The sequence below is a fragment of the Pleurodeles waltl genome, chromosome 2_1 (genome assembly GCF_031143425.1).
Source record: "Pleurodeles waltl isolate 20211129_DDA chromosome 2_1, aPleWal1.hap1.20221129, whole genome shotgun sequence".
NCBI classification, from domain to species: domain Eukaryota; kingdom Metazoa; phylum Chordata; class Amphibia; order Caudata; family Salamandridae; genus Pleurodeles; species Pleurodeles waltl.
The window spans coordinates 150,248,574-150,320,662 of NC_090438.1; positions in this window are offsets into that span (position 1 = coordinate 150,248,574).

Sequence of the window (72,089 nt, forward strand, 5' to 3'; positions counted from 1 at the left end):
ACGCTGCCGTTGGGGGGGGGTTCAAATTTAGGAGCTTTGGCGATGAATGTGATCTAGCGGAGAATAAGGTTGGGATGTACATTTTGGAACTCTTTTTGCCAACTTGTGCTGACTCCAATGATATCGAGGATAAGATATCTATTGGGAGGTTAGGCCAGGGCCCGACCAGCGATACTGGGCGTGCAACATTGAAGGGGGAGAAATTGAGTGGAGCCCTCCATCTCCACCAAGTAAGGAACAACAGAGTAAATTGATTCATCTAGAATCAGCTGGGAATAAGGATACAAGCAAAACTAAGCAAACACCACTCAATCAGAGATCAAAGACTCCTCTACCCCTTATAGAACAACACACCACACACCAGCCGGGGAAATGCAAATGCAAAAGCAAACACTATAACTAACTACAACTATATCAATCCAAGTGCTGTTTGGTTGCAGTCGCAATATTCCACGACTAGTGATGCCAGTGCAGTCACTGGGGGAAAAAGGTGATACTAAGGTGATGGGGGCTGAATTGGAGCAGTTAGAGGTCTGGCAGCTGAAAATACTTCCACTGCAATCATTTCAACCAATGCATAATTCCTCAAAGGATGGTGAATTTAAAACAATCATGCCACTACAAGGGGCTCATTCCCCAGGAGAGCAAACAAAGGGATTGTTCCCAAGGCCAACAAGGATTACAAAATCCCTCGAATTCCCGGAAAATAATTTTAACAACTTTAACAGAAAGTGTTCAAGTGGGGACAATAGTTTATCAGAATACAAATAAGAAGGGAAATTAAATGGGACAATCATCAATTAAGCAGATCTTTAAGCCCTCAGTTCCACAGTCCTTTTTTCACAGGCCAAGTAGGAAAAAACAATTCCACACTTTGTAGACATGATATTAGCTCATATAGTCTAGAGCTCTACTCACTTGACGACTTTGCAATCAGAAATATAGAACCCCAATTAGACAGTATACCATCGGATTACCTGCATTTTTGGGATGGCAACTTAACAAAAGGCCTCAGGGATAAGGGGGATAAGCAATTGGAAGGACAAGCAATCAATAAGCAATGTGGGCAAAGTCAGAAAAACAGAAACGACCTCTCATTAGATCAGCCAATTCTTAGCATTTTGAAAATCATATGCAAAACATTGGACTCAATTGCAAGTGCGATTATGGCCCAGTCTCTTAAACTTGACAGTCAACTTGAGCTGACCAGACAATTTACAGCTACAACAAAGACCATAGACTACAGGATGGCCCTGGTTGAGGGTGCTGTAAGGGAAAATCTGCACCAACAGTCTGTTGCCGATACGGCAGATAGGCAAATGTGGACCACTGCTGGAGAAATTACTGGAAGTCCCAAAGGTAATTAACAATATAATTAAAGACTGTAAACTGAGCCCTAAAAAAAGTACCTACATATTACCGCGAGCCCACAGAAATAGCGTCAAAATTGCCAAAAACCCCAACGGACAGAATAGGCCCACTAAGCATAGGACGAGCAGGTGGCCTAGATGTGAGCGTTTGCATAGAAAAGATAGAGGGAAAGAGTGGAATCTTAGCATTAGTAATTGAAGCTCCAAGGGCCTTATTTATACTTTTTGGTGCAAAACTGCACTAAGGCAGTTTTGCCCCAAAAAGTTTTGCACCAGCTTGCACCATTTTTTAGCACCAGCTGGGCACCATATTTATGGAATGGTGCAAGCCGGTGCAAAGGGTAGGCTAGCTTTAAAAAAAATGACGTTAGGCAGTTTAGAGTCAAAATAAATGAATCTGACCAGATTAGCATCATTTTTTGATGCTAAGGGGCATATTTATACTCTGTTTGCACTGAATTAGCGTCCGTTTTTTTTTACTCTAATTCAGTGCAAAACTAACTCCATATTTATACTTTGGTGCTAGACCTGTCTAGCGCCAAATTTATGGAGTTAAAGTCATTTTTTGGAAGTGGAAACCTACCTTGCCTTAATAAGATGCAAGGTAGGCGTTCCCGTGCAAATAATTGACTCTATGGCCTTAACACCATATTTATACTCCCATGTAAAAATGGTGCAAGGGAGGGAGGAGGGGTCAAAAAATGGGGCAAAGCAAGCTTTGCCCCATTTTTTAAGACCTGGGTCAGGGCAGGGGTTAGGGGACCTGTGGGCCTATTTCCATGGTGGAACACCATGGAATAAGCCCAGAGGTGCCCTCCCCAGGCCCCAGGTGCACCTCCACCCACACCATAGGGACTGCGGAGGATGGAGGAACCTATCCCAGGTAAGTACAGGTAAGATTGTATTTAATTTTTTTTTTTTTGTTTAGGTGCCATAGGGGGCCCTGAAATGGGCATGGTAGGTTTAGCACCATAAAATGACGCTAATCTGGTTAGAGTCATTTTTTTTACTCTAACCTGCCTAAAGTCATTTTTTGGTGCTAAACCCTCTTCTTCTATACTGCCAGCCCCACCCGACTAAAGTCATTTTTTTTTACTCTAGCCTACCCTTTGCACCGACTTGCACAATTCCATAAATATGGTGCCCGGCTGGTGCACAGAAATGGTGCAAGCCGGTGCTAAACATTTTGGTGCAAAACTGAGTTAGTGCAGTTTTGCAGCAAAAAGTATAAATAAGGGCCAATATTTTGTAAGTTTGCGCCACTTTTGCGTCATAAAATGACTTTAATGCGGTGCAAAAAAAGTTTAAATCAGGGCCTTGGTGCTAGATGGGTCTAGCACCAAAGTATAAATATGGAGTTAGATTTGCACCGAATTAGAGTAAAAAAAAATGACGCTAATTCGGTGCAAACAGAGTATAAATATGCCGGAGAGTATAAATATGCCCCTAAATATGGCGTTAAGGCCATAGAGTCATTTTTTGCATGGGAACGCCTACCTTGCATCTCATTAAGGCAAAGTAGGTCTCCACTTTCAAAAAATGACTTTAACTCCATAAATTTGGTGCTAGAGGGGTCTAGCACCAAAGTATAAATATGGAGTTAGTTTTGCACCGAATTAGAATTAAAAAAAATTACACTAATTCGGTGCAAACAGAGTATAAATATGCCCCCAAGTGCTCTAGGAAAGAGGGTTCAGAATAAAAGGTCTCAACCAAAAGGGAGATGGAAAAGTAAGTTGAAAAAAGCAAAGGGAATTCAACAGTCATAGCAAAAAAGGCACAAAACACGATGTGGCAGTCAAGACCAGTGGGGCAAATCCCAAAAATTGTACAGCCCATTGAACAACATAGTGTAGATCAAAACATCATGATAGAGAGCCTTGGAAAAACAATGGATAAAGACAGCAACTTCATGAATAAAAATGAAGGTTTGCTGTGTGATAAAAGCTGCACCTATCACTCTCACATAAATCATATACCCACTGGATACAGGGAAAGTGAAGCACCTAGCCTAGGCATTAGAAACAAAAAGAGGTTGGAAAAAGATCTAACAACGATTCCAGAGACAAACGAGGCAAGCGAGGATTCAGCTAATAAAATGTGCAAACAGAGCCCAGACACATTAAAATCTAAGTTAAGCCTTAACAAAGACAAGCATCCCGTGGTCATGAAAATAGAACCATCTGAATGCAGTGGAAAATTATAATGAAAATTGTCAACAAAAGTTAAATACCATCATTGAGAGTACACCACAAGTAAATGGCAAAAATACAATTAGGAAGCTGAAGTGTACTGAGGCCGCAAAAAGTGAACAAAGTACAAAAATAACCACTTATGTGGAAATTAATGACAATTGAAGAGCTCTGGCTCCTGCACCCATGAAAAAAATAGAATATTGTCAAGAGGCCTGGCCAGAAAAATACAGTAGCCATATGGGGTGTGAGAATGCCTTGCCCACACTACCACGGCCCACACTCACCTGGAAAAATAAAGCAAAAATGGAACTCTGGCCCTTAAAAAATCAAATACATGAAGGATGCAAGAACACTGAGACGTATCACGGAAGGAGAAAAGAACAGGAAGAGCTAGCATCCAAACGACCTGTAGCTAATGCTAATAGCAAAGAGAAAGATGAAAGTCGACATCTCAGGAAGACAGTTACAGGAAGCATACTGAGACCCATTCTGAAAGAAATAAAGATCATGGAGATACAATTTACCCTTGAGTATTCCTCAAGAGGGAGCCAAGTTATTATAAACAGAAGCAATATTTTATACCTTTTTAACTCCTTGCCAGGCCTGCATAATGTAACGACTTAAGATTTACTTTCAGTAAGATTCATACTAAGAAAAGGGTCAAATAGTGGGGAATTATCAGAGACAGTCTGGATTTCATCGTGGATAGTAAATCAGATCCTAAATCATTTCAGTCTGATGAAGACCTGGGGAATAACAATTGACATTCTGCAAAAGGAACTCTATCCATCAATATTTATTGAAAAAGCTCAAACACAAAACGTGTCAATCAAAGACGAGCCTAAAGATAACTTTAGCTCTATACTGCAGGGAGCAATTAGCTCAAAACAACAACTACCTGAACAAATAAACCTGACCAACATGAGGTTCCGTCTGTTAGTCAATACCCCAAGAAACATCACTGGTATTATTTCACAGCCACACCTGCATGAAGAGCAGTCAAACAGAAGCTTGTAGTAAAAAATGTACCACCTAAATATAAAAGAAGGAATTAGACCATCACTAAAAATCCTAAGCTGAAATAACGCAGGCCTAAAAACCAAAACCGAGGATAACGACTGGATAAAATTTATCAAACAACAAGATATCAGCTGCTTCCAGGAAACTTGGTCTATCAATCCCATCGACTTAGATGAGTTTTCCACTTTCTACCTACCCACAATTAAACAAAATAAAGGTAGACCAATAGGGGGCTTGACCATTCGGATTAGATCTTCACTACTGGAAAACTCTGTAGTAACGCACGTCATATTAAGTAAGGACATCCATACATTCGTAGTAAAACCCGAGGCGTTGTCACTTGAAATAGTGAATGTGTACATCAATTGGGTTCAAGTTAAGCCAGGAGTGAGGCTGCTTAAGGAGCACATCCTAAATAAAAGATCTGGAGACCAGTGGGATTCTATGACTGGTGACGTGAATGATTGCCCTTTATAGTTTTGTAACAAGTTCCTACTAATATGTGGCGACTTTAACACCAAACCGCATTCTATCCTTGGGGATGAACAAATATTGGAAGAAGGCCACGCTTGGAATTTCCAATCCTCTCCATTGAACATTGTCAAGACTCAAAGAAAGGATAATTAACTTTTGAAGCCCAAATAGAAGGAGGGATTCACATTTTAAATGGAAGAACTAAGTCAGCCAAAGCATTGAAATCCACCTTCCGAGTTGGAAAAAGGCAAAGTATTATTGACTATATGGCAATAAACATTGAAGCCTGGCATTACATCATAGATATGGAACCAGGGGACAGGATTGAGAGTGACCATGACCCGCTGTTAATGGAGATGGTCCATCCCTATATGAGCTCCTGGAAACCTGTTCCTCCAGATAAAGAAAACTGCCCAACAATAGCTCTGAGACTAGATAGGAAAAACATTGAAAGGAAATACGCGGGTGAACCTTATACGGGTGTCCCCTGTAATACCTGGATGTCATCACTCTCCATGTTTCTTAATTAGCCAGGTAATAAGGTCTCTCTCCTCCTGCCTCAGTTTAATACTCTTTTAGCACAAACATCGAATAAAAGAACTAGGGATTTTAAAAATACCCCAATGGAGGGTTGGTTCGATGATGAGTGCTTAAAATTTAAAAAGTCACTATCACAAGCATTAAAGAACCGGCATTTGAATAATTTCACTGAGCAACAATTCTTCGATTGTAGGCAACAATACAAGAAACTGCTGAGACACAAGAAGAAGACTTTTCCACATAAGCTCATGGGAGAGCTTTTGCATCAAATCTCGGCTGGAAATTCAAAAAGGTTTTGGGAACTAATCAGGTGGGAAAGTGAAGGCCCTCAGGAGTTTAATATCACTCCACAGTTCTGAGTAAAGCATTTTACTGCTTTATACCAAGAAGAGGATAAGATTGCACTTGGAAGTATTAATAATCCAATAGGTCACAATAAAGGGTCGGATGGTAGCGACTGTAAATTAACCCCTTGGGTGCCCCGGACAAGGTGGTCTCGTCCTCGTCACTGGTTGGCCGCGCACCCCCCTCCCCTGGGCAGAGATGGAAGGGGAATCGCTTCCCATTCCACCCCCGCCCCCGGGACCCCCTGCATGCTGACCTCATCAGAGGCCTTTGCTCAGCTTCCAGCTTTGCATTTCTCCTCAGATCACGTGGAGGGGGCAGAGAGGAATGAAAGGAGAGGAAAGGCCTTTCTTCTCCTTTCATGTCTCTCTGAGCATTTCTGCTTGCCGATCGCGATGCGTTCACGCAGCAGAAATGCCACTAGACACCAGGGATTTTTATTATTTTTACGTTTATTGATAAGGGGAGCGGCCCCTTGGGCAAGGGCTGCTCTTCAGGGGGCCAATTTATTTCTAGGCTATTTCTGCCCCCTCTGGGGGCAGAAATCCACTAGACACCAGGGATCATTTAATTTATTGTTTTCATTTTTAATGTTTGGAGAGTGACCCCTTGGGCAAGAGTCGCTCCCAGGGGGGACAAAATATTGTTAGGCCATTTCCGCCCCCGGGGGCAGATCGGCCTTGCGATCTGCCCCCATGGGGGGGCAGAAACCACTAGCCACCAGGGATTTTTTTGGGGGGCTATTTCAAGTAAGGTGAGCGGCCCCTTGGGCAAGGGCTGCTCCTCGGGGAGGGCAAATTATTTCTAGGCCATTTCTGCCCCCCCCCTGGGAGCACATTGGCATAATATTATTAGGCCGATCTGCTCCCGGGGGGGCAGAAATCCACTAGACACCAGGGATAATTTTATTTATTGTTTATTTTATTTTTTTTGTGTTTGGGGAGAGACCCCTTGGGCAAGGGTCGCTCTGGGGGGGAGGTAAATTATTATTATGCCATTTCTGCCCCCCCTTGGGCAGTTCGGCCTTGCGATCTGCCCCCGGGGGGCAGAAACCACAAGACACCAGGGATTTTTTTTTTGTACTTGTGCATAAGGGGAGTGGCCCCTTGGGCAAGGGCCACTTCCCAGGGTGGCAAATGACTTTTAGGCCATTTCTGCCCCCCTGGGGGCAGATCGACCTAAAATTATTAGGCCAATCTGCCCCCAGGGGGAGCAGAAAACCACTAGACACCAGGGATAATTTTCTTTTTTGTTTATTTTTATTTGTTAATGATTGGGGAGCGACCCCATGGGCAAGGGTCGCCCCCGGGGTGGACAAATTATTATTAGGCCATTTCAGCCCCCCCCGGGGGCAGATCGGCCCTGCGATCTGTCCCTAGGTGGGATAGAAACCACTAGACACCAGGATATATATATTTGTTTTGTAATTGCTTATAAGGAGAGCGTCCCCTTGGACAAGGGCCGCTGCCCAGGGAGGGAAATTATTTATAGGCCATTTCTGCCCTCCGGGGGTAGATCGGCCTAAGCTATTAGGCCGATCTGCCCCCAGAGGGGGCAGAAAACCACTAGACACCAGTGATAAAAAAAATGATGTTTATTTTTATTTGTTTATGTTTGGGGAGCGACCCCGTGGGCAAGGGTTATTCTGGGGGAGGAAAATTATTACTAGGTCTTTTCTGCCCCCCCGGGGGAAGATCGCCCATTTTTGTTAGTCCAATCTGCCCCCAAAAGGGGCAGAAACCTCTAGACACCAAAGATTGGTATGTGTGTATGTGTGTGTTTTGTTTTGGGGGGGAAGCCTCTTGGGCAAGGGTCGCTCCCCATGGGGGCACATTACTTTTGGCCATAACTGCCCCCCCTTGGGGGCAGATTGGCCTATTTTTGGAAGGCCCATCTGCCCCCAAGGGGGGCAGAAAGCCCACCAGAGACCATGGAAGATTTTTTTTTTCAAAATAAGAGGTTGGGGGTATGGCCATACCCCCACCCCAAATAAATGGGGCCAAAGTTGTTCTGCCAACCAGTGGGCAGATTGAGCAGTTACCCCCGATCCACACCCCAGGGGGACGGAAAGTCTAGTAGATGCCAGGGAATGAAAACAATAAAAGAAAATAGTGGGGTGGTGGCAACCAACCAGTATAGGCCTGGTTATGCCCCCACCCGAACCGAAGGGGCTAACAGTCATTCAGCTCTCCCCTGCACACTAAACATCTTATCCCATGGCAAGCAAGAGGACATTTGTTTTTTTTTAATTTTTTTGTTTTACATTTGGGCCATGAGAGCTTGGTAATTCTCAAAATCGTCCCACTTGGAATGGTGAGTCAGGCTGCATTTTTTTTTTACTTTGGGAAGCTGCCATGTAGAAAAATCCACAAGACCTAGACACATCTGAAAACTAAACATCTAGTTGATTCCAGTGTGGTGTGCTTCACATGCACCCCGCACCATTTCCTTACCCACAATGCCCTGCAAACCTGCAACTTTGCTGGAAAGCACACATTTTTCCCACATTTTTGTGATGGAACCTTCCAGAATCTGTACGAATCCCAATTTTTTTTACCACCCAGCATTGTCTGATCTATACCGATAAAATTTCTGCTGCACTTGTCCGCCTAAAAATGTTTTTTTCAAACTGCCCTTTTGGACCCACTTTGGTTCCCCCCCAATTTCGACATGTTTTAGGCTCTTCTCTGTCACAAACACTTGGCCCACCCACACAAGTGAGGTACCATTTTTATCGGGAGACTTGGCGGAATGCTGGGTGGAAGGAAATTTGTGGCTCCTCTCAGATTCGAGAACTTTCTGTCACCGAAATGTGAGGAAAAAGTGTTTTTTTAGCCACATTTTGAGGTTTGCAAAGGATTTTGGGTAAGAGAACCTGGTGAGAGCCCGACAAGTCACCCCGTTTTGGATTCCCCTTGGTCTCTAGTTTTCAAAAAGGCACAGGTTTGGTAGTTTTCCCTAGGTGGCGGCTGAGCTAGAGGCCAAAATCCACAGGTAGGCACTTTGCAAAAAACACCTCTGTTTTCTTTGAGAAAATGTGATGTGTCCACTTTGTGTTTTGGGGCATTTCCTGTCGCGGGCACTAGGCCTACTCACACAAGTGAGGTACCATTTTTATCGGTAGACTTGGAGGAACGGTGGGTGGAAGGAAATTTGTGGTCTTCTCAGATTCCAGAACTTTTTGTCACCGAAATTTGAGGAAAAAGTGTTTTTTTAGCCACATTTTGAGGTTTGCAAAGGATTCTGGGTAACAGAACCTGCTGAGAGCCCCACAAGTCACCCTATCTTGGATTTCCCTAGGTTTATAGTTTTAAAAAATGCAAAGGTTTGGTAGGTTTCCCTAGGTGGCGGCTGAGCTAGAGGCCAAAATCCACAGGTGGGCACTTTGCAAAAAACACCTCTGTTTTCTTTGAGAAAATGTGATGTGTCCACTTTGTGTTTTGGGGCATTTCCTGTCGCGGGCACTAGTCCTACCCACACAAGTGAGGTACCATTTTTATCGGGAGACTTAGGGGAACATAGAATAGCAAAACAAGTGTTATTGCCCCTTATCTTTCTTTACATTTTTTCCTTCCAAATATAAGACAGTGTGTAAAAACAACGTCTATTTGAGAAATGCCCTGTAATTCACATGCTAGTATGGGCACCCCAGAATTCAGAGATGTGCAAATAACCACTGCTCCTCAACACCTTATCTTATGCCCATTTTGGAAATACAAAGGTTTTCTTGATACCTATTTTTGACTCTTTGGGGCATTCTTATACTCTGTTTGCGCCGAATGTGTGTCAAAAATTGTGACGCACATTCGGCGCAAACCTTGCCCCATATTTAAACTCTGACGCCCGACCCCCCCGGACGTCAAAATTCCACTGTGTGCGTCATTTTTTGGATGTGGGAAACTGCCTTGCGTTAATGATATGCAAGGTAGGTGTTCCTGCCGAAAAAATGACTTTAAGGCCTGTGCTCCTTATTTATACCCCAGCGTCATTTTGACGCACAGGAGGGGGTGGGCCTTAAAAAACGGTGCAGAGCCTGATGTGCGCTGTTTTTTGACAACACCTGGGTCAGGGCAGGCGTTAAGGGACCTGTGGGCTCGGAAGGAGTCCAGAGGTGCCCTTCCCTGCCCCCAGGGGCACCCCCTGCCACCCTCGCCCACCCCTGGAGGACACCCATGGATGGGGGGACCCATCCCAGGTAAGTACAGGTAGTTTGAGGAAAGTATTATTTTTTTTTTAAATGGTATAGGGGGGCCTAATTTGCCCCCCCCCCCCACATGCCACTGTGCCCAATGACCATGCCCAGGGGGCAGAAGTCCCCAGGGCATGGCCATTGGGCATGGGGGCATGACTCATGTCTTTGCTAAGACAGGAGTCATTTCAATGGGGGTTGTGCGCCAAAAAATGTCGCAAGTCCGGTTTGAGGCATGATTTTTGCCTCAAACCTAACTTGCACTATTTTTTGACGCACAACCCCCATTTTCCCCTACGCCGGCGAAGCCTGGTTTGAGTCATTTTTTTTTACTCAGACCAGTCCGCAGCGCTGGCTAACGTCATTCCTTAAATAAGGCGCCCGCATGGCCCGTAGGAATGGTGTTAGCCGGCGGTAAAAATGTTGACGCACAACTGCGTCGGCGCAGTTGTGCATCAAAAAGTATAAGTATGGCCCTTTATATTTCAGCTGATGAGTTGCTGGATATCCAGTCTAGAATGAAAACCCACTGCAAGGTGCAGCTCATTTATTGGCTTTGGGTACCTAGGGTTCTTGATGAACCTACAAGCCCTATATATCTCGCAACCAGAAGAGTCTAGCAGACGTAACGGTATATTCTTTAAAAAAATCTGACATTGTAGGAAAAAGTTACAGAGTAAAACGTAGAGAAAAATGCTGTTTATTTCACCTCAATTTCAATATTTTTTTATTTCAGTTGTTATTTTCTGTAGGAAACCCTTGTAGGATGTACAAATTACCCACTGCTGAATTCATAATTTTGTCTACTTTTCAGAAATGTTTAGGTTTCTAGGATCCAGCATTGGTTTCACCCCCCTTTTATGTCACTGACTGGAAGGAGGCTGAAAGCACAGCAAATCGTAAAAATGGGGTATGTCCCAGTAAAATTCCAAAATTGTGTTGAAAAATTGGGATTCCTAATTAAGGTCTGCTTGTTCTTGAAAGCTGGGAAGCTGGTGATTTTAGCACTGCAAACCCTTTGTTGATGCCAATTTCAGGGAAAAACCACAAGCCTTCTTCTGCAGCCCTTTTTTCCAATTTATTTTACAAGAATTACATTTTCACTGTATTTTGGCTAATTTTTTGGTCTCCTTCAGGGGAACTCACAAAGTCTGGGTACCTCTAGAATCCCTAGGATGTTGGAAAAAAGGGACGCACATTTGGCGTTGGTAGGTGGTGTGGACAAAAAGTTATGAGGGCCTAAGCGCACCCTGCCCCAAATAGCCAAAAAAGGCCTGGCACCTGAAGGGGAAAAGGCCTGGCAGCGAAGGGGTTAAGCAAGATAACCCCACTTCCTGAGAATCGTGTAGTAGCAACTAAAAGACCCAAGGTGCCTGAACATGAAACAATGGACGAATCAGTTCCTAATAATCCACTCCGTATAAACCTTATGCAAACAACCTATGCTATACCCTGGACCATGGAAATAGTGCTTGAATTCAGTGAGAAAGAAATTGCGAAAGCCATCCTCGTTCAAAAACCACACAAGGCTGCAGGCCCAGATGGTATTCCCTCAGATGTTTATCGTAATCAACTATCCTTATGGTTACCAGCTTTAACTCGCCTATATATTAGCGTTTGGTTTTTCGCGGAAATCCCACCCTCATGGAGAAAATCAATAATAGTTCCAGTTCATAAAAAGGAGCCACGGACATGGTGTGTAATTGCAGGCCAATTTCATTGCTTGACAGTGTTGGGAAAATGTTTGCCAAATTGATTCAGTCTTGCCTAGACCAGTGGATAGAGGAAAGGAGATCTGTTATTGTTACATCAATCTGGTTTTAGGAGGGGCCAAAGTACAAAAGATCAACACTTTAAGCTGAACATGATTTGCTCCAAATATGTCTCCCTAAAGGATTCCCTGCTGTATTGGGTATTTGTCAACCTTCAAACAGCATTTGACAGCATGGATCGCCAAATATTATGACAACTACTGTTGAAATGGGAATTCCAGGAAAGACCTTAAGGCTATTAATCCTATTACACACCGGAAACACTGCCAGGGTCAGATACAGCTCAAGAAATTACTATACAGCAGAGATCCCAATCCAGCGAGGTGTCAAACAAGGGTGTGTTTTCGCCCCAACCCTATTTAATTGCTATATAAATGAAGTGGGCCAAAAGCTGAGGAATTTAAATTTGGATGTGCCGAAATTAGCTAATGAAAGCATACCTATTTTGCTTTTTGTAGATGATGCTGTGCTATTGGCAAGAATGGAGATATCAATGCATCGTCTGCCAAATAGCTTCGAATCATTCTGCGCATCAAGGAATTTGACAATTAACAAAAGTAAAACAAAGTTTATGATTTTCAACCAAAAACAGAAGATGCAAGTGACTTTCAAGGATAATCAAAAGCCTTTGGACCAAGTGGTGACCTATGATTATTTGGGCAGCCGGGTGGAAGATAAACTGACCTTGAATCCGCAAGTTTATAAAAGCAACATCTCCATGGCCCAACAAGCTGAAGCTGTACTCAGATTTGCAAAAGCCACGGGGAATGACTCGGTGAGCTCTGCAGTGCTTGGGTACAAAATGAAAGCAAGGGTTGCTGTACTTTATGGTGCGGAGAGCTAGGGATTTAAAAGACCCCATCAACACAAGTAACTGAAAATAAATTCATACCAGGATTACTTTGTCTAGGTAATAGTACACCAATGAAAGCGATAAGGATAGACTTAAAAATGAGAAAAATTGAGGATTATATTGCATTGGCTCCTATGAGATACTGGATTCGCATTTGGACAAAGGAGTAACTTAAATCACATAAATATGTAATGATTGATATCTTGAATCTACAAAATCATCGGAAATTGCCCTGGTTCAAGCATATTTCAACTATTTTGGCTGCAATAGGTTTTGAAGAACTCTGGCGCCACCCAGAAACAATTACAAAGCTTAGCTCTGTTGCTATAAAAAAGGCATATTGGGATCACAAGATACGAAATGGTTGTGACTCACCTAGTCCTTTATTAAAGCGTTGTATTTTATTTAATCAAGAGCTTAAACCAGCTATCTTCATGGATAGTATTTACCCAGAGGAAAAAAGATCTTTTCATTTTTAATTTCTCATGGGTATGCTACCGGTGATCTCAGTGATTAATAAGTGGTAGCCTGCTCCCTTGGGAATACCTGATTGCTGCCTCTATGGTGGTCAAGAAACATTATCTCACTTCCTTTTAATATGTCACTACACGCTTCAACTTCGAAAACTGTACTTATGACCACTTTTTAAAAAGTACAGTGTTAGGAAATTTAAGGAACTGAAGTGTTGTGTATGCGTTTGGATGAAAAATTATTTGTGATGATTGTCTCAACATATATCTTGGAGGCATGGAAGTTAAGATCATCAATGCACTTACAGTTTTTAGCATACTAATAACTGTTCCGTGGGGTCCTATAGGTCCTTATTGTTTGGGGAAAATGGTGTAGGACGAGGCATAATATGGAAAGCATTCTGGGACGTTATTAAGCTGGAGGGTTACATCAAACAGTCCCATAGGATTAAATCGAGGATAACTTCATCTAACCTTAAGCTTTAACATTCCTCTACTGAGTTGATTACTGTGTTATGTAAACAAACAGCAGTGTGACTGGTTAGCCCCTGTCGCAAAGCATTCACGTGATAATTTTGGATACTCTTGGCTTTGTGTGGCGGAGTATGCAAATGGATTGACTGTCAAGTAAAGCTTTTATCGATAAATTTGCATTTTAATATGTGATTTTTAACACTTTATGTGGTGTTTCTAATTGTATGTGAGAAATTGTTTTGGCCGGATAGGCTGATAATAAAAATGGTAATGATTTGAACAACAAACTCCATGAAGTAGTCAGGTGCCTTAAGCACAGGCGCTCTGCACATGGCAAGCGTCAGGGCATCAAAAGCAGTCTGACAAGCCTCGGTCCAGATCACGTTCTTTGTTCTCTTCTTGGAAGTGAACTCAGTCAAGGGGTTAATAATGGTGCCATGCCCCTTGACAAACCTCCTGTAATAGCCAGTGAGGCCTAAAAAGGCTCTCACCTCAGTCTTGGTCTTGGGAGGTTGCCAAGCCAGAATGGTATCAATCTTTTGCTGTAGGGGTGCCACCTGGCTACTCCCCACCTGGTGTCCCAAATACACCTCAGAACCCTGCCATATTTGGCACTTGCTTGCCTTAATAGTGAGGCCTGCCTTTTGCAGGACCTTCAACACTTTGCAGAGGTGTTACAAATGTTCCTCCATTGTGGAACTAAAGACAGCAATGTCATTCAGGTAGGGGGCACTGAACATATCCAGTCCAGTCAACACTTGGTTGACCAACCCCCGAAAGGTGGCAGGAGCATTCTTCATTCCAAAGGGCATCACCTTAAACTGGTAGTGCCCCTCTGGGGTGGAGAATGCTGGCCTCTCCTGAGCCCCCTCAGTCAGGGCGATCTGCCAATACCCAGAGGTAAGATCAAATGTACTTAGGTATTTGGCAGCTCCCAACTAGCCAATGAGCTCATCAGCTCGGGGGATGGGGTGCGCATCAGTCCTGGTGACCGCATTGAATACCTGGTAATCCACACAGAACCTGAGTTCTGGAGTGAGTGGCACCAGGAGCAGCAGGCTTTGGGACCAACACCACAGGGCTGGCCAAAGGGCTGCTGGAAAACTCAATCACCCCCATGCTAACATTTTGGAGAATTCTGCCCTCATTACGAACTCGGCAGGAAATCCCCCTGAGTTCGGTGCTGGTGGTCGAAACAACGACCGCCAGCACGATGAGGACCCTGCTGGCCCAATAAACAACATTCCGCTGGGCCGGCTGGCGGCAACTGTGTTTCCACCTGCCGGCCCAGTGGAATGCTGGGCCTGTACATTGCCGACGGCTCCACATGGAGCCGTTAGCAATGTAGCAGTGCGGAGGGTGCAGCAGCACCTGCTGCGCATATCACTGTGTGTAAATCGGGCAGTGACATGCACGATGGGGTTGTGCATGGGGGCCGCCTCACTGCCCACCCCAAGTGCATGGGCTGTGCAGGGGCCCCCAATGGGGCCCCGTGGCACCCATTCCTCCAGCCTTTCCCTGGTGCACTAAACCTCCAGGGAAAGGCTGGGGGAAAATAGGTTTATTATCCAGCGGGCAGCACTGCCCTTTCGGAAAAGGAACTCTGCCATCGACAGGCTGCCTGGCGGCAGAAGCCTGGCACAGGCGGAGTTCTGCCTGTGCCAGTCTCCATTTGTATATTATATGGCGACCCATACCACCATGCCGGTGGCGGTAATTTCCACCACTGCCGGCATGGCGGTCCGGACCGCCATGTTCATAATGAGGGCCTTCGTCTTTAATGTTAACCCATACTCTATCAGTCACTCTGTGTTTAACAGGAGGACTGTCCCCAGTGTCCATATCATGTGCACACAAGTGTGAACCCTGGGATCGGAGAGAACAGTGAGGCAAACTGGCCCAATACGTGGCAACAGTCCGTCTGTTACTCTGGGATCAGGGAGGGGGAGAGGATCACTCCCTCCACAGACCCATCTTTTTCTCCACAGACAGGAGGTCAGCAAAAGGCTCACTCTCTTCCTCCATCCCATCATCTGTTGCTAGGAGCATGGACAATTCAGTCCACTCAAAGTGTGGCTTGAGCCAGTTCACATGCAGGACCCTTAAAGCGTTCCTGGGAGTCCGCAAGTTGATCAGGTAGGTGACTTCACTCTTGCGTTCCACCACCTCGAATGGGCCAGTCCACTTGTCCTGGAGCACCCTAGGCTCCACTGGCACCATTACCCACACTTTTTGTACAGGCTGAAACTCAACCAGAGTGGCATTCTGGTCATACCAGCGTTTCATGTCTTCCTGGCTTGCTTCTAGGTTCTCCTGTGTGAGACCCCTGAAGTGGGCAGTCTGGTTTCTCTGAGCCAGCATGTGACTGAATACATCCTGGGGGGGGTTTCCAAAGCCTCCTTGACCAGACTCAAAGGTCCCCTTAGAGGGTGGCCATACAACAGCTCAAAAGGACTAAATCCAAGCCCTTTTTGAGGCACCTTAATGTAGGCGAATAGAAGGCATGGCAAGATTATGCCTCAAGGGCTCTGACAGGCCCATGATCATGCCTTTCAAGGTGCGGTTGAATCTTTCAACCAGACCATTGCTTTAGGGGTGGTAAGGAGTGATGAACTTGTACATTACCCCACACTCATGCCACAGAGACTTCATATAAGTAGATGTGAAGTTGGTACCCCTATCAGATACCACTTCCTTGGGGAGCCCCATGTGGGTAAAAAAACCCATCAGTGCATGACCCACCACATGGGAAGTGATTGACCTCAGAGGAATGGCTTCTGGGTCCCGGGTGGCATGGTCCACCAAGACCAGGATGAACCTGTTGCCTCTGGCTGTCTTGGGATCCAGCGGCCCCACATTGTCAATACCAACCCATTCAAAGGGGATACTAACTACAGGAAAAGGTTGGAGGGGAGCCTTACATTTCCCCCAACTCTTACCACTTGACTGACAGGTTTGGCAAGACTTATAATGAGCATCTGAGTGCCTGCGCATTAGGGGCCAGTAGAAGTGGGTGACAAACCATTCAAAGGTCTTGTCCTGCCCCAAATGTCCTGCTAAAGGCTCATCATGAGCCAACCCCAGTGGGAAGGCCCTGAAGGACTGGGGTACCACCAGCACACAGGCTGACCCAGGCTCAGGAACTTCAGGCTCACTATACAGGAGAATGTTCTCCCAGTAAATCAGGTGAGATCCTGGCTCCTTGCAAGCTGCCTGGTCTGCAGCCTGCTGCTGCAAACTCGCTAGAGTAGGACATGTCTTCTGTGCCTCACAAGATGCCTCCCTGTTGGGTCCCCCATTCCTGCTGCCACTGTGACAGCCCAGGGACCTCCCCAGTTCAGCCACCTGTTCCCCTGTAGGCTCTGGGATTTCACCCTAAGGTTCAGCCACCTCACAGACAGTGGGAACTTCTGGGGCTGGTTTCCCATGCCCACTGCCCTTCCTACTTTTGGCGGTCCACTGGCCCACTGTTTCAGGCTCCAGGGGCTCCTGACCACCCTGACGGGCTGCCATTGACCTGATGGATACACAAACCTACCCAGGCAGACCCAACACTCCAAGTTTGACCTGTGTTCCACCTCCTTGTAAGGGGACTCCTCCAGGTCATTGCCAAGCAAACTATCCACAGGCATGGTTGGACTACCAGCTACCTCTAAGGAACCCGAGACCCCCTCATTCAAAGGGAACCTGCTCCACTTTGCACAGGCGCTCTGAGTTGTCCACTACAACTACTTGGTGAAGTACCCGGGGATCTTCAGACACCAGGTGACTTCTCACTGTAGTCACACTGGCTCCTATGTCTCTCAGAGCCTCCACCCTCTGTCCATTGCTGGCCACCCACTGCTTGTACTTTTTAGCGTTCTCAGGCACTAGGGGCCTCTGGAGCATCTCACTGTCCCCTAGTGAGACAAGGGTTATCTCAGCTGGCTCCCATCGACAAGAAACCAACTCCCCCCTCAAGCGCTAAACTAGCTAAACCCTGGGACCGCGCACCAGTGGGTGCCGGTTTACTCTTGAGGCATTTGAGGTCCCCCTCACTTCAACCAGCTGGCCACATACATAACACTTATTCGGGGGACCCCCCTCCACAGTTTCCCTTTGGAGAACCATGGCTTCTTTTCACATGGGGGCTGGGAATCCTTTCCCTGGGAAATAGGTTGGGACCCTTTAGAGAACTCCCACTATTAACTCTTACCCCCGCTTTCTTCTGAGAGGGACCCTGCCCACCCTTGGCGTGGTCTCCCCCATACCTCTTCTGGACCCTGGTGCTGTCGCAGCGGTATGCTTCCTGCGCTAGCTTCTTGGGGTCAGTCAGCTTGCTGTCAATTAGGTGCTGGTGCAGCTCTGGAAAACATAAACTGTACAAGTGTTCCCAAGGAATCAAATTGTAAAGCCCCTCATACGTTGTCATCTTACTGCCCTTCACACAACCATCCAGTGACCTGCATGAAACATGATGAAGAGTTAAAAGTGCAAAGTTCCAAAGGCAGAAAAACAAGTTCCCAAGGTAGTTTTAAAAAGTCAATCAGGAGATCAGCAAAATATGGAAGTAGAACAAAAAGAGTACCAAAAAAGAAAAAGAAAATATCACAAGACAAGTAGCATGTTGTCATGTCGTGGTCTGCACTGAAAACAGTAGTGTACAATTAATCACTTCATGTCAGGTACAAATACAAGTCCAATCCCAACCTCTGATCACCAATGTAAGAAATGGGGTATTTGGTTGGTAGTCAGGTTACCCCCTGTTCAAGCAAGGACCCTCACTCTAGTCAGGGTAAAGGAAAATCACCATCAGTTAAACCCCGCTCATAATCTTGGTAGCTTGGCACGAGCAGGCAGGCTTAGCTTCAGAAGCAAGGTGTAAAGTATTTGATCCAACGCGCCCAGTAACTTAGTGAAAACACTACAAAATGATACAACATAGGTTTAGAAATAGATAATATTTACCTAAACAAAACAAGTCCAAAATGACAAAAGTCGAACATACCCAAGTTAAGTTATGATTTTTTAAAGAATACGAGTGTTAAATCATTTAGGAAACAGTAAGAACACTGTTAGCGCATAAAAGTACCTGGGTATGGTCAAAATAACACTGCATGTGCGAGTGTGCATCGGAAAAGGCCAGCGATGGATCTATTTCTAACTCGCAAGCGAGACCGCGTATCCTTCCTCCTCCGGTCGGGTCAGCATTCATCGTTTCTGGGCAGGCTTTACGTTATTTTTCCGCGCCTAGCGATGTTGCATTGAAAACACAGTTGCGTGGTATCAAAAAACCACGCTGCATGGGGTTTGCGTTGTTATAAGCCTCCGTTAGCTTGTGTTGTGCGTCTTTTCTGCAGCCACGTTGCATCGCTCTTCCAGCCGTGATATAGGTGGAGTGTTGATTTCAGCAGCGAAGCCAGCAGCATGTCATTTCTCAGCCACGGCATGGAAGGTGCATCAAACGTTTCCCCGCACGGCGGACTGTGCATGGATTTTCAGTCTTGGTCTGCCAGCTTCACCTTTCAAGGGCCAAGGAAGTGGATAGGGCACCACTTGGCAGTGCCGGAGTCCCAGCAGAGAGTCTAGGTACTGGCAGGGGAAGTCTTTGATGGCCCTGAGACTTCAACAACAGGAAGCCAGCTCAGTTCAAGCCCTTGGAGATTCTTCACAAGGAGGAGTGCACAACAAAGACCAGTCTTTGTCCCCTTTCACAGGCAGAAGCAGCAACTGTAGGATAGCTCCACAAAGCACAGTCACAGGCAGGGCAGCACTTCTTCTCAGCTCTTCAGCTCTTCTCCAAGGCAGAGGTTCCTCTTGATTCTACAAGTGATCTAATTTTCTGAGGTATGGGTGCTCTTCTTATTCCCCTTTTTGACTTTGAAGTAGGCCTACTTCAAAGGAAAGTCTCTTTCATTTGCGAGATCCTGCCTTGTTCAGGCCAGGCCCCAGACACACACCAGGGGGTTGGAGACTGCATTGTGTGAGGGCAGGCACAGCCCTTTCAGGTGTGAGTGACAACTCCCTCCCTCCCTCCTAGCACAGATGGCTATGAGGATATGCAGGCTACACCCCAGCTCCCTTTGTGTCACTGTCTAGAGAGAGGTGCAAACAGCCCAACTGTCAAACTGACCGAAACAGGGAATCCACAAACAGGCAGAGTGGTTTAACTAGAAAATGCCTACTTTCTAAAAGTGGTATTTTCAAACACACAATCTCAAAACCAACTTTACTAAAAGATGTATTTGTAAATTGTGAGTTCAGAGATCCCAAACTCCCCATGTCTATCTGCTCCCAAAGGGAATCTACGCATTATTCATTTTTAAAGGCAGCCCCCATGTTAACCTATGAGAGAGAGATAGGCCTGGCAACAGTGAAATTCAAATTTGTCAGTATTTCACTGTCAGGACATATACAGCACATTAGTATATGTCCTACCTTAGACAAACCCTGCACCCTACCCATGGGGGTACCTAGGGCCTACCTTAGGGGTGTCATGTAAGAAAAGGGAAAGTTTAGGCCTGGCAAGTGGGTACACTTGCCAAGTCGAATTGGCAGTTTAAAACTGCACGCACAGACCCTGCAGTGGCAGGTCTGAGACATGTTTACAGAACTACTAATGTGGGTGGCACAACCAGTGCTGCAGGCCCACTAGTAGCATTTGATTTAAAAGCCCTGGGCACCTCTGGGGCACTGTACTAGGGACTTACCAGTAAATCAAATATGCCAATCATGGAAATCCAATTACACATGCATTTTACATAGTAACACTTGCACATTAGCACTGGATAGCATTGGTAAAGTGCCCAGAGTAACAAAAACAGCAAAAACAGAGACCATCACACATCACCAACCTGGGAAACAGAGGCAAAAAGTTAGGAGAGACCACGCCAAGGATGCCAAGTCTAACAAATATCAAGGCAGCAAATGTTAGGTTTTCACAAATAAATGCATTTCAAGCGCTTGCAGCGCATTACCGCTTTTTTAGTAGTTACATTTCTCGAACTCTTCCTCTTCCTAGAAGCGGTACCCAAGATACAGTACTTAACGTGAAGATCAAATGTGGAGAAGCAGAGACTTCTTCTCTGCAACCGGTGACCATTACAGCAAGCAATTCACTCAGGGAAGTGTGGTTTTGTTTAAATACTTGCTGCATCCGGCCGCACCCAGTCTGAGTCATAAGATGCTTGAGACTTGAGCAACATGTTTCCTAAACAAGTATTGGTCCCAACAAGCATTGGTCCTTGTAAAAGTTTCTCATGGAGCTACAACAAACGTTGGTGCCTGCAAAGGCAGATGATTGGTTTAAGAGTTCTTTACTAAAGCACATGCAGGTTTTCAGGCCCGATATAAAATTGTGTCTCCACGCATATCCCAGAACTTTCCATCACAAAAAAGTGAGGAAAATGTGCCTGCTTTAGCCAAAATTTGTGGTTTGTAAGGGCTTCTGGATAAAACAAGAAAGAGTCACATAAGTCATAACATCCTGGACTCCCATAGGTGTTTACTTTACATTGGTATGTTTCCCTGGGTGCTGGCATATCTAGAGCCTGAATTCCACAGCCACCGGCACTGAAGAAAAGGATTTTTTTTGGGGTGGAAAGGTTTGATCTGTCCATGTTGCATTTTGGACCTTTTCTTATTGTGGACAATTACTGCCTTGTGTTCAACAGCCCAGGTGCTATTCTAAATGAGTAAATGCTGTATCTGTAAACCCTAATTCCACTGTGTGACAAATTGGGTTGTGGTGTGCACCCTGGTCAAGCAACAGCCACAATCCCTTGCAGGGTGAACCACAAAAAGTCACTAAAGTTGCTTAACCCTTGGTAGCTAGGGACAAAAAGCAGTCAGGCCATACCTAGAGGCAACATGTTAAATATTTATGCAGTACACAAACATCAATTCAGTTCAAACACAACGCAATAAAAATCCCAAACCAATTTGAAACATCAAGAACATTTTAATACATTAATTGGCACTAAAACCATAAAAATCCAATTAGTAAAACCAGTGTTAAGATTTTTTAAAGTTTAAGCTTCAAAATAGCAAGCCCTCAGTTTTATAAAATAACCTTCTAGGTACAGTTAGCGCCAGAGCAAAGGGTCCAGGAGTAGAGGGAGACCTTTTGGGGTGCAAGACTCACTCAGAGTGAGTTCAGGTGCAGGGATAAAATGGCGGTAGCCTGTTATGTCCCAGTGGCTCAAAACAGGAGACCACCTGAACTGGCCCTTGGAGCCACTTATGGAGTCCTGGGTGTTGGTGGTAATTCAGGGCTCTGCAGCAGTGTTGGTCTCTGAAGGTCCCAATCAGGCTCCAGGCAGCAAAGAACTCCATCCAGGTACAGCAGCAGTCTGGCAGAATGTGCAGCAGGTCACAGCAGCAAGCAGTCCTCTGAGAGTCCAGTAGTAGTTCCAGGAATTTCCTGCCTCACCCTCTCTCCTAGCTGGCTGCACTGCTGACAATACAGGGTCGTTAAACCTATTTTGTGGTGGCAAAATCTAACCTATTCAGTTGCAAGTGGTGCGGTGCTTAGCTCTGCCCCCATCAAGTCAGTTAATTGCCCATTCAGACTCTGCTAATCCCCTTATTGCGTGACTGTCTGGAGTGAATTAGCAAAGTCCCAATTATCAGTTACACCCAGTCATGTGACCTAAGGCACGTTACAAGCACAGAGGGCTAAGGGCAGGAAAATGGCAACTTTTTAAAAGGGTAATTTTCAAACTTGTGATGATAAATTTGACTTTACCATTACAGAGAGTTTATCATTAAAGGTTCATAAGTACATAACATGACATAGCTACCACCTCTGGTTTAGGAATTACAAATTATTAATTTCAATAACAAATCCCCAATGTTACCTTAAGGGAGGGGAAGGCCTCTCAGTAGTGAAAAAACACATTTTGAAGTTTTCACTACTAGGATGTGTAAAACTAAAAAGTACATGTCCTACCTTTTAATCACACAATACACTGTCCTATGGGCTACTTAGGGCCCACCTTAGGGGTGACATATGTAATGAAAGGGGAGTTTAAGGCTTGGTAAGAGGTCTTATATGTTAGGTCGACAATGCAGTGGAACACCGCCTTTGGGCTGCAATGGCAGGACTGGGACAAGTATTGCGGTGCAACTTAAGTGGGTGGCACAATAAGTGCTGCAGTGTGGTATATGGTATACCACTTTACATGGGACTTACATGTTAAGGAAATATGCCTATCAGGTATATGCCAATCAAATCATGATTAGGGGAGTCAGCATGTGCACTTTAGCACTGGTTTGCAGTGGTAAAGTGCACAGAGTCCAAAGGCCAACAGCAAAAATCTAGACAAAATGGAGGCAAGCTGGCAAAAGGTTTGGGGGAAGACCACCCTAAGGCTTCCAGGTGTAACTCAGTAACAAATAATTTGGGGAATACGGCTGACTGATAAATAGGAGTGATCCATTTGCACTTTGCATCCTGTTAGTAGCACAGATAGCACACTCACTACACACAACTGAATGTATTTACGCAGCTCATTCATCAAACACACATTTCTGAAAACATTACAGATTTTTCATATATTAAGTAACAATGTTTTATTCTTTGATTACAGTGTTACACACTGAAGACTAGAAAAAGAGAGGGACAGAGTGCATTACACTGAACCATGTTACATGTTACAGGGTATAGGTTACATAAGTAATTTCTGCCAATAAGTAGTATATAAAGGTGCACAATAGGATAAACTGAATGCACTCCTTTTCTAGTCTGTAAATTTGACCTATTCTTGTAATATAGACACATATGATAAAGATAGTCTTACAGAATGTCATCCGAAATATGCATTGTATAGCAAATGACAGTGTGATATATATTAGTCTAAGACAATATACACTGACTACTGAAAGAAACACATATAGGATTTATATTGTTCAGGTTTATTTTTTCACAATTGAAATTGTTACCATCATAATCCTTGGTATACTGCAAACTACAGTTGGAAGAAAAGACTTCTCATTTATATTTGATGGAGTCATAAGTGGAGATTGTCATTTTGATTTGGGGGAAAAACATCCAACCCCTATGGACATATATGAGAAGAATGAGTTCACTGTTTTTTTCATATTAAAGGCTGGGATTGCGAGAGGCAGTTGCTAGTTTTCAGAAAGTGTCATGTTCTACGCAAGATCATTTAAGGTCCTAGAGTGAAGTGTTTAATGGATACTATTGACTGTTTTATAGAGACCAGAATCATAAGCCTATTCAAAGTGAAGAGAACTTGCATGATACAATTACAAATCTTTGATTTTGGGGCCAGCCTGGCCATTTAAGACAGGGCCACTCTGAGATTGCTAAAAGTGGAGAGTATTAATATTTTAGTGGATACAAAAGAGACTGAGTACTTCATTTGAAATTCTCTTCTAAAATCAAACACTTACGGGCTGATGTAAAGTTTGGTGGATTGAGAAGTGTCTGTCAGAATGGTGGAAGACATTACCTCTCCCATAGTGTGGGTACGCCACCCTCCAAATGAAACATGACCATTGTCCCTCAAGTTATCTTTATACATCAAAGTGAACTGCTATCATGGCAGTACCCTTCAATGTACTAAATATACCAACTTTGGTGTACGCCCGCCATCAGTTTTGACAGCTGTACATCAACTTTTAACACTTTTTATTTTCAAAAACAAACTTCCATTGCGAGAGTTCCAGGGAGCTTTCTCCCAAGGTGTGGGGGTCATTATTGTTTTTTTCCTGTTCTCTCACCTTCATGTTTTCCCTTAAGGTAACAGAACACAAAAAAGAAGTACACCTTTAATAAGTTGGAAGGTCACATGACCTTTCTCTGGCTTCTCTTATTTAATTGTACCTTCAATAGAGGCTCCGTTGATGGAATGCTTGAGATTTGCCTATCTCTAAATGAGGCAGGCAGACTGAGGAGTTGGTGGGCAGGGTACTTGGTTATATATACGACAGAGTACCCTGGCCACCATTCTCTATATTGGAGCCTCATACCTCTTAGGAGCTTAAGCCTGTGTCCATTTAGCCGACCATTTGATCTGAGCTCTTAGGTTTAAGTTCTTGCTCAATAAAAAGCCAATGATTTGGAACATCTCACAATGACTGGGCAGCAGTGCAGTACAGTAAGTATGCCAAGTTAGGCATAAACATGGGTGGAGTAGTTAACAAGGAGACTTGAAGCAACTACAGCCCTATTTATAGTTTGGCATATGGTGTTTTTTCTATTGCGATGGCCCAGGACATCACTTCCACCATCCCAAAGGTATCCTGTCTGCCAAATTTAGAGATGACTGCAGCCCTGTCATCATCTCTTTTCATTGAAAGAAATCACCATTGAAGCAGTTCCTTTCCATGTACTAAAAGTTAGGTGTACGACCGTTGCCAGTCTAAAACTGTTGTACACATAACTAGTGACCACCTCACTCTGCAAGTTTTCTCCCAGGGTGTAATAAAAATGATTGTTTTTCCTGTCCCTCATTGTCAAGTTTTTCCTGGTGATGACAGACAGGAAAAAAGACAGGACAGTGTCCACCTTTATTAGGTTGGACAATGCAATGCCCTTCCTCAGAAGGCCCCTACTTTGTCAGGCCATAGAAAGAAGATTCCATTGATAGATTTAACCAGGGCTCTGATGACGAAATATTTAAGGTCTGTACATATGTAAATGAGGAGGGAAACTGAGGTTTTGTCAGACGGGGCAGTACCCTGTCCATCAAATTCTATATTAGGGCCTCAGTTGTAAGTGGGTTTAGTTTGAAATGAGTTACAGTTGTCCATGACTTTATATCAGCCAAATGTATAGAAAAAACACCAGACATATTTATTTCAGTCCAGTATCGCTCAATATACACAAGTTGGAACCTAAAACTAATCTATAAATCCATAAATGTTTTATTCATTAAATAACATAGTTTATATCCAATAACATACACAAAATTTTTATTTTTTTACTGTGCCATTGTCTATTATTAAACAAAATAATCAAGACCAACACCATCACCATCGCCCTTATACCTATCGTTCATACTCATTCCCCCTTCCCTTTTTTTTTCTTTAAAAAACATTGTCATCAACAACAGTAAAGTGCATAAACGTAGTTCTAAATGCCCTCTTTTCTTTCAGTTATCATGACCACTGTATTATTGCATTCACTGGGGACACTAGGGCTATTTCTAATAGATATGCTTTTTGGTATCAAATTCCAAAAGGATATCCATTTTCATCAGAACTCACAACCAATCATGTTTTAGCCAAAGGGTATCCTGGATGTCAACCGTAATTTTGCAATCATTTTATCTATCACCGTGGAAGGAGATTTTACGTGACAATTGGCCTTAAAGTAGTATGGAAAATATAGTTTTTGAGAGAGTGGGGCACTGGTGCCATACAATTATTAACCATCGTGGGAGAGAGTATATGTCTTGGAGAGTGCTGTAATGGATCAAAAAGGATATGGATAAACATATTCTAATTTTCTATGGTGACATCATTTTTTAGGGTATGATTACAAAGAATTGAGTTTGGCACCATTCTCTCCACAAGATTTTCAAGATTATAGAACTGATTTACTCTGTCACAGTTGGCTGATGTGAAGAATTATTCTCACTGGACACAATTCACAAACATTATGATATGAGTAGATTTGACTTACTAGTGTAGTATTCTTGACTCACCACTGAACTTCACTAGAGAACACACTCCTACTTCGCTCCTGCAAATAAGGCCACTTATAAGTAAGTCAATGGCTGAACCCTGTGCTACTCGTTCAGTAAGATATAGCATTCTTATGTTCATAACTTTTAAGTCTAAAAATCACAACATAGCATTTCTCTCAGCCTAAGCTGAATAATAAATTGTGTGGGGTCACTGCTGACAGACAAATTACCACTGTCATTATTTCTGAAGTTAAGTAAAAGGATCACTAATATTTCCAAAGGTTAATTTTAATAAGACTATATTGTACTGCTATTTTGACTTGCTTACATTTTAAACGTCTGCCTTTATCTTGAAGTGTAAAAATGTTTATTTCTTTAAACTCAGCAGTATGTTCCCATGTACACTGAAGAATTGTTTGCACCTGGAGGCCAAGGAAAGTTTTTCATTTTAAAAGCAAACATGCAAAATGTCCTAATTGCTGCATATATTTGTTTAGGAGGTTCATTGGTATTCTCTTGTTGCATCCGTATGGTCATGATAATCATATTATTGAAAATGGTTGTTTCTCCTGGGGCAGCAAGTACAAATACAGCTGAAGGACAGGTATACAAACAATGCAGTGACAACATCACTTTCTTTCCCAATTAAGCCTCCAGCTTAAGATGTGTCTCCTGCCTTCACACTGGGTTTTCTTGCAACTCCTGGAACTAGTTCTGATGTGATGCGTTGAGTGACTATTCCTGCTACTGCAGCCATGCCTTTGGGCGATCCACAGGAAGTTAAGAACGATGTCAGAAACTATGCCTTGCCAGTTTTTTAATAAATATTTCAAACTTTAAGCATTATGTACGAGATTGAGAATTCATAGCACGAGTGAATGCTAATGCTCTAGCACATGCAATGCTATAAAACATCGTTGAAGGGCTTATAGGTTGTGCTAGAAAATAATGAAACAAGTCTGGGCTTTATGTTTATTGAAAGAGTGATGTGAAGGTTGCAGTGTATATGCAATAAGGACCACACATTTGAGGGCCTGAGGAACAGTGAAATTGTTAGGAGTGCAATGAAGTGCTGGTTAAGAACAAAGCATGTGAAGTAGGATTTACTGGGCTCATTTCATACCACATTCATGTTAAGTATGCTTCATCGTGCTCTTATATAAGTGATTTGTCTCTAACAATTCCTTCTAAATACATTCCTTTTCAAAAGCCTACCTAGTGTATTGTTGGTTCTGGCACTTTGCTTTAAAGCGCCTATCAAGTGATATGATGCTCATTTCTTTTACTTAAAATGCCTTCCAAGAGAAATGTAATTTGTTGCACTTTCCTGTTAATGTCATTCCAAGTCAAGTGTATTGCACCTTCACTGAATGAGCTTTTCAGTGAACTATCCTTCATGGTGATTATCTTAATAGGGTATTTTGGGTAAACTGTCAATTTTGTGCAATTCTTTGACGTGTGGACAATGGAATAACAGTTATTGTTCACTAACGTTAACGTTTCCTCAAGGACCTATCCGTGAAACTTATGGCCTGACTTAGAGTTTGGTGGATGGGGTTACTCCGTCCACTGTATGACTATCCCATTAGATCCTATGGGAATCATAATATGGCAGGCGGGATATCCCTCACATTTGTGACAGAGTAACCCATAACAATTTATAAAGCAGCAGGGCAAAACCCCATATAGAACATCCCAATCTGCCCCCAATTATTTATTTAGGTGCACCCCAGAACAGTATCTGTTACTACCGATACTACTGCAGAGACAGAAACAGATATTAAAAAGATAAATGATGGAGTGTGCTATTACAGAAATATAGTTGATGTGGTGAAATATTATGAAAAATGAAGATGAAACGTTTCAATATTGTGGAAAAATTCTCTATATTTCCATTCGAAAATTGAGCTTTTTACATCCTTTAGTTCTATTCCAAGAGTGAACTCCTAGAGCCAACATGTTTTGTTCAAGCAAACTTCTTCAGGGCAAAGTAGTATAGTGAGAATCAGATCCCAATAGATCTGGCTCATTCTGATTATTAGCGCAGTTTGCTTCATAGCTTATCCATGTCCTTAGTAGAATTGTTTGTTGGAGAGAAACAATGGATAAAATTAGGCTTTTGGAGTCTGGTAAACATTAACAGCTGCCTGTGCTTGAAGGAGGGAGCCAACCTGAAACACTGAAGTGCTTTTATTAAAATAAAATCCATGTTTAAATTTAAATTTGAAAAAAATATTTGTGGTGTTCTGGTGCAGATAATTTTCTTTTCATGAGGGAACCTCACAGAAGCTGCTGCACTTTCAGCTATTTGGGGACATGCTTTCTTGTGAAGCTGACGGTATTTTAAGGACAATATTTTCAACATAAAAGAACTGAAGGAATGAACATTTTCATCAACTGGATTAAAATCAGGTATGTTAAATCAGCTTTTTGTGTCTGACTTTTGACCGGCTCGATCATCTTGCCCCCTTATTCTGGTGCTAAGGGAAAAAGTAAGATTGTGTCTGGTACTACAAGTGGGACCGCAACCACTGCAACTACCATGGCGATAACTATTGACTCCTTCTTTGCACAGGCAGCAAGTGTTTTGTCAAAGGAGATAGAGCTTACTGAGAGATGTCTTTCTCTGGAAAATGTAAGGGGGAATCCACTGGCCCTCAATAATTCTACTAGCTGGATCAACCATGTGGGGACTAATAAAGGGACTGCTGGTTCTAGATCTCCAATTCTCGCCCGTTAATATACATTGTTTGCTCACCTCTGGGCGATAGTTCAACCCCCATAGAACCACCAGTGAAGAGGAAGTAGAGTGAGATCCTGTTTAAAAAAGCAGTAGCAGTCTCTGGGGGGCCTACATCAAAGGTTGACTGTAGGAAAGTTCTACTGTCAGCAGGATTACCGCCCACACTTTCTGCCTAGTGTTAATACCAACTTTGATTGAAAGTGCACTGGGAACCAGATAATCAGGCCTCAGCACCAGTGTTCTTTCCCAAAATCTGTACCTTTGTTTTCACAATTGGCACACCCATGGCACACAGGTACCAAGGACCTTGTGGCCAGGGAAAGTCCCCAAGGGCTGCAGCATGTATTATGCCACCCCAAAGGGACCCCTCACCAAGCACATGGACACTGCCTTTGCAGCTTGTGTTGGCCGGTGGGGAGAAAAAAAGGCAAAGAAGACATGGCACCCCTCCCAAGGTGCCATGCCCACAAACCACTGTCTGTGGCATAGGTAAGACACCCCTCTAGCAGGCCTTTCAGCCCTAAGGCAGGGTGCACTATATCACAGGTGAGGACATAGCTGCATGAGCAATATGCCCTTACAGTGTCCATTATTAGACATTGTAAGTGCAGTGTAGCCATATTAAGGGGCATATTTATACTCTGTCTGCACGGAATGTGTGTAAATATTTTTGACACACATTCAGCGCAAAACTTGCCCCATATTTAAACTTTGAAACCCAGGCCCGCGGACGTCAAAATCCCACCGTGTGCATCATTTTCTGGATGCGGGAAACCGCCTTGTGTTAATCATATGCAAGGGAGGCGTTCCCGTCCAAAATATGACTTAAAAGGCCGTGCGTCGTATTTATACTTCCGGGCAAAAATGCTGCACGGCCAGGAGGCGGAGTCGGGAAATGACGCACGGCCCGATTTGCGTCAAAAATTAACGCCTGGGTCAGGGCAGGCGTTAAAATGGGGCAAACACACCTGTATTTAATCAGAACACACAGAAGCAGCAGCAGAGCAGCAAAAGGGAGACATGGAGGTGCTTCTCATCCAGCGTGCACGCAGACGCAGAGCCCAGCAACAACAACAGCAGCTACCACAACACCAGCAGGGACCCCAAAGGCAGCGCAGAAGGCAGGAGAGGATATTCCGCACCAGAACAACCCTTCATGGCCTCAGGGAACATGACATCATCCAGAGGTACAGGTTGAACTGGCAGGCCATTCAGCAGCTGCTGGGCAACATAGAGCCACAGTTGGCACCCACCTTGCTGACACCCTGCACCATCCCAACAGAAACCAAGCTGCTAGCTGTACTTCAAATGTTGGCAAGTGACTCCTTTCAAAGCACTGGCACCCTGGTTGCCGGAATATCACAGCCATCATTCTCTGCCTTCTTGCCCAAAGTATTGGATGCCATCAATGGACTCACACCCCGCCATATCTGCTTCCCAAACACACTGCAGAAGCAGCAGGAGACAAAACAGGGGTTTTACCTCATGAATGGATTCCCACACGTCCTTGATGCCATTGACTGCACACATGTACGCCTTGTGCCACCTGCTGCAACTGAACACCTCTACCGCAACAGGAAGCACACACACTCCATAAATGTACAGGCCATTGTGGATCACCAAGGATTGTTCACCAACATCGTGGCAAAGTATCCTGGGAGTGTCCATGACTCATTCATCTTCCGTCACTCTACCATCAATCAACACTTCCAGGATGGACAATATGGCAATGGACTACTTGTTGGTAAGTACAAAAACCTACTTATATATACACTGCACAGCAACCCTCTAGGACACACAACACATACACCATGACAGCAACATGTGGACAGGAACACACTGAGGTCATGACATTGCTAGCCATGTTTGATAGGTCTGCAGTGAACATGTCACAAATCTGAAATTAGTGTACAGTCAAATGTTAAGACGTCAATTATCACAATGTATGGAGAGGTTTGGCTAATTGTCACCTTGCAAAATGTAAGCGTCTCACTCATGTTCAAATTAATCCATTGCACAAGTCTAAAGGTATGGGATGACCAGGGTACATAGATGCCAACATGTTACCACCACTGTCAATTTGAATCTGTGTATGGAAGTATCATCTCACCCCCAGTGAAGACACAGGGACACCTGTATCACAAGTCACAATGCTAGGGAGTGCACACTTTACTGCAAATACCCAAACATACTGCTAACAACCGGTCAGCAGGCAAACACACGTTCAGCCAAGGAAACAACACAATGCAGATGGTACATCCTACAAGCCTAGGAAGGAACACAATAACACAAAAGAGTCACAGACTACACAAGACAACTACTGCCATGCAAGGTGATAACAATGGGGTAAGCTACATCAACATGATCCCATTAATTTTCTTTTCAGCTGATCAGGGGTATGGGATCCAGCCATGGATTATGACACCATTTGGCAACCCAAGCACTGCAGCAGAGCGTGCCTACAATGAGGCACATAGGAGGACACGCACCATAGTGGAGAGGACCTTCGGCATCCTCAAGTCGAGATTCAGGTGCCTCAACATCACTGGTGGCAGCCTCCTATATTCACCAGAGATGGTCTGTAAGATCATTTTAACATGTGCCATCCTGCACAACATTTGCATACGAAGGAACATTCCCCTCTTAGAACCAGAGCCACAAATGCCTGAAGAGGAGAAAGAGGAGGATGCTGACCTGCAACATGAGGGGGAACAACAAAACACAGCTGTTGGATTGCGTAGACGCCAACATATTGTGAACAATTTCTTTTAAAACAACTCACCATTACCACTGTATTAACTAATGTAAATAAACACCGATAATAATCACCATATCATGGTCTGGCTAATCATTTTTGCTCAGTTTTATCTCTAACTATCAGAATAACAGTGTAGCCTCATGGAGCATTGCTGATGTAGGACACAGAAATTTCCAAAGCAATTGTGATGCGTATTATACAACAGTCACATACACACACACTGGAAATGACATATATCCTGTACATTTCACCTTTGAAGGGCAATAGCAGAGGACCACAACTTTTTTATACATACATGTTGGCAACATGGTTCATCACAGCATATGGCACACAACTAAGACCATCAGTCTATAAGTGAAAAAAATGCCTCATACATGAGACAGTGGATGTGGTATTGCATTCGTAACAGGAATGTATGTCCAGACCCTTGACAGCAGTAAGTCGTACAGCACCTATCTTTGCAAGGACTATCTGTGACTAGAGTTCCATAGAAGCAGAACATAGATAGCGCAAGTGCCACACCTATGACAAGCATTGCGCACATGACATTCCATGTACATGTCAGCCCATTTCCTAACTCCTGACACACCCATGCTCCTGGTCTCAACCCACCTGTCTGAAGAGGTCCCTGGAATGGTAATATGTGTACCCCGATATTCCCTCCTCTACACACATAGACTAACAATAGTAATCCAGTGTGCTACAACCTTTCCTATGGTATGCCATTGTCATAGTACATCTGACTGCATGGACGTCAGGTCAATTAATACACTGGCTTGTAGTTTCTAAGCCCTGTTATCACCTGTAGATTGCTTCCCATGTGAAAGGTACTGTTGGCCATTTGAACTGGAATCTCACCTACAGGACTTGTGATAAACTGATGCAGCACACACCTGTGATCACCTCATGCACACCACCCATTTGAACATGCACTGCCCCTGCAGATGCTTGGAACAGCATAGAAGTTGCCATTTTGTCACATACACTGTTATGCATTGCTAGTAATTAAGCCGTGTAACACAGCCCTTGGGTTTATGTGTCACCTTCCAAAACACAGGACACAGTTTCCCATGTCAACTGTCTTGTTCTTCCTCCGACCAGTCTTAGTCAGACCACTGAGTATGTACCTTGTGAAATTGCTGGATTTTGATTGACCCTGCATCCTGTCAGCCAGACTGGCACCTGTCTGTGTGTCACCCTAAAGGTTCCTTGTGGCTACATATGCACCACACTTTCTTTACCAAACCTCACATTCCATAGGGGGTATTTTGTCAGGTGCTTCCTCAATGCATATCCAAATACATTGTATAGCATCATCTGCTTTTTAATTGTACCATATTTGTAGAATTGTCTTGGAATACCAAAATCATAGCCTATCCCCTGTCTGGGTCTCATGAATGCATGAACGACAAAGTGTGACAGTGTACCAGGGCCGTATGCATGGATTGGGTATCGTGCCTCCAGCAGAACCAGCTACCTCTGATAATGTGCATGAAAAGTCCACACATGTTAGGACCCTGACAGTTCACACACTGAATCACATTGCTCACAACATATTGATGGGCTGTGCGTGCTGAATAGCTGCAAGATTAATCAACACAGAGGCTATGATATTCCCAAATGCAGTGGGAACCTTACAGGCCAACCTGTGTACAAATGTTGTTATGACACCTGCCAGAACATGACTCCTGAGATATCATCTCACTCATAACACCAAGGTTGTCCTGTTGACAGTCTCATAACATGTCTGCAGTGACAGGGTGGGACCATCCCCATGTAGGTTCTCATGTCCTCATCGACTTTACTTCCATTGATCTCAGAAGGATACTCAGTAGATACAGGAATAGCCGCCACTGACTCATGATGAGACCTGAACATAACTGTGACAACATATACCCCTAAAAATATACAGGAGCAACATTGGACCACACACATGAACCAGACACCTCTGTGCAATTGATCACTGGAAATATGTGGCCACCTGCTGCCTCGTCGGAACCAGACACCTCTGTGCAATTGATCACTGGAAATATGTGGCCACGTGCTGCCTCGTCTGCTGGTCCACCACTGCCACAGGAGAGTTGTGGCTCAGTCATATGACCACAACTGTGGTGTGATATTACAGTTGTGGGTCACCTTTGGCTGTCTGTGGCAATAACATGGTAACCACTTAGTCTGTACATGTGCCTGACTCACAGTGGGTTCACCAACAAGTGCCTAGGAAGCAGTTTCCAAAGTTCCAGGACATGGGATGGGCAACTTTTGGACCATTGACATGAACAAGCATGTGCCATCTATCCGGTGCATGCTTTGTCATTTGTGGTGTCTACGTCACCCAAAATCTTGGAAGTGCACACAACATATGTTGCTACATGTATGACTAACACATGTCCTCTCTCATTTCCACACTGACTTGCATCTAAGGTTTGGACACATTGACTTCACATTCATATAAGCATATTTTCACTAATGCATCTTGTGATGCACACACACTGGGTCAACAACTACATTAGTAGCTAATGCACACACTTTGAGCCATAGGCATTGAGTTATTGAACTTAGGTGCATCACCTTGCTATCCTCTCCTGACGGCAAACATGCCCAATTTGTGCAATACATATATGTAGGCCACACATATGGCCATCTAGTGCGTCAGCCAAGAGTGCAAATCCTGTTAAGGACATAGCGGATCATGGTCTGCAGCAGTATGATGTCTCACATGTGACCATGCACTGTCAAGACCAAAGTGGGTGCAATCAGCCTATCTCAGTTGTGTCACAAATGTAACATTACATTAAAATGGCAAAATGACCCCAACCCAGTTAATGCCCTGAAATTTTGACGCATAAGCGTTAAAAAATGACGCTTATGCTGGAAAAACGACGCATTATGCCCTGAAAATTGGGTAAGTGTTAGACTATTTCCAAATATATGGACGCTGCCTCATTTTTACTCCTGTGCATCGGAAAAAATGACGCACATACTGTATGCGTCAATTGTTTTTGACGCATAACGATAAAAACCGTGGCCATTTTATGCAGGAAGTGATGTAATAGGATATCCTGTTTACAGATTATGTACAGTGGGTGTACTTTCACTTTCACTTTGCAGTCTGTGATTCTTCTAGACTGTGTGGCTGTGTTCTGAGTTTTGTCCTTCAAATTGTGCTTTTGTCTCCTGTGTGGTCCATTACTTGTTAGTTTGTGAATTAAATATTGTTGTTGTATTCTGTCTGAGTGTTTATTGTGTACTATTGTCCAGAATTGTATTGTCTTTGTTGTTTGTGGGAGTCTGTTGTGGGTAGTGATAGTTTGGGGATATTTGGGCTCTTTTAGTAGTTTAGTTTACTTTTTTTCTTATTCTACTTTCCCCCTATTCTCCTTTGTTCTTCTTTATCCCCTATTTCCCCTTTTTCTGTGCTAAGATGTTGGGTAGGCCGCATCTTGGCAAGATGGGTGAGGAGGAGCTTGGGGATTCATATGGCTGGTGTGTCATTTCCTCCCCCTTATGATAGAGGCAGGTGGGTGGGTGATACAGGGGTATCAGACCAAGGCACGGAGAATCCGGTGGGGAAAGGTTCTGCATCACTTGCAACGTGTGTATTGGAGCCAGAGGAATGACCACCAGCTGAAGCACCGCTGGGCTGACCTCATCTACAGGGAGCAAGATCTGCTGGACCACCTGGGAATTGTGATTGGTGGCCCTGTTGGTGGGTAAAATCATGTAAGTGTGCACAATTAAAAGCTCTGTAGTGACATCAGATAATTTGTACAATATCTGCCGACTATGTTGTTGAGTGTGTTGGAAACATACAAGGTCATTGATGCACTATGTTAAGGACCACAATTGCTAGTTGTCAGGAAGCAAGTGCTCTGCAAACTTACTGAATACTTTTTCTTAATGTAAGTTGGTGCTGCCTTTGTGTCAGACAGCAACACAAATCAGGAGCCAATTATGTATATATAGGTCACATTTGCCAATGAGGTATAGATTTTCCAAAACATTACCGACCTTTGTTGACGCAACAGCTAGACTGCCTTTCGAAACACTACATGATGCAGAAAATGAGTGCATGCTTCACGTCATTAGCAATGTGGCCAAGACATATGTCTCATGTGTGTCTGGTGAGTGTGTAAGGAAAGCGATCACAGAAGTTCTATAAATGTTAGGGATTATTGTGGTCCTTCATCATTTCGGATACATGTCAGATCTAGATTTGGAGACATAGGGAAAAAGTGCAAGGTGCCCTCAGCTAACATCTTACACTGGTATTTGCTGTTTGTTGTTCCGCCATTCGTTCAGAGATGACATACATTTGTCATGGCCACAATGGCTGGTTGACTGGTAATGCACTCCTCAAGGACACTGGCTTTCGATGTCTCTCTTGGATACACATGGTGAGACAATTGCACTCCATTATTATGTCTGCTCACTAATGAAGGAGCATGTTTGCCACCACATGATAGTTAGGGCCACTGCATGTGTGCAGATTTGTGTGTAGATTTCACTGGAGACCCATGGTATGTAAAAGTTAGCCGTGCTATATCGGATGCAGTATCATCATGTCTGAGTGGATTGACTTACTTATGTAATCTTACACATAGTATTTGTCTTTGGAGTTGTTGGTCAGTGCACAGATTTTGAGCACATTTCTCCCTTCAATGCCATACAGGTGGACCCGCACCCTACACTGTGGGCGAGGTGGCTTCATTCGAGGACCCTGACAACTCCAGTAAGTGTTGATATGTTTGTTATGTGTTGTTTGCTGGTGATGTGTGATGGACTCCTGTGTGTTGAACAAATAGCAAGTTGTGATGCGCTGGCCCATCATTTGTCTTGTTCCATGAGTGGGATTTCATTTTCTCACCATTTTTGAGTTGGCCAATCCTTATTGTCTGATTTAGGGATTCTAGGTCAGTCCTGTAGGCCCGTAATGTGAATGGGGATGAGTCATGTGGATAACACTTGTATCAGCAAGAGTCGCACTGGACCTAATTTGTGATTTAGACATCCTCTCAGACCCACATTCTACCAGAATGGGGGTGGAAAAAGCTTACCCACAGACTTCTGCTTCCCTATTCAATAATGTACTGATTAAACTGTCGGTGGAACTTCCTAGCAGCATGTAGCTGCACATGTATTGCTACGAGTATGTGACACTTGAGTGCAATGACCTAGGTGTGCATGCAAATCATGGCCAGGGGTGTTCTTGCATCTCTGTGTTAGTTGTAAGACATGGCTTACTGGAAGTATATGATGTGGACAAAGGTCTGCATTGCCAGACATGTGTGGCACTGGGATTGGTCAAGGGTTTGCTGTCTCCTATTTATAGATACACCTTACCTGTGGTGTGTGTGTTGAGCAAAACACATGTCCAGCTTTCATAAGCTTCCTGGGTGTCCATGTTGTTTGAAAATGTTAGTTGTTTCTCCAAATCCCACCCTCAATCACAGGCATGGGTTTGTGAATAGTGGCCCTCATTCTGACCTTGGCGGGCGGCGGAGGCCGCCCGCCAAAGTCCCGCCGTCAGGTTACCGTTCCGCGGTCGAAAGACCGCGGCGGTAATTCTGACTTTCCCGCTGGGCTGGCGGGCGGTCGCCTTCAGACCGCCAGCCAGCCCAGCGGGAAAGAGGCTTCCACGAGGAAGCCGGCTCGGAATCGAGCCGGCGGAGTGGAAGCTGTGCGACGGGTGCAGTTGCACCCGTCGCGTATTTCACTGTCTGCGCAGCAGACAGTGAAATACTTGTAGGGGCCCTCTTACGGGGGCCCCTGCAATGCCCATGCCAGTGGCATGGGCACTGCAGGGGCCCCCAGGGGCCCCGCGACCCCCCCTACCGCCATCCGGATCTCGGCGGTCCGACCGGCGGGATCTGGATGGCGGTAGGGGGGGTCGGAATCCCCGCGGCGGTGCAGCAAGCTGCGCCGCCGCGGAGGATTCAATGGGGCCGCGGTACACTGGCGGGACCCCGCCAGTGGTGCCGGTCCGACCGCGGCTTTACCGCCGCGGTCGGAATCCCCATTGGAGCACCGCCGGCCTGTCGGCGGTGCTCCCGCGGTCCTCCGCCCTGGCGGTCAAAGACCGCCAGGGTCAGAATGACCACCAGTGTACCTAGGACTGATGATACAAGTTTGTTACACAGACATGTAAATCAGTGAATCTTTGGTCTGAACCTAGTATGCACACTCAGGTTTAGCACATGAGTACTATACTAGCAAGTACATTTACAACTTGCATTTCATGTGGCCCTAGATTTCCATCCCGTACACTTACATTTGTAGCCCTGGCATTGGCGGAGGATGTGCTGCATGGTTGTTAGCTGACAACTGGCAGAACTCTGATGCCAAAATCATGCCAGTTCTTACCCATCTTGTAGGGTTTGGATGTGCTATGTGTGATACAACCTTTGTAGGCTGGCCTGCCATGTACTTCCTCAGGGACATTCAATTATCTGTATAATGATATGAGCTGTTACAAGTACAGTAGATGTACTGTCTGATTTACTTCTTGTGCCATTTCACACAATGCAGTTCCTAATGTAAATTTTTTCATTTGTCTTCACAGCTGCTAATATGACACCCATCCAGGTGCGTGAATTCCAGAGGCGGGCAATGCGGTACCAACATATACTGCAGGTAGAGTTGGGGTACAGAAGGATGGCCCAAAAGATACAGGACCGAATGGGCCTCTGGAGCCTGGAGGGCATTCCCACAGGGTGGCTCTTCTTTGCCCACCACAGCCACCACCACCACCACTAACACCCAGGTGGCACCAGCAACAGTTGTGACCATTGAGCCAACAACATCGGGAATTGCTCCAGGCCCTAGCACTGGACCACCTTCAGGGAAGCCCACAGGCATTGACCTTACACGGCCCCACACTTCCACCGCTGGCACATAGACCACCCCAGCTGCAAAAATTGACCCTGCTGCTTTTGTGGACATGCAGCTCAAAATGGACCGTGTCCTCAGGAAAATGAGTCGCCTGCGGCAGGATGTTTGCCATATCACCCGCCGGGTGCGGTCCATTAAGCAGACCCTCCGGAAGGCCAACCTCTAGTCTTTTTTGATGGACATGATTCCCTCTCCTCCCTCCTCTTTCCTTATTCTTATACTTTGTGGGTTTTGGGGGCTTAGTGTTAGGTTAGTATAGGCTGTTAATTTAGTTAGTGTTAGTGGGTGGGGGGTCTTGAGTATTTCAATTTTTTCTTTTTGAGTGTGTGGGTGGGTGGGTGTGTGGCTATGTTGGGGTTCTTGTGTGTTTTGAAAATAAAAATAAAATAAAAATATATAAAAAAATATAAAAAGAAAATTTACAAAAAAAAAGATATTTGTTTAGTATTAGATAGTATGTGTTTAGGTTAGTATCTGTTGTACTCCATGTTTCCCGTCTCATAAGGGGAGTGGGGGGTTAATGTTTAGAATGTTTCGTTACATGTGATAAGTAAGTTTAGCTTAGGTTAGTTAGGGACAGTTGTGGGTAATGAGTAGTTAGGGTAGATTAGGGTAGGTAAGGCTTTTCCCGGGGTTTTCTCTTCTGTTATTACCGTTTAATAAATATCTAGTAAACCCTTTACAGAATGTGTGAAATGCTTGTAGATCAGGGCCTTGGCATAAGTGTACATGAATTCTGTTGTATTGCATTTGTGTTCTATGCTAAGGAGAAATCCCAATTGAGCTGCAACATTGGCAGCTACCCCAGATCTACCTTGCAAAGATTAGACCATTCATTGCAACCACCAATCACAGTTACTATGGATCCCAACGTGTTTTTTTTCATTAAGTATGTTTTCAATGTCACATACAGTGCTTCCAGATTTATGATTGGGGACACTGAGTTATGTCTGACTGAAGTGTGATGTTCAAGGAAACCCTTATTAGCTGAGTGGTAGTAAGCACTCTTGTAGTATTGTGTTCATGACTCACATAGATCATTTATGACACTGTTCAGCATGATTACTTATTTGGATGTAAACTCAGACACCTTCATTCATGCAGTTTGTTGACTGTTTGCTTAGATTTGTGGGCAATGTTATATGTGTTAGTATTGCATGGTGACAACATCTTGCTTCCACTATTTAGGCGGTCATTCTGACCTTGGCGGACGGCGGAGGCCGTCCGCCAAGGTACCGCCGTCGGAACACCGCACCGCGGTCGAAAGACCGCGGCGGTGATTCTGACATTTGCCCTGAGCTGGCGGGCGGCCGCCAAAAGGCCGCCCGCCAGCCCAGGGCAAATCAACCTTCCCACTAGGATGCCGGCTCAGAATTGAGCCGGCGGAGTGGGAAGGTGCGACGGGTGCAGTTGCACCTGTCGCGTATTTCAGTGTCTGCTGGGCAGACACTGAAATACTTTTTGGGGCCCTCTTACGGGGGCCCCTGCCATGCCCATGCCATTGGCATGGGCACGGCAGGGGCCCCCAGGGGCCCCGCGGCACCCCCTACCGCCATCCTGTTCATGGCGGGAGAGCCGCCATGAACAGGATGGCGGTAGGGGGTGTCTGAATCCCCATGGCGGCGGAGCGCGCTCCGCCGCCATGGAGGATTCAGACGGGCAGCGGAAAGTCGGCGGTAGCCCGCCGGCTTTCCGCTTCTGGCCGCGGCTGTACCGCCGCGGTCAGAATGCCCGGCGGCGCACCGCCAGCCTGTTGGCGGTGCTACCGCCGACCGCCAGGGTGAGAATGAGGCCCTTAATGTCTTAGATATCCCTTGAGGAAGCATTATTCTGACCAACACAGCATTATGTTGTATGGTTTCTATTTTTATCAGATATTACCCTCATGAAGGGCAGAGTATGGTGCAATCCAGGCCAAATTTCAGTGATCTACTGCATGGTTGATGTGTCACATTACATAGTAGTGGTTGTGTAAGTGCTATTTATTGGAAAGTAATGTCGTGCTATATGTACATTGTCCATGATTGTGAGTCCATTATAGTGACATCTTCCATTGTGATCATACACAAGTGCTAAAGGAAAATGCATTTGACATGCTGGGGTGATGTGTCAGACAGTGCAGAGGAACAGGATTTGCCAATGAGTAAGAGAGAGACAAGCACTGGGCAGGCTGACAAGATATACAGTGGTTTGCAGAACAGTCATTGAGTACAGTTGTTGCAAGACTGGCATGTTACAAAGCGCTGGATCTTGGTAATAGGTGGCCATGTGGCAGGGACTAGTGCTTCCGGGTACTTTTATGTGTGAATGTGATCTGTTCCATGTCTTCTTCTTCTGATGTATGTGTTGCCTCCTCTGTCCTTGGTGGTGGTGGTTGTGAAGGGGCAACACACACCTCAGTATTAGAAGACGTGGAGTCAGACATCCCGGTAGCTGCTACCTGTGAAAGTCTTAAGGGCAGTACTGCTGCAAGAAGGATCTGCTGGTTCTTGAGAATAGCAGCCACATCACAATGGTAGGCAGCCAGGTCGGCCCTGAGGGGTTCAATGTTGCATTCGTGCACGCATTGACAGGATTGCTGTTGTAGGTGTTGGGTCAACTGTATTACAGCTGTGCTGATTTCCTTCAGCCTTTTTTCAAGTTCCTGCAAGATAGTTTTTCGCCCTTGCATAGCTGCTGCCTGTTCTTCAGTTGACATCATGCACAAACGCACCCCCTCTAGGCTGGCTGCCATAGTTTGCTTCCCCACCCGCACCTCCTTGGCCAGTTTCCGCTGTACTCCGACTACAGTTCTGTCAAAGCTGGTGCCTCTGTCATCTGAGTCCTCAGCTGTATTGGAGCTGGCAGATCTTACAATTGGGGTTGTGGGTGGGTCCTCTGTGATGGCTGCTTGTTTTGACAGAAGGAGGGGTCTGGTGGGTTCCAAAGACCTCTTGGAGGGTCTGGTGGCTGATGTTTGTCAGCTCGTCATCCATGTCATCAGCTAGTCCTGGACAGGCATATCCGCAGGAGATCCATTGTACTCTGCAATGAATTAGGGTACAATTAGTGTTGTAGCATTGGTCATGTGACATGCCTGCCTTGTGATGATTTCACATTGTGATCTTGTTTCCTGTTCATTGCTCCAGTCTTTCAGATGGGCATTCTCCAAGGCCTACGCCCCACCTGCATGTCACATGCATTGTGGTAAGTTATTAGACTTGTCGGCATCATCTCCTCTAGTGTTGTCTTAGGCCAAATAGTGCATTGCCACCTTCTTGTCCTACTCAACCCTCCGTCTACATCTTTTCTCATGGTGAGACCTTTCACTGGCTGTGGGTGCTCTGATGGCACTAGCAGCACACTTAACAATCTGGACCTGCCCCAGTCTCTGATCTTTCACATCCACTTATATGTAGTTGAAATGTTGCGTATCCTATGCATAGCATTGTTATGGCACGATATGGATGTTAGCATTGCTAATCTATACAGCTGATGTTGGGGAATGTGTGGAGATTGGATTGCCCTGGTAGTCGTATCAGTGTCCTATTTCCTCCTCTGACTGTGCAGGTGTATTTCAGTGACCAGTTACATGTGTCCTCCCCCTTAATGCTTTTGCCTGGGCAGTATGACATTTGCGATGTTTCATTGTGACCCAGGCACAGGGTGTACCCTGACATATGCAGCATGGGTGTGACCTTAGTGCTGTGTAGCTCCTCTTGTTGATGACATTGGCTGATGTTTGCAGCAACTATGGGCATTCACATTTGACAGGACTGGAACATTTGTCTTGCTTCAGGGGATTGTTAAAGTTGTCATCCTCAACTCACTAATTTAGGTGTGTATGATCCAGGGGGACGTTACAGCCATTGGCTACTTGAGCTGCAGACACGGCGGAGGTGGTAGTGGCAATTGTTGTCACTGTTACATTCCAGTTGTCAGTATGGCTAGAGGTTGTTAATTGAGCCCTAGTTAATGTAGGGGGTATAGTGGCTGACGTGTGACAGGATGTCAGTTTGACATTGTGCCCTTCCCTCCTGGCGTGGCTTTACTTTTGCTCCATCGTTGGCATGGCAGCATACCGCCATGGAACTGTTGTTGGTGTTGTGTTATGCTATGCCCCAGCTTCTCTCTGTACAGGCCATGCCCCCATGCCATACCCCTTTACCCATGCCACTCCATGTATATCATGACTTCCATGCATTTTGTGGTCGGTATCCCCCCAGTTGTTGTTGACATCAGTACATTTTAATTCCCCATGCGACTTACCCTGCATGTGTGTTGTCTCCTGATAGTCTGCGCTGTCCTGTCCTTGAATCCCTGTGACGATCTCCTCAGGGATGACGGCTGTGACCATCTCCTCCATGTGGTCTAGGGCGTCCTAGTGTGCTGGCCTCCCACCTCCAGTCTGCAGTGCTGCCTTCCTGTTCCTGACCATCTTTTCCTTGGTCTTGCACTTGCAGTCATGCCAGCGTTTCTTGCACTTGATAACTGTTCTGCGTACTTCTGCCACACTGTTAATCTTGTCAACAATTTGTTGCCATATTGCCTCTCTCCTACTGATTGGCAACTTTGAGGTGACAAACAGTTGGTGCTGGTGTTCCGTCAACTCTTTCACCATACTTTCCTGTTCCTCTGCACTGAAGCAACACTTTCTTTTCTTCTTAAAACTGTTCTGGTTCTTTTGTGGGTCCTCCTGGCTGGTTCCTGGTCTGTTGTCATCTTCCTGGGGTCTGTACAGGCATCTGGGATCCATTTTGGCTCTCCTCTGGTGAAATGGCTGTGTTTGCGGGGAATTTTGACGCTATTGCGTCAAAAAACACTGCATATCCGGTTTGCGGTGTCGTAAATCGACCCACAGTCATTTCCGCCGCGTTAACGTCGTTTTGCTTTATGACTTGACGCTGCGATGTGCGTTAAAAAAAATTACTTACACCTGTGGTTTGCGCCGCCGTGCATCAAAGTATAAATTTGACGCCCGCACGGCACACCGAAATGGCGTTAGCCGGCGGTAATATTTTTTACTCAAAACTGCACCGGCGTAGTTTTGAGTCTAAAAGTATAAATATGGGCCTAAGTATTTGGTCTCGGATTTTGTCATTACGAACTCCACAGCTCCATAATGGCTTCACTGAATACTGGGAAGTTGCATATCAAACTTGTCATCACAATAAACCCCCACTGATGCCGATGCCAGTGTGGGATTTATTGGAAAATGCACTCAGAGGGCATCTTAGAGATGTCCACTGTATGTTAGCCAGACTACTAGTAGACGACTGACCGGTCTGTGCCAGCCTGCCAATTTCATACAAGTTTCTGACCACATGGGGTGAGAGCCTTTGTGCTTTCTGTGGTCAGAAACAAGCCTGTCCTGGGTGGAGGTGCTTCACCTCCCCCTGCAGGAACTGTAACACCTAACGGTGAGCCTGAAACAATAAGAATTTGCCCGCACTCCGGACAAAGCCCCACTTTTGGCGACAAGTCCGGCAGGAAAATTAGGGAAAACAGGGAAGAGAGACCTACCCATCTAGGATCACCCCTAAGGTGTCCAGGGCTGAGGTGACCCCCTCCCTGCAGAATTCTTTATCTTGGTTTGGAGAACAGGGGCCAATGGGGTTAGGTTTGTGTCCCCCTCCCCAAAGGGAATAGGCACAGGAAAGGAGTAGCCACCCTCATGGACAGTAGCCATTGGCTACTGCCCTCTGACCCCTATAGCCGCCGTAAAACTTGTATTAGAGGGCTTCCCTGAACCCAGCTTACCAGATTTGCGGTTACTTACCTGCCTGCATGTCTGAAACCAAGTGCACCCAGTCTCCATAGGAGCCCCTGTTAATTTTGCCTACAATTTGACCTCTGCACCCAGCCGGCCCGTGTTGCTGGTGGTGAGTGTTTGGGGTTAACTTGAACACCAACCTGTGGACTTCCTAACCCCAGAGACTGAACTGTAAGTGCTGTATTTACCTGTAAATCGATCTAACTTTTCTTCTCCCCAGGAACTGTTTCTGAAAATTACACTGTCAACTGTTAAAACAGATAATTGTCACTATTTCCAAAACTGTATAACTTATCAACTTCAAACAAAGTGCTATTGATATATGTGTGAAGTACAACACTATTGAAGTACTTACCTGCAAATTGAATCTGTACAACAAATGCTTTGCACTACCCTCTGATAAGCCTAACTGCTTGACCACACTACCACAAAAGAGAGCATTAGTATTATCTATTTTAGCCTCTGTTAGGCCTCTGGGAAACCCCTGGACTCTATGCGCACCAGATCTCATTTTGATATAGTATATACAGAGCCAGCTTCCTACATTGGTGGAACAGCGGTGAGTTCTACGACTTTTCATTTGCTGGACTATTCTGCCAATACCTGATCACATGACTAAATTCCAAAATTGCCTTTAAAAAGTCCCCCTAGCATTTCTTTTTTAAGATTTAAAAAGTTATTGTAAGTTAGGAGTTAGTTACTAGAAATAGTTTTTAGTTTCTAAAAAGTAATCCCAACTTTATTAACATAATGAACAGCTCAGAGGAAATGCTTGTGGAACTCAACCTCACCCCGTACCCCCATCTAGGGATGGCAGAGATAAGGTCTCTCTGTAAGCTGTAAAAGATTAGAAGAGGTTCCAACCCTACCAAGGTCAAGCTCCAGGAGCTCTTGGCAGAGTATGCAAGGGACCACCCTACTGAGGAGGAAGAATTTCACTCAGACAGGGAAGATGTTAGCAATTAGGAGGATGACCTCCCCACTCCTCACCTAACGAGGGAGATCAGGGTCCCAAGATCCCTGTCCCCAGAGAAAGTACTCTCAGAATCTGGATCTCTCACGGGGGATTCTGCTTCTCTGGGAACATTGAGGGCAGCCTCAATGAAGAGGACATCCTTTTATCAAGGATGGCCAAAGGGTTAGCTTTGGAGCAACAGCTCCTAGCTATAGCAAGGAAGAGAGCAGAAATGGACTTAACACCCATAAATAGTGGCAGAAATATAAATAGGGTCAGAGAGAATACTGATATCCTAAATATCCTCAAAGGGAGTGTCTCAAAATATAAAGAAGGTGATGATATCACAAAGCGGTTCATAGCCGTTGAGAGGGCTTGTTCAACCAGAAAGTTAAACAGATCTCACTGGGGAGCTCGCCTTTGGGAACTGTTTACTGGAAAGTATAGGGATAGACTTCTCACACCCACTGGTGCAGATGCTGAATACTATGACCACATAAAGGCTACCCTGATTGAGTGCTTTGGATAAACCACTGAGGAGTATAGAATTAGGTTCAGGGGGGATCACAAAACCTCAAGCCAGTCCTGGGTTGATTTTGTACACTACTCAGTGAAAACACTAGGTGGTTGGATAACTGGCAGTGTAGTGCATGACTATGATGGGCTTTATAATTTGTTTATGAAGGAACACCTATTGAGCAACTGCTTCAATTACAAGTTGCATCAACATCTGGTAGACCTAGGTCCAATTTCTCCCCAATAATTAGGAAAGAAGGCAGATCACTGGGTCAAGACAAGGGTGACCAAGACTTCCACAGGGGGAGACCAAAAGAGAGGGGTCATAAAGCCTCCCAAGGGGAAGGGTGGTGAGACTCCTAAGGACAAAAACAAAGAGTCTTCACAAGGGCCCCAAAAACCTGCTCAGGAGTATGGGCTTGAGTCCCTTCACAGTCCACAAATAGTTGTAAGGGTAAAAACGTTGATCCCAAGAAGGCCTGGTATCACAGATGTAGACAGCATGGACAACAAACTGGAGACATGGCCTGTCCCAAGAAAAATCCCACTAGCACTACTCCAGTTAGTACTGGAATAGCCAGTCTCCAGGTGGGATCAAAGGTGTGCCCAGAGCAAATCTGGGTCCATACTGAAGCTACTTTAGTCTCTGGGTGTGGGGTGGATATAGCCAGACTGGCTGCCTGGCCACCTAACATGCAAAAATATAGGCAGCAGCTCTTAATCAATGGGACAAAGGTAGAAGCCCTGAGGGATACAGGTGCCAGTGTCACCAGGGTGAGAGAGAAACTGGTTTCCCTAGGGCAGTATTTGGCTGGACGAACATATCCAGTTACCAATGCTGACAATGGGGGTCATGCCGACCCTGGCGGTCAATGACCGCCAGGGCCGCGAATGGAGGAAGCACCGCCAACAGGCTGGCGGTGCTTCCCTGCCCATTCTGACCGCAGTGGTAAAGCTGCGGTCAGAAAACCGGGTCCGGCGGTTTCCTGACGGATTTCCCCCGGCTGGGCGAATCCGCCAGGGCAGCGCAGGGTAGCAGACAGTGAAAAGCGCGACGGGTGCAACTCCATCCGTCGCACGGCCGCAACACCGCCGGCTCCATTCAGAGCCGGCTTCTGTGTTGCAGCCCTCCTTCCCGCTGGGCCGGCGGGCGCTAACATAGTTAGCGCCCGCCGGCCCAGCGGGAAGGTCAGAATGCCAGCAGCGGTCTTTTGACCGCGTAGCGGCAGATTGGTGGTTCCCGCATGGTGGGCGGCAACCGCCGCCCGGCAATGTCGGAATGAGGGCCAATGTGATTAAAGTTCATCCTATGGCTATGGTGACTTTAGAATGAGGAGGGGCTACTGCCCTGAAGCAGGAAGTGATCTCTTCTGCAATCCCAGTGGAATGCTTGCTAGGGAATGATCTGTATTCCTCAGCTGTTGCAGAGGTAGAGCTCAAAATCCATGCAGCCATGTTGGGAATCCCTGAACTTGTGTGTGTGTGTAAATTAGAGCACAAAGCAGAGCACAGGGTGACATAGAAGTGTTGGAGCCTGGAATAATGGCCCAACCTTCCAAGAAAAAAGGTAAGAGGTCTAGGGGACCAGCCTCTAAACATCACAAGAAACACAACCTCTCTTCTCAGGAAGATGTCTTATCCCCTGAGGGAACTGAGTCCATAGAGCTGGAGCCTTATAAGGTAGAGCTCTTGGGCCCAGGGGGAACCTCAAGAGAACAGCTGTGCCAGGGAGAAAAGACTTGTCCCACTCTTGAAGGCCTGAGGCAGCAAGCTGCTGCCCAGGAGAAGGGAGAGGTCAGTGGTTTCCACAGGGTCTATTGGGAAGATGGAATCCTTTACACTGAGGTCAGAGACCCCAATCTTGGTGCAATCAGGAGAGTGGTAGTACCTCAGGAGTTTAGAGAGTTTATCCTAACTTTGGCCCATGACATCCCCCAGCTGGGCATTTGGGACAGGCTTATCAACCACTGTTATAGTCCCAATATGTCCCAGAAAGTGAAGGAGGTTCCTGTGTTACCTGTCAAGCCAGTGGCAAGACAGGTGGCAACCCAAAGGCCCCTCTCATTCCACTTCCTGTGGGGGGTGAGTTTCCCTTTGAAAGGGTTGGTGTGGACATTGTGGGTCCACTTAAGTCACCAACAGCCTCAAGGAACCAGTACATACTGTTAGTAGTTGATCGTGCTACCAGATACCCTGAAGCAATTCCCCTTAGGTCTACTACAGCTCCTGCAGTAGCCAAGTACCTAATTGGTATTTTCACCTAAGGAGGTAGTTTCTGACAGGGGTATAAATTGCATGTCAGCTTACCTGAAACACATGTGGAATGAGTGTGGGGTGACTTATTTGTTTATCACACCACACCATCCACAAACCAGTGGACTTGATGAGAGATTCAACAAGACATTGAAGGGCATGATCATCGGGCTCCCTGAAAAACTCAAAAGGAGATGGGATAACTTCTTGCCATGCCTGCTTTTTGTCTATTTATAGGTGCCACAGAAGGGAGTAGGGTGACCCCCTTTGAGCATCCATTTAGCCATTCTATAAGAGGACCACTGGCACTTGTTAAAGAAGGCTAGGAGAGACCCCTCCAAGAGCCTCAACAAGATGTGGTGATCTATGTGCTTGGCCTCTGCTCTCAGATGGCTGAGTACATGGAAAAGGCATCCAAAACACTGAAGCCAGCTAACAAATCCAGAAATTGTAGTATGACCAAAAGGCTGCACTAGTAGAATTCCAACAAGGGCAGAACGTTTGGGTTCTGGAGCATGTGGCTCCCAGGGCAGTTCAGGACAGATGGAGTGGCCCTTACCCAATACTAGAAGAGAAGAGTTAGGTCACCTACTTGGTGGACCTGGGCACAAGCAGGATACCCAAGAGAGTGATCCATGTTAATTGCCTGAAACTCTACAATGATAGGGCAGACATAACCATGCTGATGGTTACTGATGAGGCCCAGGAAGCATAGAGTGAACCTTTCCTCGGCCCCTCTCAACTGACCCTAAGGATGGATCAGTAGATAGAGTTGTCTATTCAGACACCCTCTCTGCCCAACAGCAAGCTGACTGCAGTAAATTCCTACAGCAGTATGTTGAGCTCTTCTCTTTGACCCCTGGTCAGACACACTTGTGTACCCATGATGTGGGCACAGGAAACAGTTTACCTGTCAAAAACTAAATCTATAGACAGTCTGACCAAGTCAAGAAGAGCATCAAAGTGGACGTCCATAAGATGCTGCAGTTAGGGGTAAACACTCTACAGTCCCTGGGCTATCCCAGTGCTCTTAGTCCCCAAACCTCATACCAAAGATGGCAAGAAAGAAAATAGGTTCTGTGTGGACTACAGAGGGCTCACTCCTGTCACCATGACAGATGCACACCCCATACCCAGAGAAGATGAATTGATTGACAAGTTAGGTGCAGCCAAATTCTGAAGTACCTTTGACTTAACTGCAGGGTACTGAAACAGGTCATCAATATACCGGACCCATAATACCATATGTTCTACGCTTTCTTGGTTATCATCACACCAGATTGTTTCTGCTTCCCAGCTACCCATAACGAGATTAGCATACGTTGGTACAAAGGAAGTACCCATCTCTGTTCCTCTCTTTTGCAAACAATATTGACCATCAAAATGTTAAATCAATATTGCAGCATCTCCTCACGGGCAACCCCCTGCCAATTTCATTTCTGTTTTTTTTAAATATATATTTTTACATTTTTTTAACCCCCTGGGGGTGGCGCAATCACACACCCCCAGAGGTAAACATTTTTTTTTTTAATATGTCCCTGGGGTGGGGTCTGCTCATTTTACGAGGGGGCTGACCCTCCTAAGTGAAATCCCAACTGTTTCAGGAAGGCATCATTTGAAAGGGGAGAATCTCCCCTTTCAAACGAGGCCTTCCCGAATGTTGGGAGGCCCGTTTGGGTCCGTTTTCCCTACCGGTGCAGGGAGAGGCCTTACGGCCACATCATGCTCCAGTGGGGAAAACAGATAGTGACGTCAGCTCACCTCGTGGCGCGCTGATATCACAAAGGGACGAGTGGGGTTGCAGGGGGGAACAGGAGATCTTCTGTATCTCCCAGTTTTTTTAAAAATAAAAACAAAATCCTCTGGTGCATGAATCCTTCCCTGGTGTCGGCCACTGGTCATGACCTGCACCAGGGAGGTAATGCGGGGGTCGGCCAGTGGATGACACCTGCACCCAGGGGGTTAAAGCATCCATAGGGCAGGGTACAATTATATACTTGGGCCACCTTGTAGGTGGAGGCCAAGTGCAACCCTTACAACCCAATATCCAGGCCATTCTAGACTCAAGTCAGGGCATTCCTTTGCTTGACTGGTTACTACAGGAGGTTTGTGAAGGGGTATGGATCCATTGTGACTCCCCTTACAGAACTGACCTCAAAGAAAATGCCCAAAAAGGCAAACTGGGCTATTGACTGTCAAAATGCCTTTGACACCCTAAAAGAAGCAATGTGCTCAGCACCAGTTCTCAAAGCTCCAGATTATTCTAGGCAGTTCATTTTGCATACAGATGCCTCTGAACACGGGATGGGAGCAGTCCTATCCCAAACCAATGATGATGGCCTTGACTAGCCTATTGCTTTCATTAGCAGAATGTTACTCCCCAGGGAGCAGCGTTGGAGTGCCACTGAGAGGGAAGCCTTTGCAGTGGTTTGGGTCCCTGGAAAAGCTGAGACCATACTTGTTTGGTACTCACATTACTGTTGAAACTGACCACAGACCTCTCAGATGGCTAATGCAAATGAAAGATGAGAACCCTATACTTTTGAGGTGGGCGATATTCCTAAAGGGAATGGACTTTTCAGTGGAACACAGACCTGGGACTGACCATGCCAATGCAGATGGCTTTCCAAGGTTCTTCCACTTAGATAATAAAGACTCTCTTGGGAAAGGTTAGTCTTATCCTCTTTTGTTTGTCAGGGTTGTGCAGGAAAGTGCCACTGTTGGCATGGTTACCCCCACTTAGAACTGATGCCAAGTTTGATTGAAAGTGTGCTGGAATCCTGATAACCAGGTCCCAGCGCCAGTGTTCTTTCCCAAAATCTGTACCTTTGTTTTCACAATTGGCACACCTATGGCACCCACTTAAGTCCCTTGTAAAAGGTACCCATGGTACCAAGGGCACTGTGGCCGGGGATGGTACACAAGTGTATAGCATGTACTATGCCACCCTGGGGGACCTCTCACCCACACATTTACACTGCCTTTGCAGCTTGTGTGTGTTGGTGGGGAGAGAAAGGCAAAGACAACATGGCACCCCTTTCAAAGTGCTATATCCACAAACTACTGTCTGTGGCATAGGTAAGACACCCCTCTAGCAGGCCTTACAGCCCAAAAGCAGGGTACACTATACCACGTGTGAGGGCATAGCTCCATGAGCAATATACCACTGCAGTGTCTAAGTCTATTCTTAGACATTATGGCCCATATTTATACTTTTTGACGCTAAACTGCGCTAACGCAGTTTAGCGTCAAAAAGTTTTGCGCCGTCTAACGCCATTCTGAAGCGCCATGCGGGCGCCGTATTTATGGAATGGCGTTAGACGGCGCAATCAGACCGGCGCTGCCTGGTTTGCGTGGGAAAAAACCACGTAGACCAGACAGCGCCGGCGTAGGGGGAAAATGGCGCATGGGCGTCTTAAAATGGGGCAAGTCAGGTTACGTCGAAAAAATCGTCTTAACCCGACTTGCGCCATTTATTTTCGACGCCCATCCCCCATCAACATGACTCCTATCATTGTAAAGATAGGAGTCATGCCCCCTTGCCCAATGGCCATGCCCAGGGGACTTCTGTCCCCTGGGCATGGTCATTGGGCATAGTGGCATGTAGGGGGGCACAAATCAGGCCCCCCTATGCCACCAAAAAAAAATATAAAAAATAAAAAATTATACTTACCTGAACTTACCTGAATGTCCCTGGGGTGGGTCCCTCCATCCTTGGGGGTCCTCCTGGGGTGGGCAAGGGTGGCAGGGGGGGTCCCTGGGGGCATGGGAGGGCACCTGTGGGCTCATTTTGAGCCCACAGGCCCCTTAACGCCTGCCCTGAGCAGGCGTTAAAAAGTGGCGCAAATGCGCCGTTTTTAGCCACGCCAACTCCCGGGCGTCTCTTTTGCCCGGGAGTATAAATACCACGTAAAGGCCTGGGAGTCATTTTTTAGACGGGAACGCCTCCCTTGCATATCATTAACGCAAGGAAGGGGTTCACGCTAAAAAATGACGCACATTCCGGGAACTTTGGCGCTATTCGCCTCTAACGCCATAGTATAAATATGGCGTTAGTTGGCGTTAGTTTTGCGTCGAAATTGCGTCAAAAAAAATGACGCAATTTCGGCGCAAACGGAGTATAAATATGGCCCAATACGTGCAGTGTAGCCATATTTAGTATGTGTTCTGGGAGTTTGTCATTAAGTACTCCACAGCTCCACAATGACTTCACTGAATACAGGGAAGTTTGATATCAGACTTGTCAGCACACTAAGGCCCATATTTATACTTTTTGACACAAATCATCGTCAGGGCAGAATAGAGTCAAAAAGTTTACCGCTGGCTAACGCCATTCCAATGCGCCAGCCAGGCGCTTTATTTATGGAATGATATTAGCCGGCGCTGCGGCCTGGTTAGCGTAAAAATAAATGACGGTAACCGGGCAGCAGAGGCGAAGGGAAGACTGGGGGTTGTGCACCAAACAAATGGTGCAAGCCAGGTTAGAGTCAAAAATATTAGCTCTAACCTGACTTGCACCATTTTTTGACGCACAACCCCCCTGGAAATCACTCCTGTCTTAGCAAAGACAGGAGTCATGCACCCCGGCCCAATGCCCAAGCCCAGGGGACTTCAGTCCCCTGGGCATGGCCATTGGGCACAGTGGCATGTAGGGGGGCCAAGATAGGCCCCTCTATGAAACTTTAAAAAATAAATACTTACCTGCACTTACCTGCACTCACTATGGATGGGTCCCCCCATCCATGGATGTCCTCCAGGGGTAGTCTAGGGTGGCAGGGGGTGACCCTGGGTGCAGGGAAGGGCACCCGTGAACTGCTTCCATGGTCTCCCACCATTTTGACACCGGAGCATTAATAAGGTGCACATGCCTTAGAGTAATTTTTTGCATGGGAACACCTACCTTGCATGTCATTAGCGCAAGGTAGGTTTTCACGTCCAAAAAATTACTTTAACTCCATAACTTTGGCGCTGGACTGGTCTAGCGCCAAAGTATTAATATGGAGTTAAGTTTGCACCGAATCTGCGTAAAAGAAATTAACCTACTACAGGCGACACTTGTTGGCCTAATCCGGGTTTTGCTCCGGCTAGCAAGCCGTGCCTCATCTCTACCCAAGAGCAGGGATGATTGGGCAGCCGAGCACATGACACAATTGATTTCTCAGGGAAGTCGTGGTCACTCAGATTGCATCCGTTTCTCTCATTTACATTAGTCTCACATATACAAGGACAATCAGAGGCTGTATAAGTTTCAATAAGGTTTTAATGAAGCACCTACATCTTAGATAATAAAACATGTACTGCAATACCCAGGACGATGAAGCATGACAGGATTAAAATAGTGACAAGAAGAATAAAGCATAAAAGTAACACTACCAAATTGTCACTAGAATCACTAAAAATAATTCCTAACTAGGCTATGTTAGAGCATAGCATGTTAAACTCTAGTTCTGCCCTTTTGGTTCCCCTGGGAAGACATCATGCCTCATACCTGAGTAAGAGGCCTGTAGTCTACATGAGCAGCTGTAGCAAAGCGTTCAGCAGTCAGCGTACAGTCATGGTCATCTGGCTGGAAACTCCCTCTAACGTGTATGGGACAGAGAAGTGTTTATATAAGAAAACAGCTGGTGTACTGAGAAAATGCCCCTACGGAAGGATATGTATGTTTCTATGAACACTGGAGACAAAGCGTTACCACGTTTACCGGCAACCTATCTTACTGCAGCCTTGAGTAAAGCACAGAGTGAAAGAAATGTCTTGTTTAAGAACGCAGTGCTGACCTAGGCAAAGAACAGCTAGATAGAGAAAAATAAACAAGACCACAAATGAGGCTATTGTTCAAATATTAAATGAAGCTGAATAAAATATATCTAGGTTAAAGTGCCCAGCTGCAGACCTAGTTCATTAAACTAACATGTATGAAGATGTAATTAAAATGGCTACACAACACCTTAAACCAAGCTCACCAGGTTCCTGGGGACCTAACAAGAAGAAGAAGGACTGCATAGCTGAAACCCACAGCAGAGAAGAAGGAAGACGACAACTGATTTGGCCCCAGCCCTACTGGCCTGTCTCCTGCTTCAAAGAACCTGCACCAGCACAGAGACACATCCAGTGTGACTGGCAATCTCTGCCAAGCTTCAGAGGACTGCCCTGCACCCAAAAAGTCCAAGAACTCCAGACCAAGACCACAAAAACTCTGGATGAAGATATCCGTCGCCCAAAGACACACTGCACCCGCAGTCCCTAGGCCTTGATGAAACCGACCCCAGCGCAGCAAAGTTCAGCTGTCAGCCCTCCTCCCTGTTCATCCTGTTGTTTGCTCGAAACAACCTCCTGGGCCTGCAGCCTCTGAGTGACCCCTAGTTCCCCTCATTGAGAATCATTTGAGACCACATATCTTCTTTGCACCTTGCTCCGACCGCCCCAGCGCCGCTGAGGATGTATTCTTGGTACCTACTTGTGGCCCTCCAGTGCTCCTCTAAACCCACTAGGTGTGCCCTCTGAAGACACAGGTACTTACCTGCCTGCAGATTTGAAACTGAGTGCCCCCAGTCTCCATTGGAGCCAATGTTAATTTTGCCTACACTTTGACCTTTGCACCCAACCGGCCCCGTGTTTCTGGTGGTGGGTATTTGGGGTTAACTTAAACCCCAACCTGTGGACTTCCTAACCCCCAGAGACTGGAACAGTAAGTGTTGTACTTACCTGCAAATCAATCTAAACTTTCTTCCCCCAGGAACTGTTTCTGAAAATTGCAGTGTCAACTTTTAAAATAGATAATTGACAATATTAAAAAAACTGTAGAACTTATTGATTTAAAACAAAGTGTTATTGATATATGTGTGAAATACAAAACTATTGAAGTACTTACCTGCAACTTGAATCTTGTGGTTCTAAAAATAAATTAAGAAACTACATATTTTTCCATATAAAACCATTGCTCTGGAGTTAAGTCATTGAGTGTGTGCTTCTTCCATTGTCTGTGCGTGTACAAGTGCTTTGCACTACCCTCTGATAAGCCTAACTGTTTGACCACACTACCACAAAAGAGAGCACTAGTATTATCTACTTTAGCGTCTGTTATGCCTCTCGGGAATCCCTGGACTCCTTGCACACTATGGGCCTCATTACAACCCTGGAGGTCAAAGACCGCCAGGGCTGTTTCGGCGATTGTACCGCCAACAGGCTGGCGGTACAATTGTGCTGATTATGAATGTGGCGGAAGCGCCATAGTCGCATCGCCGGGACTGGCGGTTTCCAGCCATGGTCGTCCCAGCAGTTTTAATCCACCAGGGCAGCGCTGCCCAGGGGATTACGAGTCCCCTTCCCACCAGCCTGTCCATGGTGGTAGGAACCGCCATGGAAAGGCTGGCGGGAAGGGGAGTCGCGGGGCCCCAGGCACAGACCCACACTGCTTTTCACTGTCTGCACAGCAGACAGTGAAAAGCCCGACAGGTGCAGCTGCACCCGTCACACGGCCGCAACACCAGAGCCGGCTCCCATGTTGCGGCTGACATCCCCGCTGGGCCGGCGGGCGGAAACTCGGTTTCTGCCAGTCCGGCCCAGCGGGGATGTCAAAATGGGCACAGCGGGAGTGTGGCCGCATTGGCAGCTGCACAGCGGTTACACCTTGCCGCCCCCCAAGGTTGTAATGAGGCCCTATATCTCATATTGATATAGTATATGCAGAGCCAGCTTCCTACATGGACACTTCAATTACAGCATTTATTTCCATTGCTAAGGATGAGATATCTAGTAGAATGGAATATTTAATTAAGATATATTGTAAGTCACTACATGAACACTTAGATTCTACAGAGGAAAATGTGGCCAACCTATTAAGCCTTGGCAAAAATATTTGTGCACCTGAGGTGCCCCCTGGTACTCTTGAATCCTTCTAGCACCATTGACAACTTTGGCAATGTGGGTAGATTGGGTCATGGTGCTAGTAAATCAAATGATCCGACAACCCCCACCCCCACTCCCTGCCTCCTCCATACATGGCTAGTGACATCTCCAAGACAGCTGGGAACCAAAGCGAGGGAAAGCTTGCTACTAGTAGGGGTGCAGCATTGAGGGAGACTCATAGTGGTGACCCTAATAGGGAAATGCAAGTTTTAACTCTCCCACCGGCTGTATGCCTGTTACAAATGGGGTCTCTAGTTGGCAGAGGTATACACCCTTGTCCAAGTTGGGACCACAATCCTAGTCAGGGTAAGTCACACACAATTCTAATTATCCTGTGCCCACCTTCTGGTAGCTTGGCACTGAGCAGTCAGGCTTAACTTATAAGGCAATGTGTAAAGTATTTGTGCAATAAATCATACAGTAACACAGTGAAAACACCACAAAAATACACCACACAGGTTTAACAAAAATAGATTATATTTTTCTGAAAAAAAGAAGGTCAAAACGACAAAAATCTAATTAGCACAAACTGAAATATCACTGTTAAAAGGTTTAAAAGAGTCTTAATCCTTAGAAATAAACAGTTGTCTCTTTGTTATACACAGTACCTGGTGTATGTCAAAAACAGCGATGCACGGAGACCACAGAGGAGGATATGCATGGAAAAATAGGGTGTGCATCTGATTTTTCCAATGCAGCACAGATGATGCATTGTTTCTTTACACGCTGCAAGGGGCTTGTATTGTTTTTCGGTGTGCAGTCTTCATTCCTCACTGCGATGTGGGGATATTTTGACACCAAGCGATGATGCGTGAAAATCCTTGATGCACTGGAAGAAGGCACGGGGTCGATCCAATAGGTGATGCATCAAATTTATTTCCGTACCAAGGCAGGCGCTGCATCTAATTTCTAGTTGGGAAGTCAGGCTGCTTTGTTGCAGTTGGCTGAGCGGTGATTTCCTTGTCGAAATGCAGGCTTCACGACTATTTTGGCAGATTGTGCATTGATTTTTGATGCACAAGGAGTTTCCTGAAGAGATTAAGGTCTTTTTTATAACTTTGGCGGTAAATCCCGCTTTCCACTGTGCAGAAGATCGCCAACATACCACTGCGGCCGCAGAATTCCGCTATAGATATTACTACCCACAGCTCGGAATCCACCACAATACAGACACCCACACAAGTCCGCCACACCAAAGGTCAGTGATAAACTGGCGGTACCAAAACCTACACCGCCACACCAACAAGAATACGCCCACACTATCACGACCCACGAATCAACGCAGCGGTCATTTAACCGCGGTAAACCATTGGTGGTACACACCACTGCACTCAAAATACACACACTAACAAAACACAACCACATTAGACAAATCGAAATACACACACCAGATACACATACACACACCACACACCCAATCCAATATAAAACACACACCCACATCACCCACAAACCCTAACAACCAAAAATTTGAAAGAAGGCCAGAGAGAGAGACTACCTAATAACAACACCAGCATCCACAGATAGACAACACCATCACTTATACAACATCCACGCACCTCAAACAACACACAACAACACATCACCTCACACATCACAACAGACAGCACCTCACACATCACCCACACCACATCACGGCACCTCAAAGACATCCCAAGTTCTCTGAGGAGGAGCTCAGGATCATGGTGGAGGAAATCGTCTGGGTAGAGCCACAGCTATTCGGATCACAGGTGCAACAGACATCCATTGCAAGGAAGATGGAGCTATGGCGCAGAATTGTCGACAGGGTTAATGCAGTGGGACAGCATCCAACAACACGGATGACATCAGGAAGAGGTGGAACGACCTACGGGGGAAGGTACGTTCCGTGGTATCCAGACACCAGATTGCTGTACAGAGGATTGGCGGTGGACCCCCACCTCCTCCCCCACAACTAACAACATGGGAGGAGCAAGTCTTGGCGATCATGCATCCCGAGGGCCTTGCTGGAGTAGCAGGAGGACTGGACTCTGGTAAGGCAAATCTTTATTACTTTATCCCCCCCACCTGCATGCAGATGACCAGCCCGTCCCATCAGGGACCTCGGGACAGTCAGTTCCCCTGACACAGTCACAAACCACCACTGAACCTCCCCCCTCAGGAAACACCACCACAGCACCCACCCATCAGGCCCATCCCTCTGCCCCCAGGACACGTCAATCAGCAGTGTGTCCACCACTACAGGGAGCCCAGGCAACCCCACTAACACAGGACGATCAGGGACCTGGGGGCAGTGGCAGTGGGCACACGGTTCAGGGGACAGAGGCACAGGATAACAGGGAAGCTGGGAGGACTGCTGTGCGACAGGGGAAGGTCAGACACAGGGAACCTACTCTCCACGAGTCACTCTCCAACATCATGGGAGCTTACCACCATTCCCAGGAGGTCAGGGGCACAGTACTGGCCAAGTTTCAGGAGACCCAGCGGCTGCAGGAGGAACACTACCTGGGGATCAGGGAGGACTTGAAGTCCATCAACACCACCCTGGTCACCACTGCAGGGGTGCTGGCAGACCTTCTCATTACCAGGAGGGACAAAGTGGCACACCAACGGGCCCCTGACACTAGCCTGGACGATGAACAGCCCTCCACCTCCCCCGGCGCTAGTGGACAGGAGGTACTGCCACAGGAACAACAGGCCACCAGCACCCCTCCCCCTGCAGATGGAGAACCATCCCGCAAACGGTCCCTGAGATCCAGGAACAAGACAGAGAACATTGCCAAGACCCCCACCAGGCAATAAGACCCCCTGAATGTCATCCTTCTGTCCTACTATGTCACGCTGTCCACCTTAAACTGCCATTGCGCCACTTCCTATGCCCCTTTGGACAATGCACCTGTGAAACAAATAGACTGGACTCTGCCATGGACATACCTCCACCATCACCCCTGCCCATTTTACAACCCCCTCCACATATTTGCACAGAAATAAACACACTTCAATCACAAAACAATCTGGAGTCAGTCTGTGCTTTCACAAATGTGTCATTTCAATATCTATGGAATATAGCAATGTCAATTTACTTGTTCACATACCAATGTAACACAGCCGCAGGCTAGCAGTAAGCATAGCAGAGGGCACAAAGTGGGACCCAGATCTGTGAACTGGAAAGTAAAAGTGACAAGTCAGTGTCCATACACTGAGTGAAAATGACAGACTTATGCTAGCTCCAACAATAGTATGAGATGTGGGAAGCAGTTACATCTTCTTACCTGTGTCTCACTGGAAGTATTGCATGATGATGTTGTTTCAGTTGTCGATATCCTCTTCTTCTGCCTCCTCTTCTTCACTGTCCACAGGCTCTACAGCTGCCACAAGACCACCATCTGGCCTATCCTCCTGCAGAAAAGGCACCTGGCGTCGCAAAGCCAGGTTGTGCAGCATACAGCAGGCCACAATTATCTGGCACACCTTCTTCGGTGAGTAGCATAGGGATCCACCTTTCAGATGGAAGCACTGGAATCTGGCCTTCAGGAGGCGTTCTATTATCCTCCTAGTTCACCCATGTGCCTCATTGTAGCGTTCCTCTGCCCTTGTCCTGGGATTCCTCACTGGGGTCAGTAGCCATGACAGGTTGGGGTAACCAGAGTCACCTGCAAATGTCGAGGGACAACTGTTAGACCCACACTAACCCTTAGGGACAACCCCATACCCAGACACCTATGTCAACTGTATTGGGACCTTGGCCTCACCTATTAGCCACACACGGTGCCTCAGGAGTTGCCCCATCACATAAGGGATGCTGCTATTCCTCAAAATGTAAGCGTCATGCACAGAGCCAGGATACTTGGCATTCACATGGGAGATGTACTGGTTTGCCAAACACACCATCTGCACATTCATTGAATGGTAGCTTTTCCGGTTTCTGTATGCCTGTTCATTCCTGCGGTGGGTACAAATGCCACATGTGTACCATCAATGGCACCAATGATGTTGGGGATATGTCCCAGGGCATAGAAGTCACCTTTCACTGTGGGCAAATCCTCCACCTGAGGGAAAACGATGTAGCTGCGCATGTGTTTCAGTAGGGCAGATAACACTCTGGACAACACGTTAGAGAACATAGGCTGTGACATCCCTGATGCCATGGCCACTGTTGTTTGAAAAGACCCACTGGCCAGGAAATGGTCTACAGACAGGACCTGCACTAGAGGGGGTATTCCTGTGGGATGGCGGATAGCTGACATCAGGTCTGGCTCCAACTGTGCACACAGTTCCAGGATTGTTGCCCCATCAAGTCTGTATGTGATTATGATGTGTCTCTCTTCCATTGTCTACAGGTCCCCTAGGGGTCTGTATACGGGAGGATGCCGCCATCTCATCAACTGCCCCAGCAGACGTTCCCTAAAGAGGAGAACAGCGAGCAGAGAGTCATCCATCACTGAGGTATCACAATGTCTTATTTGCAGAAACATTTGTAATCCGCAATGTGCCAGTATTTGTCTGTATTCCCGGCCTAGAGAGGTGTGACGCAGTTTTTATCCATCCCATGTGGCCCCCTGAAAAGGCGGCTGCCTGACCTGTAAGGTGGGACAAGGGGAAATGAGGTAATTGCGCTTGCATTGTACACCATTGCAGTGGGTGGTCGAAGACTGCGGCGCAATTCTGCATTGGTTAACAATGGGCCCTATGGGTCCCAGGAGCCAATGATGATGTACGCTGGCGGTGACGGTACGCACCACCGTGGACGTGATCGCCACTTTCTGTCTGTTCATTAACTTGATACCTGACCTTCAACAGGAGAGGACCTACACTGCAAGTGCTGCTGTGACCTGTGTCTGGAAGCGACGATGGCTACAATGTCTAGGGAAAGGTCCCCTGCCTTCACTTCGGAGGAGTTGGAGAAACTAGTGGATGGGGTCCTACCCAGTACACGCAACTGTACGGTCCTCCAGACAAACAGGTGAGTACACTGTGAGCATGCTGCATGGGCAATGTGTGATTTGAGTGGTGTGGATGGAAGATACATGGGGAGGCTGAGGCCTGCATGTGCGGATGGTGAGTGTATGTGCGTCAGGGCATGGGTGGTAACTGGTGGGAAAGGAGAATGACGGTCGGGACGGGTGAGTAATTTCCTTTCCCCCTGTACCATTCCTCTAGGTCAGCGCCCACCAGAATAAGGGTATTTGGTGTGCCATCGCCAAGGACATCCGGACCCTGGGGGTCTACCACAGACGGAGCGCCCACTGCCGTAAAAGATGGGAGGACCTGTGCTGCAGGAGCAAGAAGATGGCGGAGGCCCAGCTGGGGATAGCCTCCCAACGTGGAAGGGGTGCCCGTCGCACCATAACCCCCCTGATGTACCAGATCCTGGCGGTGGCCTATCCGGAGTTGGAGGGGTGCTTGAGGGCATCACAGCAGCCACAAATTTTGTTCTTCACAGGGTGACTGTCACCTGTGTCAATGTCATGAACACAGAGGTGGGTCAGTCCAGGAGTAAGGGAGAACGGGGGGGGAATTGCTCCAACAGCTCATAGCAGTCTCCTCTCTGGTTTAGAGTCAGGGAGTCAGAGAGAATGACACCCCCACTGACCCATCACCTTCTTGGGCAGAAAGGAGGTCGGGGAGAGGTTCACTCTCCTCTTCCATGCCTCATCTGTGACCAGAAGTGTGTTGACTTCAGACCTCTCAAAATGAGGCTTCAGTCGGTTGACATGGAGCACCCTTAGGGGGTCCCTAGGGGATTGGAGGTCCACTAGGTAAGTGGCCTCCCCTTTCCGCTCCTTTACTTCAAAGGGGACAGACCAGCGGTCCTGGAGAGCTCTAGGCTCTACTGGCTCCATTACCCACACTTCTTCTCCAGGTTCAAACTCCACCAGGGTGGCCTTCTGGTCATACCAGCGTTTCATTACCTCTTGACTGGCCTCAAGGTCGCTTTTGGCCTCTTTCCAGAAGCGGTTCATCTGGTTGCGGAGGGCCAGCATGTAGCTTACCACATCCTGAGCGGGTGCCTTTGGAGCTTTCTCCAACCCCTCCTTGACAATGCTTAAGGGTCCCTTGACAGGGTACCCATAGAGGAGCTCAAAGGGACTGAACCCTACCCCCTTCTGGGGTACCTCTCTGTAAGCAAAGAGAAGGCATGGTAAGAGGACATCCCACTTACGCCTCAGGGCCTCAGGGAGGCCAACGATCATGCCTTTTAAGCTCTTGTTGAATCTCTCCACAAGACTATTAGATTGGGGGTGATAGGGTGTGGTGAACTTGTAGGTTACACCACACGCATCCCACATAGACTTCATGTATGCAGCCATGAAGTTAGTGCCTCTGTCAGACACTATCTCCTTTGGGAATCCCACATGGGTAAATATCCCCATCAGAGTTCTGGTCACCACCGGTGCAGTTACGGTCCTCAGAGGGATTGCCTCTGGGTAACAGGTGGCATGGTCCACCAAAACCAGGATGAACCTGTTGCCTAGGGCAGTTTTGGGGTCCAATGGACCAACAATGTCGATGCCCACCCTTTCAAAGGGGGTGCCAACGACAGTAAGTGGAATCAGGGGGGCTTAACCCTTTTTCCTGTTTTACCACTGGCCTGGCAGGTAGGACAGGATCTACAGAAAGTATCTGAGTTTGTCCTCATTCTGGGCCAATAAAAGTGGGTGACAAGCCTGGCAAAGGTCTTGTCTTGCCCCAAATGTCCTGCCAGGGGAATGTCGTGAGCCAGTCCCAGTAGGAAGATTCGGTAACACTGGGGGACCACCAGCGCATGCGCTGCCCCAATGGCCGGAACCTTAGGCTCACTGTAGAGGAGATTGTTCTCCCAATATATGTGGTGATCGTCAGAGGCTTCACCTGCTGCCTGGGCTGAGGCTTGCTGCCTCAGGCCCTTTAGCGTGGGACATTTTTTCTGTGCCTTGCAGAATTCCTCCCTGGTGGGCCCACCCTCAACTTGCCAGCCAGCAAGCTCAGGTAGGTCACCTAGGGCTTCAATGTCTTCCCCAGTTGGCTCGGGGCCTCCTCCTCAGGAAACCCGTCAACCACTGCGGGAACTTCTGGGACCGGTTTCCCGCGCCCCTAGCCCCTCCTCTTGGCAGTTGTCTGGGCCATTGTTCCAGGCTCCAGACACCCTTGACTTCCCTCTCGGTCAGCCATGGACCGTGTGGTCATGAAGACCCACTCAGGTAATCCTAACATTTTCAAGTGAGACCTTAGCTCTACCTCCTTCCAGTTAGTGTGCTCAAGGTCGTTGCCTAACAGACAATCTACAGGCATGGCAGGACTCACAGCTACTTTCAGAGTACCAGAGACCTCTCCACTCAAAGGGAACCAGAGCTACTGGTAGGTGGCTCTCACGATTGTCGGCGACTATGACCTGGTGGAATGTATTTGGGATGACCTGCTCTACTGACACCAGCTGACCCTTGACAGTAGTCATGCTGGCTCCTGTGTCACGCAGAGCCTCCACCCTTTGCCCATTGATGGTGACCCACTGTCTATACTTGGAAGTACTGGCAGGCATGTGGGCTTTTGGCACCCTATCTGCATCCTCCAGGGACACTAGGGTTACCTCTGTCTGTACCCCAAAACTGTCTGGGACCATCTCCTCCCCGAGCGCTATGCTAGCCAACCCCGGTGTCTGCCCTCCTTTGGGGGGCCGTGCCCTCTTGGGACACTTGGTTTCGCCCTCAGAGTGCCCATACTTATTGCACTCTGCACAGTGGTGTACAAACATCCCTGTCTTATGGTCAGTGAAACCTTTCTTTTGAGAATCAGACCTGGACTGGTTACCATTACTCCCTTGGGAACTATTTTGGGGGCCTTTTGAGAACTCCTTGTTTTTAAGTTTTTCTCCCCCCTCTTTCTTCTGATGGGAACCCTGACCACCTTTGTGGGTGTGTCCCCCAGATACCTTTTTGGACACTCTGGTATTAGTCCAGAGGTCCGCCTCCTCTGCAAGCTTCCCGGGATCAGTCAGCTTACTGTCTACTAGATGCTGGCGCAACTCTGTAAAACAAATACTGAGCATATGGTCTCTCAGAATCAAATTATACAATCCTGTGCAATCATCTACTTTGCAGCCCCACACCCATCCATTCAGTGCCTTACTGGAAAAGTCAAAGAAATCTACCCATGTTTGTGTGGATAGTCCCTAAACCTCTGACGGTATTTCTCAGGGGTCAGCCCAAACTTGGCAAGTAAAATGGCTTTCTGAAGTGGGTATGTGTTTTGATCTGGTTTGTCCAATGTGAGAAGGTTGTCCCTCCCCAAAGGTGGCACATAACTCCACATAGCTGTACCCCATTGCCCTTTAGGAACCTCATGAGCCCTTAGTGCAACTTCATAAGCAGCTAACCATTTATCTATGTCATCTCCCACCACAAAACTGGGCACCACATTTTTGGGTATATGAACCTTCTTTTCTCCAGCAGGTCCTGTCTGTATGCTGCCACCATTATTGCTGGATTCAGACTGTCTTGCCTTATGATCCAGCTCCTTGAGACTCAGTTCATGAGCCAACAAAAGTTTCTTTTCAGCCAAGGGTCTCTCAGATGCAGCTTCAGCTCTTTCAGTTTCAGCTTGCTTGGCTTCTCTCCCTGCCCTTCTTTCCTCCTGTTGAGCCTCAATTTTCAGTCTTGCCATTTGCAATTGGAACTCCCTCTCTTCTCTCCTTTCCTCTGCGGTCAGGCCTTGCTCAGAGACACTGCTCCCTGGTCTGGAAGGGGGCACAATTGCAGTGGTAACAGCACCCACTGGTGGCAAAAAATCCTCTGAGGGGCCATTTTCTGGCTCCTCTTCCTCATCATCCTCCTCTAAATGGGCTTCTGCCCAGGCCCTCAGCGCCACTTGAAAGTCCTCCTTTCTGGAGGCCCCTTGGGTGGGTACACTCATCTCCCTGCAGAACCCTTTTAGCTGTTTGACAGTACATGTCTCCAACAGGGCTAGGTCAAAATCTCCTGCTTGAGACCCAGCCAGAGACATGTTGAGTGAGGATTTAGGTTTTGAAAATTGTCAGGAAAAACGAATTTGCAAAAAAGAGATAAAAATCAAGTTGACCTTCAACTGTGGGTAGGTAGTGAAATACTTACCTACTGTATGTCACTGCACAAATACAAGTCCTATCCTCACCGCTGATCAGCAATGTTAGAAATGGGGTCTTTGGTTGGCAGTCAGGTTACCCCTTGTCCAAGCAAGGACCCTCACTCTAGTCAGGGTAAGTCACACACAATCCAAATTATCCTGTACCCACCCTCTGGTAGCTTGGCTCTGAGCAGTCAGGCTTAACTTAGAAGGCAATGTGTAAAGTATTTGTGCAATAAATCATACAATAACACTATATAGCACCACAAAAATACACCACACAGTGTTTAGAAAAATATATAATATTTATCTGAATATTTGCAGGTCAAAGCGATAAAAGATGCAATAAGAAATTGTAGAGATATCACTGAAAAGTGATATGAAGTGTCTTAAGTCTTTAAAAAGCAAACAAAGTCCCTTTCAAGCACAAAGTACCTGCTTTGGAGTGAAAAATCTCCACAGAGGGCCGCAGAGGAGGAGATGCGTAGAAAATGGTGTGTGTCGGTTTCGCCCCTTCACACACGGACTTGCGTTGTTATTTTTCACACGGGGAAGACGCTGTGTCAATTTCTGGCGTGCGGACAGTCTCCTATGTGGGTCGTGGGGTTTTCAGACGCCCGGGGTCTGTGCGTGGAATCCTGGGCTTGTTGTCCGGCTGCGCGTCGTTCTGGTGGGCTGTGCGTGGAATTTTCTCCCTCACGGCAGGCGCCGCGTCAATCTCCTCTCTGGAAGTCGGGCGGCTTTGTCCAGGCGGGATGTGCGTTGAAGTTCCGGTCGCACCGCAGGCGTCGCGTCAATCTTTTCCTCGCGGGGTCGAGCGGCGTCTTTCCGGTTCGGCGTGCAGTGAATTTTTCACCGCGGAGCAAGCTGTGCGTAAAATTTTCCACCGCAGAAGGAGTCCAGTTGAAAAAGAGAAGTCTTTTTGGTCCTGAGACTTCAGGGAACAGGAGGCAAGCTCTATCCAAGCCCTTGGAGAGCACTTCTGTAGCAGGGCAACAGCAAGGCAGCAGTCCTCTGTAGAAAGCAGTCAGATGAGTCCTTTAGGCAGCCAGGCAGTTCTTCTTGGCAGGATGCAGGTTCTGGTTCAGGTTTCTTCTCCAGCAAGTGTCTGAGGTGGTAGGGCAGAGGCCCTGTTTTACACCCAAATGTGCCTTTGAAGTGGGTGAGACTTCAAACAGTGGCTTAGAAGTACACCAGGTCCCCTTTCAGTTCAATCCTGTCTGCCAGGGTTCCAGTAGGGGATGTGCCAGTCCTTTGTGTGAGGGCAGGCCCTCCACCCTCCCAGCCCAGGAAGACCCATTCAAAATGCCGATGTATGCAAGTGAGGCTGAGTACCCTGTGTTTGGGGTGTGTCTGAGTGAATGCACAAGGAGCTGTCAACTAAACCCATCCAGACGTGGATTGTAAGGCACAGAAAGATGTAAGTGCAAAGAAATGCTCACTTTCTAAAAGTGGCATTTCTAGAATAGTAATATTAAATCCAACTTCACCAGCCAGCAGGCTTTTGTATTACCATTCTGGTCATACTAAATATGACCTTCCTACTTCTTTCAGATCAGCAGCTACCACAATGTACGAGGGCAGCCCCAATGTTAGCCTATGAAGGGAACAGGCCTCACAGTAGTGTAAAAACTAATTTAGGAGTCTTACACTACCAGGACATGAAAACTACACAGGTACATGTCCTGCCTTTAACCCACACAGCACCCTGCTCTAGGGGTTACCTAGGGCACACATTAGGGGTGACTTATATGTAGAAAAGGGGGAGTTTTAGGCTTGGCAAGTACTTTTAAATGTCAAGTCGAAGTGACAGTGAAACTGCACACACAGGCCTTGCAATGGCAGGCCTGAGACAAAGTTAAGGGGCTTCTTAAGTGGGTGGCACAACCAGTGCTGCAGGCCCACTAGTAGCATTTAACCTGCAGGCCCTGGGCACATATAGTGCACTTTACTAGGGACTTATAAGTGAATTAAATAGTCCAATTGGGTGTGATCCAAGGTTACCATGTTTAAAGGGAGAGAGCATATGCACTTTAGCACTGGTTAGCAGTGGTAAAGTGCGCAGAGTCTAAAAACCAGCAAAAACAGTGCCCAAAAAGTGGAGGGAGGTAGGCAAAAAGTTAGGGGTGACCACCCTAAGACATACACCTCCTACAACCACTACCTCTTCCTCCACTCCCAAACCCAATCCATCTTCCCGTCCAGTGTGTCTAAAAAACTTTTCCTGGCAACCCTTGACCTCTTCCCTTCACCTCCACCCCCGTCCTTCCCATAGGGCCAGGCTTTCCAGGTCCCAGCCCAGCACCTCAGCCACCAAATCCCCAGGCACAGTGGTGTCAGCAACTGCAGGGTCATCAAGTGCGCCACCCATCAGGGCTGCCAGTGTGCCACGTAGCGAGGGCAAGGTGAAGAAGGTGCCCACATCCCGGAGGGAGAAGTCGCACCTACCAGCCACCAAGGGCTCCGCAAAAACAAAAGGGGATAGTGGCAAGACACCTTCGGCACTATCAAAGGTGGGGAAGGGACAAAAGCAGAAGAGCAGGTCAGGACAGGGCACGGTGGCACCGACTGAGGGACCAGTGGAGAAATACATCCACTACCTCAGTCCTTGGCAGGATGAAGCACTCTGGGCACCAGGCCCCCCCCAGAACCAGTGGAGAATGACATCCACTACCTCAGTCCTTGGCAGAATGAAGCACTCTGGGCACCAGGCCCCCACCAAAACCAGTGGTGAATGACATCCACTTGAGAGACTGTGGCTTTGCACTCCCCAGGATGAAGCAGTGGGCAAAACACCCAATGGAGTGACTTGAGAGACTGTGGCTTTGCACTCTCCAGGATAAGGCAGTGGGCAAACCACCCACTGGAGAGACTTGAGACACTGTGGCTTTGCACTCCCCAGGATACAGCAATGGGCATTGAGCCCCCTCGTGCAGCAGTGGCGCTGTGCCTTCATCTGGCTGAGGTGCCCCTCCCCCTGAGGTGCCTGTTTATTTTTGATCTGATGCCCCAGCAGTGTTCTCTCCGTTTCCAGTCAGGTATCTTGTGTGGGCTTTTGCCCATGCATTTTGGGACCAGTGGTCCTCGGACAATGATTGGTACACTATCCGGACTTGTGTAGTTGGTGTACATATTTGTATACACTGAATTTTGAATTTTGACTATCAGATTTTTCATGATTACAATCGTTACAATAATTAAATTTTGTCCTTGCATTCTTCCAGGGGGTGATGGGGTGTATATGTAATGTTGCTGCATGTATTTGTGTGTATGTTGTTGTGGGTGAGGGTGGGCGTGGGGTATTGCATGTTGCGTGTGTGTGTCACTCTCTTTTCCCTCCCCCCTCCCCTGTGTTGTAGGTGCAGTACTCACTGTGGTCGTCGACGGCATCTGTCCTGCTCCTGATTGAGCAGGAGGAAGAGCAGCATTGGTAACACCTGTAGTTCGGGCTCCATGGCCTCCTGGTTCCTCGTTGGGTGTCGAGAGGTGAGTGTTTTTCCTTGTGTGTACTGTTTCCACCATGCTTTTGATAGCATTGGTTCCGCCCCGGAAAAGGTGGCAGATAGGCGTGTTGAAATACAGTGGGCGGTACTTTGTCCTCCACCTGTCTGTTGGCGGTTACAGCCGCGGTGTTTTTTTCTACCGCCATGGCGGTCGGAGTGTTAAAGTGGCTGTCTATGTTGGCGGTTTCCACCATGGTCGACATTCCATTTTGTTTTCCGCCAGCCTGTTGGCGGTATTACCGTCGCTTTAACACCGACCACCAGGGTTGTAATGAGGGCCTAAGTCTTTTTTGCCCTGAGACTTCATAAAATAGGAGGCAAGCTCAAACCAAGCCCTTATAGGACACTTTTGGGGAAGGCAGAGTCCTTCTCAGCAAAGTCAGAAGCCAACAGGGCAAGAGCAGGGCAGCAGCCCTTCCCAGCAAAGCAGTCCAGATGATTTATTTCGACAACTAGGCATTTACTTTTGACAGGATCCAGGTGTAGGTCCAGAAGTTTCTTAGTTGGTGGGGTCAGAGAGCCAGTTTATATACCCAAAAGGCCTTTGAAGTTGGAGAGACTTGAAAGAGTGGTTTTGAAGTGCACAGGTTCCCCTTTCAGTTCATTCCTGTCTGCCAGGATCCCAGTAGGTGATTTGGCAGTCCACCTTATGAGGACAGACAACTGACCTTTGAAATGTAAGTGTCAGGCCCTCCACCCTTCCTGCCCAGGAAGACGGATGTATGATAGAACAATGAATGTTGGAACAACGAATGCCTGAACAACGTGGTCGAAACAACTATCGTGTTGTTACCATGAATGCCTTTACCACGCATGCCTTTACAACGATCTTTTGTTCTAACAGCATGGCTAGTAAAGGCATATGCGGGAATGACATGTGTGGTTCTAGCATGTGACCTCCCACCTGCCCTAAGACCTAAAAGTGCCCCACCCCTAATACTAAAACTACACCTCTACCCCTAAAACAAAACTATCCCAGATGCATCCCACCCACCCTGTACCCTAAACCCTTCCCCGACTTACCCCACCCACCCTAAAAACAATTGACCTGCCTCTAAAAACAAAATTTCCCCAATCCCCCCACTCACAAAAACTGAACTACCCTGACCCCCCAAAAAACTAACTACCCTTATCCCCCACCCTCCACCCCCAAAAACCAACTACCCCAATCCCCCACCCCACCCCACCCCAAAAACCAAACTGTCCCACCCCCAAAAACAGAAGTACCCCGACCCCCTCCCACCCCCAAAACAAAACTACCGAACCCCTACCCCTGCCCCTAAAAACAGAACTGCCCAGACTCCTTATTTTAAGAATCCCACTGGTCCCTTTATTGAGATTCACATACAGGAAGCAAGGTGGATTGAGCATTTTTCAATGATATATTCTTGTGATCCTAGGCAATCTGAGGGTGGGGACATGATAATGGTAATATGGTTACCACCCCTGTGGTTTTGGAAATACCAGAGATGCATAAGGCCTTGGGTGGATTTGTCAGTGGTAAGGCCCCTGGTCCCAATGGGGTTCCAGTTGATGTCTTCTTGGACTGGCAAGCTCTGTGAACTCCACTGCTTGAAAAGGTGCTGAATGCAATTGCAAGAGTGGGTCCCCTGGCTACCTTGAAATAATCAATCATTGTACCAAATTATAAAACGGAGATAAGTGAAGCCCTTAAGAACTATAGGCCTATATCACTACTTGATTCTACCTCAAAGGTGATGGGGTGCATATTGTTGTATAGATTGAAGCATTGGGCTGAGGAAAACCACATTCTGGCAGACATTGAGTATTGGTTTAAGAAAGGAATGGGCACCACTGATCGATGTTTACATTTGAGCATGTTAATAGGTAAATATACCATTGCTAAAAAGGGCACTATAGGCCAGATTTAAAAGGCCCTAATGCCACCGGAGTGCCACTTTTTGAGATGCTCCAGTGGCACTATGCACAGTGCTGTATTTACAAGCTGGCCTTCAGCCACTTTTGTGGCTTAACTCCACCTTGTAAATATGATTCTTTCACATGCAGCACTTTTCAGGAAAGCAACATGCAATGGGTGTTGCTGTGGGCGTGCCACAGAAACATCCATTGCATTTTGACGCTGCCTCAGATTTTCGAGTGTTCGTAAACCTGAGGCAGCGCCAAAATCTAACACCATTCCAGAGGTGGCGTTAGAGTGACACAACGAGGAGAAATACTTTAATTTCTCCTCTTTTTTGCTCTTTCTATGTGTGCAGCACACATAGAAAGAGCAAATTGCCTTTTAAGATTGTTTTTGTGCAGCAAGGTGTTTCGTCCTGCACAAAAACAATATACCCCTCAACAGAGCCATCCTTGCACTATGGCGCAAGGGTGGCTGCATTGGCGCACGGCAGCAAATTTTGCACCAGCTCAGGGGGAAATACTGGTGTGCTGTATTCTAGTAAATACGGCACATCCCTGCATTTTCAAAATGATGTGGTGGACGACGCTGCAACATTTGCCTCTTTTCCATGTATATTAACAAAGTGGAAGCATCACTGGTGGGGATAAATCAGCACCGGGCCCCTTCCCATACTCCTCTATGCGGACAATGCTGTGCACGTGGTCAGGACGGGCCCAGTGCTGCAAAGTCTGATTGAGGATTACAGTACTTTCATGAAGGAGCTTGACTCACAGGTCAATGAAAGCAAAACCTTTACCATGATTTGCAGTAAAAGGCTAAAGAAGTGTCTGCTATTTTGTGCTAATAAGCGCAGGGTGGGTGAGGTTACTAGTATCTCTTATTTGGTTGTCCTCTTTGATGATAAGTATTCCTGGAAACCAATGGTGGCTAACAGAGTGGCCATGTTTGGAAGGACCATCTATGCAGTGTCAAACCTAAGTAAGAAGTCAGACATGAAACCAGTATATGAGCTGTTGACCATTTATGCTGCAATATCTGTATCAACAGCAATATATCGGACAGCTATCTGGGGTATGGTGAATACCCAGGAGTTGCAGCATGTTGAGTACACTTTTCTAAAAAATTCCCACATAGCTGTGCTAATGTTGTGTGTCACAATGAGTTAGGTAGCCCTTATGCTATGGATGAAATGAGTTGACCCCCCCTGCTTTTGTGGCACTCAATTTGGACAATCAAATCTGCTTCTTTAAATTATCAGGTGCTTGAGGATTGTCTAAAATTAGACTTAGTCCTGGAAATCCCTTGGATTTCATTTGTTAAAATAACCCTGGAGGAAATAGGGCTCATCCGCTTATTTTCACATCAAACTCATACCTGATAAGTAGTAAGACAAATATAAAGCAGCTACTTTTAGCTAATGCTATTACCGAAAAGGGTCGTTTGATAAAAATAAAGCCACAATTGTGTTCTACGACTCAATTCGCCCGTGTACAGGTTCACAACCTTATCTGTTATGGATACAGAACCATCA